General features: G+C 45.8%; 1 protein-coding gene across 6 annotated transcripts; it reads right to left on the bottom strand.

Annotated features, from left to right (window-relative positions):
* Positions 1 to 207: 207 nt before the first annotated feature.
* LOC137429834 (mitochondrial coenzyme A diphosphatase NUDT8) lies at positions 208 to 24,436 on the bottom strand. Of its 6 annotated transcripts, XR_013623810.1 has the most exons (6): positions 23,618 to 24,105; positions 9,647 to 10,037; positions 9,424 to 9,556; positions 7,868 to 7,948; positions 2,901 to 2,990; positions 208 to 616 (listed from the first exon to the last, which is right to left on the bottom strand). XR_013623810.1 is itself a non-coding variant. In XM_078779909.1 (5 exons), exons 1-5 carry the CDS (start codon positions 24,365 to 24,367, stop codon positions 365 to 367), a joined length of 930 nt encoding a protein of 309 aa, XP_078636035.1. In that variant the 5' UTR covers positions 24,368 to 24,436; the 3' UTR covers positions 208 to 364. The 6 variants fall into 6 exon arrangements, 5 of the variants coding, with proteins under 5 accessions (XP_078636035.1, XP_078636034.1, XP_078636037.1 ...); XM_078779909.1 differs by lacking the exons at positions 2,901 to 2,990; positions 23,618 to 24,105 and adding an exon at positions 24,295 to 24,436; XM_078779908.1 differs by lacking the exon at positions 2,901 to 2,990 and having other exon boundaries at positions 23,618 to 24,099.
* Between the last annotated feature and the right edge of the window lie 36,512 nt (positions 24,437 to 60,948).

Here is a 60,948-nt window from a genome sequence, read left to right as displayed (position 1 = left end):
CCCAGGCTTGATGTACTTTTGTAGAATATGTATAGCTACAGTCCGTTAACCAACCTTCTGTTTCATTGCACATCTTTTGTTTAATTCCAAACTGATCATATGAAATATTATTTGAATCATCACAATGAAACTTTATTCAAGTTGATTCAACTTAATCTCATAAATTAGCCACAATGAAATAATCTCTAAATAAATAGCACAGTAACATCAGAGGATGCTTAAATTTATTTCATTATGAACATCACAAATTATTTAAGAGATGTGACAATTCATATCTGTGAAACAGCAAAAAGCAAATGCTTTTTACAATGCAACCATTCTTCCACCTTCATTACCCTTTCCTTCAACTCCCCATCCCTACTTGTCACTTCTTCGTCATCACAGTCCATGGTCTCCCCCGCTTTCTCTGGCCCCATATGGGACAATAGGCCTTTGGAAGCAGTAAGCATAGTGTTTGATGCAGAACAATACCTGTGAAGCCCCAGACCCGTTGACCTGGGCCACCATTAAATATAGGTAAAGTAAAAGCAAAACGCCCATTACGCCTAAAATGTGTGTACCGCTGGTTTTGTGGAGAGCACACTTGACTGAGAGTAAGTGCAAAAGCTTGTTCCACCTGTCCAGGGGAGAAAATGATGAAGAGAATGAGGAACTCCTTTTCATACAAACATATGCATTTGTCAGAGCACATCAATCTGCCTTTTTTGTTATGTGTCTCCTTCTTCTTTCATATACAGCACAAGGCAGTAGAAGGCACAAGGTAGCATCATTGAATGAGGGCATGGCTGTGCAGCTGATGCAATGCCGTCTGTAGGTCAGGGCAGGAAGTTGGAATTAGCTCATGGTGCCGGCGATAGCTCACATACTCTTTGCGAACGACACCGTAGGATATTTAACGTCCACCAATTAATGCCAGAGATGGGTCGCCCATTTAAGATCCATCCGAGGGATGGCACACACATTGATTAATCACCTTTCCTGTGAAATACCGGGATGACAGTTTATAGCTGGGTCGGGATTCAAACCCAGGTTAAACAGCTTAGAAGTGTGTGTGTCCCTCTAGGCCATCCTGCCAGCCCGTTCTGTAAATGATCTGTTGCTACAACTATGATGCACAGGATAACAATTTCACTTCCATTTGAATTTCACTTTCAAATTTCACTTCCATTTTAAACAGCTGCTCACCACCATCTCTCATCTTCCCCCATCCAAAACCTTGATCTTTTCTACCGCCGTTAAAACACCCCAAATCCACCTCTTTAAATCCCCAACTTATTTCCTGAAATTCCTACAAGTGTTCATTTGCTTTATACCATGTACCCCTCCCTCCTCCCCCAGCCCTCCCCCTTCCACAGATCTCCCGATTTCCCTGCTCTCAAATGTTGTACTTGTGTGCTTCCCCCTCTTGTCTCCTAGTCCCTTCATTGCATCTTTTACGTGTCTCTGCATATTTTCATGTTCAGTGTTAGCTCTTACACGAGCCTCGATTCTGTATACAAAAAAATAAAATAAAAACGTTTCGGGAAAACAACCAAAGTTGACAGGTGCAGTTAAAATACTTTCTTTCCTTCACATAAAAAAAGGATTCCTCTTCTTTCATATGCAGCACGAGGGTGCAGGTAGCATCATTTGGTGCGGGCACAGATGTGCCACTGATGCAGTGCCCCCTGTAAGTCAGAGCACAAATATGGAATTTGGCCAGAGTGCTGGCAATAGCTCGCCTACTCATCGCGAAGTACACCGTGGGATCTGTACCGTCCATGTATTAATCTCGGCAGAAGGGGACGCCCAGGTTAACGTCTATCTGAGTGAGGGATGACCCATACAATGATGCCTAGACCTGTGTGCGAAACACCAGGATGCCAGTTTATAGCTTGATCAATATTCGAACCAGGGCTAGTCAGTTTAAAGACGAGTGTGATAAATGAGGTCAAAGGTTATGGAAAGAAATGAAAATAAATAAAACACGTGTTATCATGTCTGTAACAATATACTGTGATTGGACATTCACAAACACAATAACTCATGCACTGGATAATGCATCTAATTTGCCGCTTGATAAAACTTTAGTCATGCAGTGTGAAATCCTTCAACGGTCATGGCCATTCCTCAATACAATGGAAAATAATGCAGCTAAACCAACAAGTCCCAGCTTGATGAAACCAAAGGACTATGGGCAGGTTAATGCAGACATGTTCAAAATCGAAACTGTTGGCCATTTATTGGTGCATTGTAATACAAAGATAGGCCCTAATGGAATTCGAGCATAAAACAGCAAAGTGAGCACGTAAGGTAATCATGATGGTGAGCAAGCTGAAGACTTACGAAACTTTCAATCCTGACGAATCTCACACTCTCACTCTCTTTCTGAAAGGAAATTCTGGCAAACCCTCCCATCTACTTTCTTAACAATCCTCTTGAGAAGGTTTGGTCATTGAAACTCCTGGGTCTCACCATCAGCCATAATATTTCTTGGGCAAACCACATTTCAAAGTTCGCCTCCAAAGCCAGCTGCCGACTGGGCATCCTCCGTCATACAAAGTCCTTTCTTGGCCCACCTGAACTTATATCCACCTACAAGGCTTTCATCTACAGTTTGTTGGAATGCTGCACTCCCATCTGGGCTGACTCACCTTTCTCGCATCTTGCTTAGCTCGACACTGTGGAAACCAAGGCCTTCAAGATCTCTCGGCATGAAGCTAGCTAGGTCTATGGGCCTATCACTTCGACATTGCAGACAGGTTGGTGGTCTCTCTATGTACTACCACCTCCTTTCTGGTCTTGCACCCTGCACCCTCTGCTCCTTCCGTGCTTTGAACCCCCAGGTTTCTGCAGGGCTCACACAGTCCACCATCAATCCCATTTTGGTGAAATTGCCAAAATCAAGACTCTCTGCTCACCTCCTCATTTGTTCCTCTTTATTCCCCGCCTGTGGAATAAACTTCCATGTCCTCTTCAATCTCATTCTTCCCTCCAGGTCTTCAAGACATCTGTTCACCAACATCTCAGATCATCCCCAATCCAAAAGCATGATCTTTTATACCCCCGTTATTCCGACTCCAACACCTCCTGCTTCCAATTTTACAGTTTTCCATCCTTGGAGTTTCCTTTTGTATCCAAATTTCCCACCCCAAGCATGTGCTTTGCGTCCTGTTTTATGTCTGTTATGTCCTGATCCGTTTAGTGTACTAGCTCTTCCACGAGCCTCGACGATACAGTGCATTCAGAAAGTATTCAGACCCCTTCACTTTTTTCACATTTTGTTATGGTGCAGCCTTGTGCTGAAATCGTTTAAATTCATTTTTCCCTCATCAATCTACAGACTTGGCATTTAATATGGAATATTTATTTTGTGGGGGTGAACTTACTTTTCAAGATGTCTTGGAACCAAAAGTTCATTGGAATTATGTGGAAATTATTCTAGATTTTGTTAATGTGACCTTTAAAAGAAACAAAAACCACATTTGACATTTCGAAACAAATAAATTGATCCTTGAAAGTGATGTAAACCGATATCGAACTCAATTCATGGACAGTACTGTTAAACTTCTGAACGTTTTCCAGAAGTATCTCTTTATTTTGCACATTAGCCAAAAATGTTTTTTAACAAAAACAAAAGTTAAATTACGACTGGGATTACGGACAGTAAAATTACAGTTCAGTACTTCGTGTAACCCCCACGAGCATTCAGGAGAGCACGTACACGTTGAGGCATGCTGTTCACGAGATTTGCCAAGGTTTGGACAGGAATCGCTTGCCATGCAGTGACAATAGCCTGCTGCCATTCACGCACAGAGGTCGGCTGCTGGTCCAAGTGGTCGATTTGACGGGTTAATTCTGCCCACAAGTTCTCTATCGGATTCATATCCGGGGACATGGCAGGCCACTCCATATGCTCTACATCACGGTCAGCAAGAAAGTGTTGGATCATGTGAGCACGATGAGGCCGTGCATTGTCATCTTGGAAGACAAAGTTTTCTCGAAAGGCTGCACGAGCAAATGGAAGCAATGTTTCTTCCAGAATGGCCCTGTACTTGAAATGGTTCAGGTTTCCATTCAGAACAACCAGGTCAGTTTTGCCCCCTGCATGAAAAGCAGCCCAAACGGTCACCCCACCACCTCCAGCTTGGACTCTTGGCACTATACAATCTTTGTTGTAGGCTTCATGCACTTGTCTGCGCACTCGGAAGCGGCCATCTCTACGATAGACCAGAAATCTGGACTCGTCACTGAAGATCACGTGATTCCAGTGTCCTGGCTGCCATTGACGGTGCTCTCTGGCCCACTGCAATCGGCGCTGGCGGTGTTGTCTGGTCAGGTGTGGCTTTCTCAGGGGACGCCTGGCACGATAGCCTGCTTGAACCAGTCGTTGGTTGACTAGCCTTCTGGATACAGGCACATTTGTCAGTTGCTGCTGACAAATGACTTGGTACGGCCATTGTGGACTAACCGGTGCAGCTGGCGATCATCCCTCCTTGTGGTTCTGCGGGGACGTCCTGGCCTCGGTATTGGAGTAAGGACACCCCTCTGAGCATTTCGTTTCAGGATCTTTGACACCTCACCTTGAGTGATGCCATACTGCCGAGCAATAGCACACTGCTTCATGCCGTAATTTCGTAAAGCCACCACTCCATGACAAACAGCATTGTCGAGTTGACGGACCATCTCCAGAGGAAGCGGCAATAACTTTTGGAGACGTGCAGCAGTTGTTTTCCACTAATACAGAACGCAACAACCCTTGTATACCCGACTGTGAAGCCAATCATCAAATGCACCTGTCCGTACATTTTGCCACGCCACCTATGATATAATCCTGTTGTTGACTTCTTGCTGCGACAGACAATCAGTGACATGGTTCTTTTAACAAATAAATCACCAAAGTGTAAAAGAAACTCACCAGATTGATATACTGAGTTAAGAAAGTAAACCCAAGTCAATAAAAAAAAAAATTCCATATTAAATGCCAAGTCTGTACAATCAATATCCCATAATGACAAAGAGAAAACAGGATTTTCGAAAGTTTTGCAAATTTATTTAAAAAATAAACAACTGAAATATCACATTTACATAAGTATTCATACCCTTTGCTCTGACACTTGAAATTTAGCTCAGGTTTCTACCATTTCTCTTGATCATCTTTGAGATGTTTCTACACCTTGATTGGAGTCCACCTGTGGTAAATTCAATTGATTGGACATGATTGGGGCATGATTGGGAAAGGCACACACCTGTCTATATAAGGTCTTTTTTTGTATGCTGAATCGAGGCTCGTGAAAGAGCTAACATTTACTTCACAAACAAATCAACCAGACAAACAAAATATATAAAAAGAGGGAGCAGAAGACAGGATGGGGAGAGAAGGGGAAACACACAAACACAACATTTGAGAGCAGGGAGATGTGTGGGAGGGAAAGGGCTTGGGGGGGGGAGGCGTGGGAAGGGGGGGGGGTGGGGGTGGGAGAAGTATAAAACACAATACAAGGACACCAAGGACTTCCAGGACAGAAGTTGGTATTTCAAAAAAGTGGAATCGGGGTGAAATTAGCGGGGGCAGAAAAGATCAAGGTTTTTGGATGGGGGAAGATAAGAGATGGTGGTGAACAGCTGTTTTAAAGACCTGGAGGATGGAGTGGGATTGAAGAGAGTGAGGGAGTTTGTTCCAGAGGTGGGAGAAAAGAGGAATGAAGGAGTGAAGATGAGCAGAGAGTCTTGATTTTGGCAGTTTAACCATAAAAGAGTTGCAGGCAGATCTTGTGCAACCTGTAGGAATATTTGCGGGACAGAGCCCAGAGAGATCTGGGGGGGGGGGGCAAGGCCAGAGAGGAGTCGGTAGAAGACGGAAAGACCACCAACCTGCCTGCGGTGAGTGAGTGAAAGGCCCTTGGAGTTAGCTTCATCGCGGGAGATTCCAATGATTCTGAATGCTTTGGTTTCAACAGCGTGAAGACGAGCTAGGTGTGAGGCAGGAGCACCAGTGCAGAGGGGAGAGCAGTATTCCATTGAGCTGCGGATGAAAGCCTTGTATATAGTGAGGAGCTCAGGTGTGCCAAGGAAGGACTTCGCACGACGGAGGATGAGATGCCCAGTCGGCGACTGGCTTTGGAGGCCAGATTTTAAATGTGGTTTTCCCAAGAAAGATCATGGCAGATAGTGAGACCCAAAAGCTTGAGTGACAGAACTCCTTGGAGAGGATTATTCAGAAAGTGGATGGGAGGGTTGTCCAGTCGGTCTTTTCGGAGAGACATCGTAAGAGTGTGAGATTTGTCAGGATTGAAAGACATGTTCCACTGTTTGCCCAGTCTGTGATTTTGTCCAGGTCTGCAGAGAGTGAGGAGGCTGCAGACTGCCGATCTGAGGGATGAAGAATGGAGCGACAGAGAGTAGAGTCATCAGCAAAGAGATAGAGAGGATTTTCAAGAGAGTCAGAGAGATCATTGATGAAGACCAGAAAATTTATAGTTTTCTCACAGCTGACAATGCATACCAGAGCAAAAACCAAGCCATGAGGTTGAAGGAATTGCCTGCAGATCTCAGAGACAGGATTGTGTCGAGGCACAGACCTGGGAAAGCCTGAAAAGACACATGGAAGCCCACAGAATCTTGTTTCTCACAGTCTGAGAGTCCTTTAGGTGCTTTTTTGCAAACTCCAAGCAGGCTTTCATGTGTCTTTCACTGAAGAGAGGCTTCCGTCTGGCCACTCGGCCATAAATCCCAGATCGGTGGAGTGATGTAGTGATGGTTGTCCTTCTGGAAGGTTCTCCCATCTCCACACAGGATCTCTGGAGCTCAGCCAGAGTGACCATCGGGTTCTTGGTCACCTCTCTTACCAAGGCCCTTCTTCTCCGATTGCTCAGTTTGGCCAGGCGGCCAGCTCTAGGAAGAGTCCTGGTTGTTCCAAACTTCCTCCATTTAAGAATTATGGAGGCCACTGTGCTCTTGGGAACCTTCAATGCAGCAGAATTTTTTTTGAAGGCTTCCCCAAATCTGTGCCTCGACACAATCCTGTCTCTGAGCTCTGCAGGCAGTTCCTTCGACCTCATGGCTTGGTTTTTGCTCCGATATGCATTGTCAGCTGTGAGACCTTATATAGACAGGTGTGTGCCTTTCCCAATCATGTCCATCACAGATGGACTCCAATCAAGGTGTAGAAACATCTCAAAGATGATCAAGAGAAATGGGAGGCACCTGAGCTAAATTTCAAGTGTCATCGCAAAGGGTATGAATACTTACGTAAATGTGATATTTCAGTTTTTTTATTTTTAATGAATTTGCAAAACTTTTTAAAATCCTGTTTTCTCTTTGTCATTATGGGGTATTGAGTGTAGATTGATGAGGGAAAAAATGAATTTAAACGATTTCAGCATAAGGTTGCAACATAACAAAATGTGAAAAAAGTGAAGGGGTCTGAATACTTTCTGCATGCACTGTATATACAAAAAAGTTGTACAAATCCACAATTCAAACTTTACACCACTGCAGTAGACTGACAAAATTCTGACTTAGGAGCATTAAAGTGGTGTCCGGAACCATCTTACACTCTCCATGTCAGGATTGCTGGTCTTACTTTCTGTCTCACTCAAACTAGCTACCAGGCTAGCTTTAATCTCTCTTTCTTGCAAACAAATATTACACACTTTTCTTCTCTTTTATTTAAGACCTGGCCTCGATGAGGACTATGTATTCCGTGACTGGACCCTTCAACATAAAAAAAAAGAAAAAAAAAAAAGAAAAAAACGGATTTTGGAAAAGGTGCACTACAAGAAAGATAAGCTAATATGAAAAGGAAGAGAGATAATGTTAGAAAGTTTGGCAAAGGTGAAAATTAAGACTTTACTTCTAACGAAGATAAAAGTAACGTCATACAGACCTCATCTGGGCAAGGACGCAGAGAGTCGATGTTCACTTCTCCAACAAACCCAATGACAGGTCTCACCAGCTTTTTGCTCGACTAAGAGGCCATTGTGGAAGATGGAAAGGGCAAAACAATTATTGGTTAAACAAAAGTAAATGAGAATGAGGTGTGATGCAAGTGCTAGCAGACTGAACTGGGCATTGCTTTTACAAAATACAGAAAGGAAGACGTGTAAATTCCTTTGAGATGGGAAACTATTGGAGGTTTGCTTAGTTACACAACTCCGAAGACATGACCTGGTCCGAGGTATAAAAATAAGACAAAGACAGTCAGGATGTATTTATCGGACCCGAAATGGACACCATGAATAAAAGCCGTGGAACGTAATGGGTGCATCAACTGCATTAAAGAAAAAAAAATTGTGAAAGTTTGCCAATTGCTGCAGTGGCTTGGAGCATTAAATGGATCTGTGGATCTTGCACCCTGGATCTGTGGTTTATCAAAAGCAAATAATATCGTGCATATCCTTGAATTTTTTAAAATGAGATTTCACTATTGAGAGATAGGGCTAAAAAGTATATGTAGCACGATATTTAAAAAAAGTTATGGATGGATTCAAGGCAAAACTTGGTGAATAGGTCGTGTGTGTGACAAGGACAAATTGATTCGATTTTGGTGACGATCCGGATGCGTGAATTTTTTAAAATTCTTCAAGTAAATCTTCACTTGTAAGCCTGGTGTTGGCTTACCGGTTAGGATGCCGGCTTGGGATCCTCGGATCCTGGGTTCGAATCCCGGTTGATCGCTGAATTAACGCCAGGGGGGTTGACTCAGCCTGTCATCCTTCCGAGGTCGGCAAATTGAGTACCAGCTTGCTGGGATGAATGATCACGGTGTATACCCCGGTTTAGAATAGGTACACCGTATCCCTGCGCATCGTAAGAGGCGACTCAGGGTTGGCGCCAGGAAGGGCATCCGGCCGTAAAAACATTGCCTCAAACAGGGAACCATAATTGTCATGGGGCCCGCAAGGCTAACCCCCGCTCCAGCGGGGAAAATGGCCTTAAAACGATCATTCATTCATTCATTCAAGTGAATCTTCACCATTGAGAGAGAGAGAAAAAAAAAAAATCTTCACCATTGAGAGACACAGCCAATAATGATATATAGCACAATATCTCAAAAGGTTGTTGACGGGTTATGAGAAAACTTGGTGGATGAGTTAGGTAGGTGACAAGAACAAGCCAATTCGATTTTGGTTCATTTCCGGATGCACATCCAGCCTCAGTGGGAAACGAAACATAAACTGTTCAGCCTGGTAAGGGTATGCCCTCTACCGAGTGCCGTTCTAGTTCTCTTGGCATTTTGTTGGAACTTGGAATCACCTGTTGAGTTCCGTTTTCTCATTCTTCCAACCACAGTCATACTGCTGTTCCATGGGTCTTTATATGATGCGGTGAGTGCCGTAAGATTAAATTGGGTTCGGTTTGCTTTGATCTTAACTAAATGTATACCTCAGGGGAAGATACTTTGGTACACGTGAGAGTATTGCCAAATAACTACGCCCTAACCCCAGAATGGAGGGCAGGGAGCAAGCCCCAGATGTTAGTCCGAGGCACATCGATTCCCAGCTCTTCACGTGTCTCCCGAAGTGCTGTGTGCACCGAATCAGCATCACTGGAATCTCGCATACCTCCAGGGAAGCTGTGAGAAATAAGAGAGAGGAAATAAGTGAGAGTGAGAAGAAATAAAACTGGTACAGAAAATAGAATATTGTATTAGAAAACACCCAACCTTATCTGGCCCTGGTGGGATCCGAGAAGCTTGTGAGAACGTATTGTAAGAAGCACAGATGGCTGACCCTCCACGCAACAGAGTGGCACGAGCACTGCAGCGTCAGCCACTCGCTGTTCGGCTTCCTCTTTGTGCCTCCTAAGCTCCAGCACACAACGCTGTTGGTTGTCCAGACCAAAACATGTTGCAATGGATCCCACCGACGAAAGCTCCATACTACAAAATGGTCGGCTGGCGGAGCAAAGTTTTTGTAGAGTGGCCTTGGGTGCCCTTAATCCGAGCATTCTCATCCAAGGACCTGGCACTTTTAGGTCACCTATAATGTACGAGAAATGGTGAGGTGAAGTCGAAGAGGTTTTATTCTCCCTGGCAGCATCTCTTTTGAGTACACCTGCAAATGAAAACAAACCGATATAATTTAGACAAACTAGAAACATTGCATCATGATTTAGAAAGGATATCGAAAATGAAGATTTTTCGATAAATCTGAGATGCACAACATAATATCACAAATCATCATCATCATCCACTTTTAGAGGCCATTTTCCCCACGGAGCATGGGTTGGCCTTTTTCGGGCACAGTGGACCCTTTCTGAAGCAATGTTTTATGGCCGGATGCTCTTCCTGCTGCCAACCCTGTTAGTGCCTGTTGCGACACACAGGGAATTACCAGTGAACTGGTACTCAATTTGCCGACCTCGGAAGGATGACGGGCTGAGTCAACCCCCCTGGTGTCAATTCAGCGATCGACCGGGATTCGAACCCAGGATCCTAGGATCCTAAGCCGGCACCCTAACCGCTAAACCAACACCAGGCTGTAATATCAAAAAATAAAGAAATTATATTCGGTTTAAATTGCGAAGACAGTATTCATACTATTTACATGAAATGCATAAATTTAAACCAAGTAGAGGAAACCCATTTGTAAGTAAGAAACCCAACAAACAAAATAAAGCAAAAGGGAAAACATTGGCATAACAAACGGATGTAGTATAAGACAAGGAGTGTATATTGGAGGAGAGAAAGGAAAACAGAGACTCAGTGGATGTACAGAGTGAGTCAGTCATAAGTCCCAAGACACGGTTTTAGCTGATTATACAAGATTTGTTTATACCAGTGGTTCTCAAACATTTTTAGACTACCGCCCCCTTCTGCACTCTTGGACCGGCCCAATGCCCCCCTTGTCCTATCGTTCGTGGTCGGACACCCAGAATTTATGTAGATAGGAAGCAAAAATAACAGAAGCCAAATATTTTCTGAATAATATTTTACTTTCCTTTTTATTTTATTTTGCACGACCAACAATGTTTCAGCAGAACAGGTACAGGTGAGGCAAACTGGGAATCTGTTATCACAGGCCCAAATACCGTTAGTGTGAAGGGTGGGCCTGGTGACTCGATGCGAGATTACGAACGTCTGGCTCCATCTCAGTGAGGTAGAGACACAGATCGCCCCTCTTGGTAATGTCAAGGCGGTTTCGATACCTGGTCAGCAGCACCATCACGGCGCTGAACCCTCTTTCAACGAGGTATGATGTGGGGAACGCCATCAGCAGCAGTTCTGCCTCTGTCCACATTGCGGGGTATTCGCCCCGCTCCAGAATCCAGAATTTGCTGTATTCATGCTACGAGAATCTTGCCTTCACCTCATCATCATTGTGGAGGTTGATAATTTCGTCCTGTAATTCGCGCTTCACATCTTGAATGTCACATTTGAATGGGTTGATCACCCATGCTGGTACCGACAGTTCTAGCATGTCTCTGAAACGCTGCTCCATATCTCCACGAATCTTCTCAAGGTGATTGCAATAAACGAGCAGCTTTTCATCAGAAACAGCAGTTTCTTTGCCAACCGGGGAAAGTGGTACATATCTCTGCGGCCGAGGGTTTCCCTGTGCAGAGTCGCCTTGGTTACGAACGCGCCGATCACTTTCTTTGCTTTAATCAGCGTCATATGGTCACCCTGGAGTTGTTTGTTGACATCATTCAGTATACTGAATATGTCCGTGAGGTAAGCCACATCATGCTCAATCGCATTCACTTTCTCCGATAGCTCCTTATCAATTTCCGACAGAAACTCGACCACTGTTGAGAAGAGGGCATGGAAACGGGTCAAACAAGCGCCTTTGGACAACCATCGAACTTCGGTGTGCAACAGGAGCCGCTCGAATGCCTCATCATTCTCCTGGCAAAGCTGACGACACAGCCGATCATGCAGAGACGACACCTTGATTTTATTCACTGCTTTGATTACTGTTTGGAGTGATGTATAAAGTCTGGTGCTGAGAGCTTTTGCTACAAGATGCTGGCGGTGCACGACACAGTGAATGGCGAACACGGACGGTACCTGGTTCTTCAGAAGCGCAATAAAACCACGCTGGCGGCCAACCATCGCTGGTGCCCCGTCCGTCGCGCAAGCGAGAATGTTCTCCATCGGTATGTTCTTATCAGTAAAGTACTTCTCCAACGTTTGGAAGATGGAAGAACCCTTCGTATCGGTCTGGAGAGAGCGGGCAAACAACATTTCTTCCACCATTTCCTGATCACGGATGAAGCGAACGTAGCAGAGTAACAGAGCTTCACTGTCACGCAAAGTGGACTCATCCAGCTGGATGGCGAAGTGTGTGCTTCTCAGCTCACTACACAGTTTATCTTCTACATCTGATGACATTTCATCAATCCGCCTGGCCATGGAATCATTGCTGAGCGCAATCGACTAGAGAACTGGATTCGGATCCTGGCCCATAACGGTTTTTATCACTTCCCCAACAGCTGGTTTGATCAACTGTTCGCCGATTCAATACGGTTTTCCAGATCTGGCGATGAGCAATGACAGCTTATACGACGCTTCCAGTCCTTTATCCAAGAGCTTTTGGCTGGCTTTGAACATCGTCGTTACCGTGGATCGCTTCTCAAATTTCTCTTTCAGCAATTGGAAATAGCTGACCTCTGCGCGAGCCTTATCCCTGTGCTTTTTACTCAGGTGCTCGCTCAGTCGAGATGGTTTCATTGCTTCATTTGACAGCGTGATACCACACAACAAACACCGGTAACTGTTTGTTCGTCGGAGATGGAATGAATCCATACTTGATGTATTCAACGGAATACTGACGACACTTTTTCTTTGAGGCCGACATCTTGAAGCCGACCGGACGTGAAGCTTTTTTGAATAACGAAATAATACGCCAAAATGTTGAAAGACTAACACCAGCGCTAACACTGACTGTTCATACCTTGCCCAATGTCTGTGCTGGCCAGGCCAGCCTGTAAAGTTGAACCAGGCACGTTGAATAGTCCAGCACGAGTAGAGCGTATTATATCCCACATAAAAAGATTCTTGCAAGCCGATTGGTTGAAATGGCACCACGTGACAAAAATTAGTGTTGTACTATTGGCCGCATTGGCGGCCAATAGTATTTTGCTGGTGTCATACACTATCATGTTTGTTGCGTGAGCATGTATGGACAAGAAAATACCTACACGACATCAGCGAATATGTGATCATAAAAACCATGCGGAGGGGGAAAGAACGTGGTCGTTGATTGGATGGCCAATTTGCCGAATGGCGCTGGGTAAACTGTTCAGACTGCAGGAAGCCCAATGAGCGCTCCAAATCGCCGCTGCTCCTCTAAATCGCCAGTGCCCCCCAAATCATTGCCAGCGCCCCCCTACTGCCCGTGGACTCTCGAGCGCCCCCCTGAAAGTTCCCAGCGCCCACTGGGGGGCGGTAGGGACCACTTTGAGAACCTATAGTTTATACCATCTACCAGGGTATAAATAAATCAAATCAGGGTATAAACAGCCATAAGCCGCAGGAGTAATAACATATTACAGTAACACATAATAACGAGTCATCTACCATATAAAACACAATGTCAGTTTGTGTGTATTGTACAGATGTCTGTCCCTCTTCATAAGGGTAGGTTTTAAAGGCCAATCTTTTAACACGAATGTGTGTTCACTGTGGTCTATTTGTAAGGATAAAACAAACTCGAAAAAATATTTTCCATGAAAGAGTAATTACGTCTCTTATTTTGGAATTGTAGACGATGTCTTGCAAACCAAGCCTCAAGGGCGGTGTACAGAAGCGTTTTTAAAATAACAATAAATACAAGGTGCAGGGAGGTTTCATTCACCGCACATGATGTGCAATGCACACAAAGTAAAACGAATGTTTATTTACATCCGTATGATGTCAAATAAAAAAGGTATAAGCACACCTGACACATTAGCATGCTCATGAGGCTGCACCGCGATTAAACGGTTCCAACCCGTCATTTTTGACAGGTTTTCTTGACTAGTAATAACATATTGTTACGAATTTGGTAGAGCAATATGTAGAGCAGAGTAGATCTGAATAGGTAACATGCTTCGAGATGTCGCGATAGGGAATCTACCTGTAATAAGTCATGTTTAGGCGTTTTGTCAGTTAAGGTGTATAATTGTGAATCTACCAGGAGATTCGAGTGATAGTTAGTGTAGGGGTTAATCAGTAGAGCCCTTGTATGTCTCACCTCGTAGCCAAACCTTTGTCCATTTTGGCACTGCACACCACTTAAACATTAGTTAGGACCTTTAGTACAACACTAAATGACGACTTTCCCCCATGACATGACTTAGGAAAAAATCAGACTATAACACTGCCACAATTGGCCGCCACCATTTACACCTCCGAGAGGCCTACCCACCTCGCATAGCACGTGCTGTGACCAAGGAGCAGGAGCGGGAGAGTGGGAGTGACGCAGTGGGCATGACCTGAGCGAGCCGGCGAGTCGGTGGAGGCTCTGATTGTCAGAGTAGTGCGCCAATCTGACGTCATCGGCCAGAGATATTAACGGGGGCCGGACGCCATTTCGGGCAGTTCACCAGAGTTCAGCATGTTGAGTGAGGTCTGAGTCAAGAGTTCGTGTGCGCATTTTGAGTTGAGATGAGACGGCAGTTGAGTTGAGAGAGGCAGTCCGGAGAGTTGGATCCCGAGTTGAGATCCTGAGTTGAGTTGAGTTGCGCAGAGTTGAGTAGCGCAGTTGAGTGGAGAGTTCGCTGGAATGCACGCAGTTTGGTCAGAGCAGTTGCTTCTGGCAGTGGTTCGAGAGATGCAGAAAAGTGACTCGCTATTGCAGCTCTTTTTCGTCTTGCGCAGCCCGAGTTGGGCTGAGGTGTAGCCCGAGTGGAGCTCGCTGTCCTGCGGTGGGACCTCTCGGTGCTTCGGAGCTTGGTACACGGACCTCGTGTGCAGCGGCGAGGGCGTTGGCTCGGGCCTAGCGGGGCGTGCGAGGCGGACGGAGGATTCCTCCACGCCGGAGTTTGGAGCCGCGTTGGACGGACAAGACACGAGACCAGATAAGACCGAGCTCCGCGTACACTGTACACGACGAGACATTTTATTTTCGTCTTCATCTCCCTCGTCTCGTGTTTGGAAATCTGTTGTGTGTGGGATCCCAATTTCGCTACCTTATTTTATTATCGGCGCGCATTTTCCTGTCCTGCCTTTTTCATTTGAATAAACCCTTGTATTATTTCCCTTTCCCATTCAAACCTGTGCCGCTTCAGTTAATTTCCTCTCACAGGACCGGAGCTACGCCGGCGTGCTGGAGTTAAGTGCTTTCGCCACAGCCTCCATTTCCCTTCTTCCTGCCGCGCGGCCATAGCCGAATCCGTGTTTGGATAGTTGCCTCCGAATAAGACCGTTTAGGTTATCCGCAACTCTGATGTTAATTGGAGTTGCACGGCAATATTACAGTAATACAATAATTACAACACCTCCTTAGACATTGAGTGCATCTGTATGATGTCCACCATTGTCACGGAACAAGATAATTTTTCTCCACGTGTGGTGTGAAAACCGACGCAAAATAAAATGTGTTATGGTGCCAAATGCTTCCTGAACGTGTTGTTTCAGGTTCACCAAGAGATGTCATCCGATGTTCTGCAACTTTAGCTTCAACGTACCCCCATAGAGCATTGGCACAGGTCAAGACTGCCCGGTGGCCACAGACGCTGTCAACCTGTTTTCATGATCTGCATCTGACAATTCACAAATGACAGCTGGTTTATGTGGTTTCATGTGACGGTCTTCTTTCATTGTTCGCAGTAACAATGAATACGAAACACCAACTCTGCAGAACGTTTCCGTAATGATTTTTTTCAGAGATCTGATCACGGATGTTTTAATGTTCCGAATTCCCAAATGACGAATTTTTGGTCGTCCGCTTTGCTTGTTGTCGAGTACACTTCCAGTCTGAAATGTCTTTTCCCCCCAAAGATGAAGATTTGATTTTGACGGTGCTGGCTCCCCAAAACGCTCCTCAAGGTCTTCTTGCAAATGTTTCATAGTCTTGTTTGTGTTTTTCCTTTTGTGGTACCACACCACTGTTACCAGCCTCTATTCCACTGTAAATGGACTGGTGTCTGCCATCCTGGTTTAATGTATTATTTGTATTATCTGAAACAAAAGGAAACAGCATCAATGCATGGTATAGAACTCAAAGAACTGAAAACGAAGGAATAGAACTGAAACACATTTAAGAGACAGATCAAATAAACAACTGCCATGACCTTTTTGTCATTGGTGAAAGACCTCAAAGTTCAGACAGGTGGTGGGACAGCTGCTGAATTCTGGCACATCTTAAGATATAAACAATGTCTACAAACTTTGTTGAGAGACTGTAGGTTCCCATCAGTGGAGTTGGGTTTCCAGTATAAAACGCAAGCTGCTTCCTGGCAATTGCCTCACCGCATGAATTGTTGTACCAGGTAAGATATGTTGGGCAGGATAGCTGGAGGCATGAACTGATGGAAAAGAAAGGTTAGTTTTTTGAGAAATGAGTCCCATGTCCGTATATGAAGAGATAGGAGACTAGTCAGTGAAAGAGAATGTGGACTTCCAGGATAGACCAATCTGCTCGATTAAACTGTCAGACACGGCAGCACTTTGGCAGATTCCTGAAGACCACCAGGGAAACAAACTTTTAGAGTACATGACCTGAGGAGCAAGGGGATGAGAGGTTGGAAAAGGAAAGGTTGAAGAGAAAGTTCGACATAATAAAGTCAAACTAACTTGGGGAAGTATGTGTTATGAATCCAACGGATTAGTTGAGGCCAAGGGTATCGCAAAAGGCCTTGGCTGCAATACCTTGGACAGTGGTGTGAACAAAGATTCCAAGCTAGCAGGATCGGTAACAATTGAAGTCACTTCAGGTTAGGAAGAGAGTTTGGATGTGGGATAGGAGGGAGTCAAAGAGAGGGTCTCACAGACAAAGTCACAGTTTGGTCAAAGTCATAGTTTAAACGTTTTTTCTCAGTGCAATAGACCACAAACATGGAGAAGACAGACATTCCTGTGAAAAGGGACATGCCACCAATATGAGCATTAGATCCTTCAAAATGGTACAAAAGATAACCAAGGAGATGAGTAAGTGCAAAACATACTGAGAAAAACGTTTTTGTTAGACAGATAACATCTGGAGATGAGGCAGTAACACTTAGCAAGATATCCATGGCATTTGGTAGCAATGAAGAATTGTTATAACATCTTAGGACATTTCCCATTTTGTATTTTGTGCACATGGAAGCATCAGCTGTGGAGAAAATCTTTCTCCATTAGGGATGTTGCCATTAAAACAGCTCAGTCAGCCAAGTGCTCTACCACCCCCACTACAACTCCCTCTACCATCTCCTCCACAACCCCCGCTACTACCTCCTCCCTTTCACCCCCTCGACTACCACCACCTTTACCATCTCCTATATCACCCCTCTAACACTACCTCCACGCCACCACTCATCACCCACTCCACCATCCCCTTTACCATGTCCTCCATCACCCCGCGAACACACCCGCTATATTACCCCCTCTACCATGCCCTCTATCACCACCACTTCCCTTTTACCACTTCCCCTCCCACTCCCCTACCCTACCACCCCCTATACTATTTGCCCTACCACTCCTCTCTCTATCACCTCTACCACCCTTTACCATCCCCTGTAGCACCCCATATGCCAACCATTTACCATCCGCTCTACAACCCCATTACCATCCCCTCTAACACACCCCCCTATATTACCCCCTCTACCATGCCTTCTATTACCACCACCACTCCTTTACCACTTGCCCTCCGTCCACCCTTTTTACTATACCCTCTCCCACTCCCCTCCCTATCACCCCTTTACCATCCCCTCTACAACTCCTCCACCCCATCACCCTTTACCATAACCTCTATCACCCACCCCCCTCTACCATCTCATCTACAACTTCCGAGATCGATACGTTGTTGCCATCGCTACCACGAACCAAATTTCCCGCGGTTGTGTCGCAATGCTCAAGCCCAGGTGTCTAAACAAGAATGTATCAATTGAATGCAGGTTTATTAGCAACAACGATGAACAATCAATCTGCAAGACAAAGAAAGCGATGGTAGATATTAGAATAAGATAATAGATACAGAATATGCAAATAACAATGCGCAGTATTACACAAGATGAGAACGCAATAGAGAACAGCACCATACAAGAGTTGTCTATCTCCCTTTCCCAAAAACGTTCAATTGTGACACAGAATAGAACGAAACTGGAGACCGAGAAAAAGGATCACATGAGTTTATAATTGATATTCTTCTGAATTGAATCGGGCTGGTGGTTTGATAATTCGCTTCGGGCGGCCCGTCACCACCCGATCAATCGTCGGAGTCCTCTGAGGGCAGTTCGTAATTTCCTGGTCCATTGTGGGAGTCTCCGGTGGGTGGTTCACTATCGCCCTGTCCGACGCCGGAGTCCCCTCCAGCTGGTCCATCATCACCCGAACCGTCAAGGGGGCAGAAATAGGCAGTGACCGTGGAGGTGTGGCGGTGGTCTGCACATGTGGTTGGTTAGCGACTCTCGCGGGTGGTGTCATCGCGGTGGTGTAGCGGAGTGTCTGTGATGGTAAGCCCGGCGCAATGACATGTTGGGGTTCACCCTTCTGGGGAGTGGTAACAGGATTGAGACAGACTCTTGGAGCGGCGATGGGTTGGGTACCAGACATTAAGTATTTTGGTACGATTGGCATAACACTTGGCATAACGGTTGGCAGCATGCCACTTTTGCCAGTCGTAGTGGGAGTTGTCATGCTGAAAGGCGTAAAACGTCGCAGGAACTTACGATTCCGGAGAGTGATTCTTCCGGAGCCATCCACCTTGACAACGTATTGATCGAATTGTTTTACCTCAATCACGGTTCCGGTCCGGTCCCATTTTCGTGGTTCCAGGCCGGTCTGGTTCTGGATCCGGACATGGTCCCCGACGGCCAGTGGAGGTAGTTTTGTCGTGTGTTCAGAGAGTCTTTCGATCTCCCTGGCATGCCGAATGCGCAAAGCTTCCTCACGATTGTTGCGTGTTTCCCGCCAGGTGTCCGATGGCAAGTATCTGCCTGGGATGATGGGTATGAAGTCCTTGACTGGCCTCTTGAAGATGATCATGGCTGGAGACAACCTAGTGTCCTGATCCGGTGCATTCCGGTACTGGAGTATTGCACGTTGGAACCGATCAGTGTCTAGTTCACCATTGGAACCAGTGTTATCGGTGATCATTCTTTTCGATGTTTTGACTGCGATCTCGGCACGACAGTTGCTGTGTGGGAAGGCAGTGGATGACAACCGATGGTTAACGCCCCACCGACGCAAGAAGTCTTGGGTGTCATGTGCCGTGAATTCTGGCCCACAGTCAGATGCCAATTCGTCGGGGATACCATAAGTGGCGAAGTTCGACCGCAGACATTTCACTAGGCCTTGTGCCCCGCCAGTTGTTAGCTGAATGATTGGCCAATTAGAGTAACGATCAACGGTGACCAAATAACTCCGACCCTTGTGATGAAAGTAATCTGAACAAACGTACTGGAAAGGGTAGGCAGGTTCAGCTGAGGCTGTAGGTGGAGCGCTTGGTTGCGATGGGGCCATCCGATTGCAGTGTGAGCAGCGATTGCGCATCTCATGAATCTGGGGAGTGATTCCAGGCCAAAAGATCGAGCTGCTGGCCCGGGTGGTCATAGCCGTGACTCCTTGGTGAGCAGCATGAAGATTCTCAAGGACGAGCTTCCGTAGCTTCGGTGGGATGATAATCCTCCCCTTGTAGACCACTATGCCATCAATAGTGTAGAGGTGTTCACGGAAGGGAAAGTATTCCAAAATGGACACAGGGAAATCGTCCCGACTGGCAGGTAGACCCTGCTCAATAGAATTGAGTAACTGCAGCATCTGAGTGTCACTTGCTGTTTCGTCCCGAACATCGTCCCAAGTGACGGACCGCACAGAATCGAGTGTCTTGATGGCTGCCATAGAAATAGCCATTTCCATGCCAGTGTCGTCATCTGTGGTCCACAGCCCAGTCAAGGTGTGCTGTCTTAGTGTAGTCGATGTGGCCACATCCATAATGGAGGAAATGTCATCCACCAGTGGCAGTCGTTCCGATGGTCTGGCACCCGACGGATGTCGTGAAATCGCATCTGGTACGCAGTGACGTTTTCCCGGGATGTGGATAATTCGGAAACGATATGCTAGGGTCCTTTCTTTCAAGTTGGCAAGCCGCGTGTTATGGATGTCCTCTAATCGTCTGTCACCAAGAAGCTTGATTAAGGGCTTGTGATCGACGGCAATAATCAGGTTCTTGCATCCCAACACAAAATACTTTACTTTTTCCAGGCTGTCCGCCACTGCTAGAGCTTCACCCTCTATCGGAGCATAGCGCGACTCCGCTGCATGGGTGAAGCGGCCTCCAGCAAGGGTGATTTTCCAGCCATCGGGGCAGCACTGTGGGGTTTCACCAGGGCATCTGCAGTGTTTTTGGAGGAGCCAGAAGCCAATCCCATCCTTCGACCAGTCAGTTGCGAGACATGTTGTCCGTTCCTTGTCAAAGATCCGGACCCCATTTGCGACTTCAGATATGATGAGTCGTTTTGATTCTTCGAATAGGGATTGTAGCGTTGCATCCCAGTAGAAGGGGGTGCATGGTTTTAGGAGGTCCCGAAAAGGTCGCATCCTCTCGGTCATGCTGAAGCAGTATGTTACCTGATTGACTAGCCCAAACCAGGAGCGAATGTCAGTAATTGTTTTTGGTGTGGGGAAGTCCTGTATCGCTTGGAGATACCTTTGGCATGGTCGTACACTGTCCATGGTGATCTCGAATCCAGCGAATTCGACCGTGTCCTGACCAAAATGGAATTTCGTCGGATTTTGCGTAATCCCATTACGGCCGCACAGGTCGAGCCAGTTGCATGTCTGAAAAAAGCTCTCTTCCAATGTGTCGCTCCACATGATGGTATCATCAATACATTTGGACTTGTTTTTGAAGTCCGATACAATTTCGTCAAATCGTCTGGAGTATCCATCACCTGAAGCGATGTAACCTTGGGGAGTGGTGCAGTAACGGTATCGGCCCCATGGTGTGATGAACGTTGTCAGATGGCGGTCACATTCTCTGATTGGAACGCTGTGATAGCCATTCCAGGCGTCTGTTACTGTCTTTTTGGTGTTATGTGGCACCGCCATTGCTTGATGGAAGGGTGACTGGGTGTGGTGGGTCTCACGTGTGCAGTGCGCATTCAGTGGTTGCAGATCAACTGTCCTCCGTGGGGTCCCATCCTTCTTTGGACAGACGACCATTCTGCTGCACCATGTCACTGGTTCACCAATTGGCACCGGTTCCAGAACCCCTAACCTGATGTCGCGATCGATACCAGCCTTGACTTCTGCCTGCCAGTGTAAGGGGACAGGCACTGGGGTGTGCACCGCTTTTGGTGTTGCCTCGGGGTCAACCATCAGTGTGAGAGGCGGACCTTCCATGTGGGGTAGTGGCTGGTGTTCGCAGACATTGAATGTGCTGCTTTTGTAGTACTCCAGTAGCCATTTCTCCAGCCTCTCTCGGTTCTCGTCAGTGGCCGGAAATGGGATAGATGTAGGCAGTGTAGGGGGAAGCGATCTTTCCGGGCAGTTACAATTTGCATCGATAACTGCTGCCACTGCAGCACCAACTGTGTTGGATTCGCCAATGGTTGGGAAGCTACTAGACACGAGGCCTAGATCGACGCATGCTTCACGACTGAGATACATGTTCCGTGTGTCAGGTGAGATGTAGCAGATTTGTCGGGTTTCAATAATGTCGCCATTGGCTGTGCGACCAGACAGGTGTAGGAGCATGGCGCCGATAATCCGGACCCTTCCACTGTTAACAGCATTCATCTTCAGGTTGACAGGTAACAGGTCTTCATTACGCAGCCCGAGTTTGTGGAAAATATTAAGTCCTGTGAGGCAGCTTTGACAGCCAGTGTCGGCCATGGCCTGGAGCCTGGCCGATTTTGGTCGGGATGACAGTGGCTGGCCGAAATGGTCATAAGATTCCTTATCGATCCGTGCTATGAGTTTTATGTACGGCTGTGGTTGAGACTTCTTCTTGGTCCAGCCAGAGAGGTGGTCAAATATATGGTGGTCGAGGTGTAGTGGAGTTGACAAGGTGGCCATGGCCCTTTTAATTTGCGGCTTCCAAATGGCCATTTCTCGTACCGTGACAGAGCAGAGGAGATCGTGGACCTGGCTGCTTTCTTCCACATCATGAGCATCCATTGATTTGTCCGTAGGTTTGTTGTCCGCCTTTTTCGTGCCTCCCCGGCAGACATGTGCAAAATGGCCGCGAGTGGCGCATTTACTGCATGTTTTCCCGTAGGCATTGCAGAATTGACGCCTTTGGTCGATGTTCGGCTGTTTGCCATGACCAGTTTTGCCGCAATAACTACAAATGGCCGCCTGCTTGTCGGTAGTGATCAGGGCTCTTTTGTTCTTCCAGTTTTTGTATTGGCTTGCGCCATGAGCGCCTTCACTATCGAGCAAGGCATTCTGGGAACGTTTCCCTGCTTCCTTGGCCTCGACGAAAATGAGAACTTCCTCCAAGCTCATGTTCTGATTTTGATCGCCGAGAATGTCCTGTTGTATATCTTGATCGGCGAGTCCCCGACATAGGACATCGCGAACCATGTCCTTGGTGTAGTTGACATCAGTAGGGGGATTGCATGAGCATACAACAGAAAACTTGCAGATCTCAGCTTGACCAGCCAGACGGGCTGCGTAGGTACGAATTGGTTCTTCTCGGTCCTGTCGCATGTTGTGGAGGTTTACGCGGGACACCATGGTATTCTCCTCTCGGACAGCAAGGGACCGAATGGCTTGTAGTATAGCTGCCTCGTCCTTGATTTCAATGCGTGGGTTGCTGCGGTGGAGGTCACGTCGTAGGTTATCATCACAACATTCAAGGAGTTGAACGCGAACATCATTGCCGATTATCTGGGTCGCTGCCTTGTAACCATCCCATCTTCTGGTGAAATATTGCCAATCTTCGCTGGTACCGCCGGTTTGGATACGAGGACGGCTGACTTTGTCCGGTTTGGCTGGTGCAATGGACGTGTGAGTCATGGCGTGGATGGAGAGCTGGATAGCAGCAACGGCATTGTCAGTGCTGTCAGTAACGTAGACACAGCTCGGGAAGGGGCAGGCTGCAGCAGGCATCTTCAGATGAGTTGATTGTTCATAAACAAGAATGTATCAATTGAATGCAGGTTTATTAGCAACAACGATGAACAATCAATCTGCAAGACAAAGAAAGCGATGGTAGATATTAGAATAAGATAATAGATACAGAATATGCAAATAACAATGCGCAGTATTACACAAGATGAGAACGCAATAGAGAACAGCACCATACAAGAGTTGTCTAGTGTCACACTCACTGTTCCAGGTAATTAAACGCTCGACGAAATGTAATTTTTCAGAGTATAAAGTATAAACAATCATTCTTGTTAATCTTGTTAACATTGCACTTTTACATTTGTTAACTATTCTTGTTAATGTTAATGTTAATCATTCTTGTTAACATTGGTCTATTGCACTGTTAATCACGATTGTTAATCTTGTCTGTGCATGATATAATACAACATGATGGTGGAGAGGAAGAACACTTACAGCTGTCGTTCGGGTTCGATTCCCGAGCCGATATAAACTGTCGGAGCTTCCCAGGCAGGGCGTTGGTTGCATCACAGTGTGCCGTCCCTCGGATGCACGTTAAGCCGGGTGTCCCATATGCTAGCATTAACCGGTAGACGTCAAAGATCCCACGGTTTAAGCCGTAAAGCGTCATTTGACAGAGTGGGTGAATTTATCGAACACCGGGCTTCGCCAGCCGGTTCGTGAAAGACTTAGGCCAACCTCGTCACACAGCGGACTCCACGAGGTGGCGGGAAATTTGTCTCATTAACGGGGTCAAAGGTTGGGAACACCTGGGTTTTTGTTTGCATTGCCCTTGCCGGTCGAGTGGAGGTTCGATTCCCGTGGTTGATCGTTGGAGGTTCCCACAACCGACGACTGAGACCCTCACAAATTGCTTTAGGTGACCACCAACCAGCACCCACCACGTCACAAGTGATTTATTTAAATATATTCAACAGTTAAGAGAAACTCACCTGGACATCATAAATCTGCAGCAAAAATGTCAACTCGAGCTGGATATATATATATATATATATATATATATATATATATATATATATATATATATATATATATATATATATATATATATAGCCAATTACAGTACCCAGATCCGAGGCCCAGTGACCAATACGACTCGATTCGCAATATACCGTATTTGTTTGACTTGACCCACACACACAGTGCAAACGAACGAGCACGGCGTTTCCCTAATTCCTGTGCCATTTTCCGAAATTGATATAAAATGATCGCACTCTTCCTCGACCTAACTTCCTCATTTAAAAAAAATCTTACCCAAGCAGTATGAAAAACGACACAGCTGCCGTCTATAAGTATAAAACGTTATTTGCTTGAGTTTGAATTCATCTATCTATAATTCCAGTAATCTCTGTCTGTCTGTCTGTACGTCTGTACGTTTGTTTGTTTGTCTGTGACCGCTGTTTCTCGACAACTACCGGTCCGATATACTTTTAACTTGCCAGGTATATTGCTGGGGACCCGAGGATGTGCCTTTTCAAGGTTTCATATTAATCGGACAATTACTTACCGAGCTATGTCCAAAAAACGATTCAACCAATCAGAGAGCAGCGAACGATCGCGTGTGCCGAACGTGGCGGACACACTCTGCCTCGGATGGCACATTTGAGAGCGTATTCATTTATTTCACGTTTGCAAACTATGTTGGCGTTAAACTATGTTTTAATAAAGTTTTAAAACTAATAAAAACGAATTTGCGATTCATTCGCTTTCCTGCGCGTTTGTGCACGCGATGGCGATTGCTTTACCAAACTCCGGAAGCCGTTCGCTTTGGACCAAACCATTGCATGTAAATAGAGGGGGGGGGTTCTGTGGTCGTTGCGAATGGACCAAACCATTCATGTAAATAGAGGGGGGGGATTGTCACTGTACTCGCAAGCCGTTCGCCGTTCGCTTTGGCGTTGCGAATGAACCAAACCATTTCATGTAAATAGAGGGGGGGGATATAATTTTAGATAGATATATAGTACGGGCATATATATAGTACGGGCATGCCCTAGTAACTTAAAATGCAGTTGGTATTATGACGTCACGTGAATAAAGTACGCTTTGGAAAAAACAAAAATCAAATTAACGGGTGCACCGCCCATGACGCTGCAGTCATTTACACCGCAATAACCAAAATTATATCTACAAATCGAGAAGGTGCATCGATTCACCTCAACAATCTGAATGCGCTTTTAAGCAAAGGAGTACATTAATGATCCTCCCGATCACAATCGATGATAGCGAATTGAAAGATCGTCGAAAGAAGGAATGTGTAAGATAACTAACTGCTTATGGTCAGGCCATAGCTGCGAGGCATGCGCCCGCGATACCGCCCGAGTGGGAAGGGCATGTGGCAATTCACTAAACACGGAACCAAACACAAATATGGGACAGAAACGTGGCATTAACATTACATAATGTTTAAATTTCTTTACAAACTCGCATTTACAGATCATCTGCGTCCCTTCGTTATTGCTTCAAAAAATCTGGAAGATTTCACAAATTAAATTAAGATTTAATCACAAATTCCAATTTATTTGCCGATTCTCAATCACACCGTTTAACTAAGCAGAGTCTGTGGTGTGATGAGACGAAAATTGAACTCTTTGGCCTGAATGCCAAGTGCTACGTCTGGTGGAAAAGGAGCACAGTTCATCACCCATCTAACAACCATCCCTACTGTGAAGCATGGTGGTGGCAGCATCATGCTCTGGGGATGCTTTTCAATGGCAGTGACTTGGAGACTTGTGAGGGTAGAGGGAACTGTCAGGAAGTATACGAGTGTACGACTGCAGTTCTAACTATATAATTTTGCCTAATTCTTGCTTTAAGGCCTTGAACACACTCTTAAACATGCCCTCACCGACGTGTAAAAGTTTCTTTGTTATTTAAATGCTTTTGTTTAGGTATTAATGATGCATTAGATAATCACTCTTCAGCGATAGATGAATAACTTTGAATGTGTGATCATCGCACCGAAGTGTCTAAGTCTTAAACCCTTTCTTAAGTTTGGTCCAAGATCTTGGACCAAATCTATTCATGAACCAGATTGTGAAACTTCATTCTTATAGCTTTGTTCCAAGGGCTCTTTTTAGAATCCTCACTGAACCTCTGACAGCCTCCACTTGTTGCTGTGCGTTCCCTAATGATGGAGCTCACTGTGCTCTTGGGAACTTTAAACACTCTAGAAATTGTTTTCTACCCTTCCCCAGATCTATGCCTCCTCACAATTCTATCTCAGAGTTCTACGGACAATTCTTTGGACATCATGGTGGAGTTTCTGCTCTGACATGCACTGTCACCTGTGGGACCTTGTATAGGAAGGTGTGTTTCTTTCTAAATCACATCCAATCAATTGAATTAGCCACAGGTGGAGTCCAATCAAGTTGTAGAGACATCTCAAGGATGCACCTGAGCTCAATTTGGCGTCATAATAAATGGGTTGAATACTTATTGACGAGAATTTTCAGCTTTTCATTTTCAATTGTTTTGTAAAAATTTCTAAATTAATTTCACTGACATTATGGGGTATTATGTGTCGAAAAGTGACAAAAAATCTCAATCGAATCCATTTTAAATTCAGGCCGTAACAACAAAACGTGAAAAAAGACAAGGGGTGTGAATACTTTCTGAAGGCACTGTATAATTTGGCAGGATTTTGCACCCCTCGATTGCAATGTCTGGATACACCACTGTCTGAATTGGAAGGGATTAACGCCAGAAGTGGGAGGCCATTAGCACATAATTTGGAGCAGATAGAATAGAATATTAGAAGGGATTAACATCAGGACTAATTTAGCAGCTAAATAATCACCATGTGATCAATCCATTGTGGGGGGAAGGGGGTTAGGAGGAATTAGCATTAGCTCTGCCTCCCAGACTGTTGATGTCTGTAGTCCTCATGTGGAGTTTTGTGGACCACGTGATGTCCACCTTTACCTCTCTACCTGTATCTCTTCTCTTGTGCAAAATTATTCTCTGTAATGACAAGCTGCCTAATATGTGTTAACAATGAAACTTTGAGCTAATGGGTTAAGTATCCCTGGGTACCTAAAGTGGGTCTGATCAAGCTGGCAGATTGGGTATGGCTTTTCCAAGGAGAAATATACAACTCCACACTGGAAACCTCGGCCAAATTCCAAATTCTGCCCTAGCTATTAACCTTTAGCATCTGTCACACGAAATATCCAGGTTTTGCTGTCAGCCCCAAAAACATTTGTGAGTTGTTATCGCCGGATGCTCTGTCAAGATTATGGGCTTATTTACCACTTACCGACACACCGACTAACCCCAACCTTCAGCGTAAATGTAAGAAATAGATGGTTTCTTAACCCTGGATTGTTCCTGCAGTGGAACCGCCTTTTTGTTACTTTTCCAGCAGGGTTCGCTGCATAGTAGAGCAAGCTGCCCTTCGGAGGGATCAACAGTTTGGCATCAATGAACCTGCTAAACGAGAAGACATCAGCAGTTTATACTGCTGAAACTTGTATATCATTAGGATGTACAATTCAAAGATAAAGTGAAGCAAAGTAGCTGAAAATTGATCCGAAACTGACACGTTATACAAAATAAACGGAAAGGCTGAACAGCATATAATTTGCATTCTAAAATGAAGGCACCCAACCACAAACTAAGAGTTGCCCACCTGTACAATACATACATACAGTTACGTGAAAAAGTAAGTACACCCCATGTAAAGTTTTGACTTTTTCAACATATTTCAACATACAGCTATTTGATCTTCATTTCAACAATATTGATAGATAAAGGTGACATAATATAACAAATATCATGAAACATTTACATTTTGTAGTCCATTGTATAATTTAAATATACAAATGCAAATTTCGTATGTGGAAAAGGTAAGCCTTCTATGGTGATCAATAAAGCCTACATCTCCTAAACTGTGACTCAACGTCGTCTTATAACAGTGTACAAGGTGAATGTGTAAGACTGCTTCAGTAGTGCTAAACTTAAAATCATTATTTCATTAAAAATGGAGTACTGTATATACTTGAGCACTAGTGTGCGGGGTATCGTATTCTATGAATCTCTAGTTTGGACCGTATTATTTTCGATTTCATGAATGGGCCCTAAGATAAGAACCGTTAAGAAATCTGCGATGTTTGGTTTGTTTGATGGTGGTAAGGGTTATAACCGGGATTATTTACTGATTCATTTATACTTGTTTATTGCATACTGGTTATTGCTTCATGTTATTGTTCTCCCATGCCATGTAATTGTTAAATCAATGTACCTGGTATCAGAGTTGGATTATGCTCGTGGTGATCTCATTTGGTATTGTTCGATGAATTGGCTCAATCCGGCTCAGAGTGCTCATGACCTATGGTTGCTCGGCCAGATTAGGAATGTCGCGAGCGCCTATCGGCTCATCATTTGGTTAAGTGCATGGTCTCCACAAGTATTGTAACGTGACAAATAGGTCTGGGAACTTGATCGGGGCTGTGGACTTAGCTGGTGGCTGCAGTCATTTTGACACAACCCGCAGAACTCGAACCAGGCTCCCTACCGGTCCTGCGGCTGCGACAGTATATTACAATTTTTCCTGACAAAAACACTGCGTGACATAAATAGGTACTTCAGTCCATTCATCCTAGGATCCTGGGTTCGAATCCCGGTCGATCGCTGAATTAACGCCAGGGGGGTTGACTCAGCCTGTCATCCTTCCGAGGTCGGCAAATTGAGTACCAGTTCTCTGGTAATTCCCTGTGTGTTGCAAGAGGTGAATAACAGGGTTGGCGGCAGGAAGGACATCCGGCCATAAAACATTGCTTCAAAAAGGGGACCAAGGTGCCCGAAAAAGGCCAACCCCTGCTCTAGGGAAAATGGCCTCTAAAGATGGTTCTTAGTCCATTCATCGTTTTTTTCAGCAATTTCCGAACACAGGCAATGCTTGTGGACAAACCAAACAGAGTCGTCGACCGACTGTGCACACCAATGAAACTGGCCAGGATATGCATTGTCGGGTGGTTGACAGTCACCAGAAGAAATTACTGCATCGTCTGTCTGACAAAAACAATGTGGATAGTTCTTTTCAAGGAATTAAACATGTTTTCATAAAAAAAATTCATGTTATGCAGAGAGAGTAATAACAGTATTACAGCTGTTGGTTGGTAGAGAAAAGCATGGAACCATTGAAGTTGATAGAGGTCGCTTATTGAATTTTTAACGTGTTATGGCATTCTGATGAGGCATACTTTAATTTGACTGGTGCTGTCAACAGACAGAATATGAGATTTTTGACGCCTGAAAACTCACGAGAGATGTACGAATTTACGCTTAATCCCAAGAGTTGATCTGGCGTTCAGTCTCCAAACAGCGAGTGATAGAGCCCTTGTTTTTTGATACTTATATCGATGGGAATAGTTGGTTATAAATGCTATAGACACTTCTTTGTACAATTGCGACATCATCTTTTTCAAATGAGACGCCATTTGTTTCAAACAGGAGGGTGGTGCACCCACATAATGCATGGATAATGTTTTGGATGAACTCTGTTCCAGACTCAGTGACGGGGTAATCACGAATTGGTTTCCCTGCATACTTTGACGAAGGCCTCCTGGGGCCACTGACAGGCCTGGGTGTTATAATCCATGTGACCTCTTCTTACAGAGGTTGCATAAGGTGCAATCTACAAGGTGGTGCCTATAGCTGTCGACAACCTCAAAACAGTGTTTTTGCAAACTCTATATTTTGAGAGAAGTAGGGGAAAGTTATGGTCGTGTATATGGATACCTGCTAAACTTAAATGTGTTAACGTGTTATTTTGGAATACTGCTCTCCCCTCTGGGCTGGTGCTCCTGCCTCACACCTAGCTCGTCTTCACGCTGTTGAAACCAAAGCATTCAGAATCATTGGAATCTCCCGCGATGAAGCTATCTCCAAGGGCCTTTCACTCACTCACCGCAGGCAGGTTGGTGGTCTTTCCATCTTCTACCGACTCCTCTCTGGCCTTGCCCCCCCAGCTCTCTCTGGGCTCTGTCCCCCAAATATTCCTACAGGTCGCACAAGATCCACCTGCAACCCTCTTATGGTTAAACTGCCAAAATCAAGACTCTCTGCTCACCTTCACTCCTTCATTCCTCTTTTCTCCCGCCTCTGGAACAAACTCCCTCACTCTCTTCAATCCCACTCCACCCTCCAGGTCTTTAAAACAGCTGTTCACCACCATCTCTTATCTTCCCCCATCCAAAACCTTGATCTTTTCTACCCCTGCTAATTTCACCCCAAATCCACTTTTTTGAAATACCAACTTCTGTCCTGGAAGTCTTTGGTGTCCTTGTGTTTTATACTTCTCCCACCCCCCAACCCCACCTCCCTTCCCACGCCTCCTCCCCCCAAGCCCTATCCCTCCAGAACATCTCCCTGCTCTCAAATGTTATGTTTGTGTGCTTCCCCTTCTCTCCCCATCTTGTCTTCCGCTCCCTCTTTTGATATATTTTGTTTGTCTGGTTGATTTGTTTGTGAAATAAATGTTAGCTCTTTCACGAGCCTCGATTCAGTATCCAAAAAAAATAAATCCTTACAAGAAAAAGAAACTTGCTACTTTCCTTTGTGTAGTGATGCCAGTTTCATTATTTGGGTCAATAATAGTTTGTTATTAGCTCCGCCACCTAAGGTGAATGGGAATTATATTTTTTTGGCAATGGGAATTGAATTCTGTTTGCCTGTGAACAGGACATCTCAAAAGGTTGTGGACAGATTCGGAAGAAACATGGTGGACAGGTTGGATGTGTGACAAGGAAGAACGAATTCAATTTTGGAAAAGGCACGAATCCAAATCCAATCATTTTAAAAGTGATTCTTCACCATTGAGTGTGATAGGTCTAAAAATGATATACATACAGTGCCTTCAGAAAGTGGTCACACCCTTTGACTTTTTCACATTTTCTTGTGTTGTAGCCTGTATTTAAAATGGATTAAATTGAGATTTCTTTTGTCACTTTTCTACACATAATACCCCATAATGTCAGTGGACTTTATTGAGAAATTTTAACAAAATAATTGAAAATGAAAAGCTGAAACGTCTCGAATAAATAAGTATGCTATGACATGTATGCATGTAAATCAGTATGCCCTTTGCTATGACACTTCAAATTGAGCTCACGTGCATCCAATTTCCTTTGATCATCCTTGAGATGTCTCTACAATGTGATCGGGGTCCACCTGTGGCCAATTCGATTGATTGGACATATCTTAGAATGAAACACACCTTTATGTACAAGGTTCAACAGTTGACAGTGCATGTCAGAGCAGAAACTCTACCATGTCCAAGGAACTGTCCGTAGAACTCCGAGAAAAAAGTGAAGAGGCATAGATCTGGGGAAGGGTAGAAAACATTTTCTAGAGTGTTAAAAGTTCCCAATAGCACAGTGAGCTCCATCATTAGGAAACAGAATGAATATGGAACTACGCAGACTCTTCCTAGAGCTGACGTCCGACCAAATTGAGCAACAGGACAAGAAGGAGTTTGGTCGGGGGGGTGACTAATAACCCAATGACCACTCTGACAGAACTACAGAGTTCCTTGGCTGAGGTGGGAGAACATGCCGGAAAGACAACGGTCTCTGCAGCACTTCACAAATCTTGGCTTTATGGGAGAGTGGACAGATGGAAGCTATTCCTGAGAAAAAGGCACATGACAGCACACCTGGAGTTTGCAAAAGCCACGTGGAAGACAGAGCAAAAGGCAAAATATTATGTGGTCTGATGAGATGAAAATTGAACTCTTTCGCCTGAATGCAAAGAGCTACATCTGGTGGAAACCGAGCACATCACCCATCGAACACCATCCCCTCCGTGAAGCATGGTGTGGCAGCATGCTCTTCAGCAGAAGGGACTGGGAGACTTGTAAGGATAGAGGGAACAATGAATGGATCCAAATACAGGCAAATCCTCGAGGAGAACCTGCTTCAGAGTGCAAAAGACCTTAGACTGCAGCGAACTTTTACATTCCAACAATACAATAACCCCAATCATACAGCCAAAGCAACACTGGAATGGCTTCAGAACAAGAATGCGAAAGTCCTTGAGTGGCCCAGCTAAAGCCCAGACTTGAATCCCATTGAGAATCTGTGCCAAGACTTGAAGATGATGTTCACTGATGCTCCACATCCAACTTGACAGAGCTTGAGAAAATCTGCAAGGAAGAATGGGAGAAACTCCCTAAATTCAGATGTGCAAATTACATCTCGGCAGGGTGCATATGTGCAAAGCCAAAGAGGACTCAAAGCTGTAATCGCTGCCAAAGGCACTTCTATGAAGTATTGACTCAGGGAGTTGAATACTTATGTAAATTAGATATTTCTGCATTTCACTTTTAATTATTTTGTGAGGATTTCTAAAAAAAAAAAAAAATCCACTTTGACACGATGCGGTATTATGCGTAGATAAGTAAGAGAAAATGTCAATTTAATCCATTTAAAATTCAGGATGTAAGACAACAAAATATGAAAAAGTCAAGGGTATGAATACTTTCTGAAGACATATGTATGTGTATCTATCTATAATTCCAGTAATCTCTGTGTGTATGTTTGTATGTTTGTATGTTTGTATGTATGTATGTATGTTTGTCTGTGACCGCTGTTTCTCGACAACTACCGGTCCGATATACTTGAAACTTGCCAGGTATATTGCTGGGGACCCGAGGATGTGCCTTTTCAAGGTTTGAAATTAATCGGACAAGTAGTTACCGAGCTATGGCGATTTAGCCGTTCGCCGTTCGCTTTGGCGTTGCGAATGGACCAAACCATTTCATGTAAATAGAGGGGGGGGGGGGGGTTCTGTGGTCGTTGCGAATGGACCAAACCATTTCATGTAAATAGAGGGGGGGGGATTGTCACCGTACTCGCAAGCCGTTCGCCGTTCGCTTTGGCGTTGCGAATGGACCAAACCATTTCATGTAAATAGAGGGGGGGGGGGGGGATATAATTTTAGATATATATATAGTACGGGCATATATATAGTACGGGCATGCCCTAGTATATATAAATGTATGTATATCTATATATATATATATATATATATATTGTTACGGACCGCGGATAAGATGTTGTTTTGCCGAGCGGATGGCGCCGCGGCCGAACAGTTACCCTGACTAACCCGATTCCTGGACGTTGGCCAAAATCGCGCCACAGGTATTCAATTTGGAAACCTCTAAAGCGACCGAATGTAAAGAGGAAGAAGACGTACAGAAGAATAACAGGATTTATTATTTACACACACTAACAAAAAGGAGCAGTCAAGGTTATATACAGGGAAAATGGAAAAAGCAGGTGACACAGTGAAAATACTAGCTTAACTATACAAGCTTAATTAACCCTGGGACAAGACAAACAAAACAAACTCACGTACACAAGAAGGATGGAATGGCAGGAATGGATGCTGGAAGGAGGAATGGGAAGGTTCAGCTGGGGCAGATGGTTCGGGTTTGATCCCGCACGGGACGTCGGCTGGACCTCGACAGCCACCGATGCCACCGCTATCTGGTTCCCGCGGGGTAACGGGTTGAAGCTGCCTGGTGGAGTCAACGCTGCTGGTGGAGCCAAAGCTGCTTCTCTGGCTCACCTCAGGACGTGTCTGCCGTCTCTGGCGCAACTCTTTCTTGGACCCTTTTTTGCACAACTCTGTCTTGGTACCTTTTGCGCAACTCTTGTCATTCACCTCTCTTTGGCGCAACTCTTGTAATAGACCTTTGGCGCAACTCTTATAATTGACTTCTGGTGCAACTCTTGTAATTGACCTCGAACCTTCTCTCTCGAACCTTCTCTCTTTCTCTCTCTCTGGTGCAACGGCGTCCGCGCGCGCTTATATAACGCCTCGGGCGATCAAGCCGCCGGCCTTCAGGACACGCCCATCGGTGAGCTCGCTTCGGCCCTGATTGGTGGGCACAGGCCCTCTGACTCCACCCTTGATGACGATGGGCGGGCACGCCCTTCTTCCCCGAGCTGACCACGCCGTAATGGCGGCAATTGCAGTTGGCAGTAGAAGTTTTGGGAATGGGAATGAAAGGGGATCTATCTATTTGAATTCGGTGCAATGGAGTATTAATTAATGGAAGACAAGGCCTTACCCTAATACACATAATAAGGATATAACTGTCAACAAGGGGGGAAATCTATGATTGGCTAATGTGTGGTGTTTATGAACTAATTACGGGACGCACTTTGACCTTTATACATAACTGGAGCAAGGAGGGCGATATTTTACAACAATTTACACAACAACAACAAAAAAAAAAAACCATTCTCATATCCACAACACTGCACCCTCCTCCTCTTAGGCATGTCCCGGGCCTCTTACCTTAACTTTTAGTGTGGCACGTAGGTGTAGTTCCATCTACATTTAACCTGACCCTGAGTGCGACAGTTTTAAAACATAAATAAATATGTCCCGCTGCTCCATTGCACCCTGCCTAACAGATTCACGCCCACAGCTAACCGAATTGCGGAATGGTCTTCAAACTATACATTTACGGTGGGGGTGCACTATTTACAATGGCTCTACTTTTATTTACAAAACGCAACCCAGGACCTGTGATCGTTCTTTTGGGGGGGGGGGGGGGACAGTCTGCCCTGCATCGATGCACCATGAAAGCACCCAAAAACGCACCAACGCACCCTCAAGCACCAATCGGTGCACAGTCATCACTGTTCAATAAAAAATAAAAACAACAAACCCCTAACCCTGCTGGTGGTCTCCTGCTCTTCGGCTCCCTCTGCTGGCTATTTGCTTTCTTCCAGTTGTTGTCTTTCTTTCATTTTCTTACTGGCGGCCTATTGGTGGAATTAAAATGCACCCAACGTGTCCATTTTTATTTATTTATGGCCCATTTATTTATGGCCCATTACTCCATTATGGAGTGGAGATCTGGAGCATGTTCTTTGTGGGTTTTATAATATTCCATGAGAGTAGAGACCTGGCGCATGTTCTTTGTGGGTTTTATAATATTCCATGAGAGTAGAGACCTGGCGCATGTTCTTTGTGGGTTTTTATAATATTCCAAGAGAGTGGAGACCTGGAGCATGTTCTTTGTGGGGTTTTATAATATTCCATGAGAGTAGAGACCTGGAGCATGTTCTTTGTGGGTTTAAAAGATGGCCATCTTATACATTCCTCACGTGAGCCCCACTCCCGACTCCCGCCATGGTCAATGTCTCTCTCAATGTCTCCGTACTCCTGTAGTTCGATCTCCGCACGTGGGCGGTTGAACGGACCCTTCCTGACGTGCTTCCACCGGGCACGTCCCGTACCAGGAACAACGGCTGCAGCGCACACCTCCTGGCCAAGCAAAGCAGGTAAAGCAAAGCAGGCAAAGCAACACGCGGCTTGCCCAGCGCGCGAGGCCCAATGTGCGACCCGTACACGGCCTTGTCGATGGTGAGGCGAACTGTGCCGGACGCTTGGTTCCGTGCACGAACCCACAGTGACTTGACGTGTCAAAGGGTAGTTACACGTCCCGGTAACTCCTCTCGCCAGACGGGCTTTTAAACGCCGATTCTCTTACGTTGCTCAATAGCGATACCGCTCGCGCCCGAGCTCGGCGAGGAAGAAGAAGAATCGTCGCTTCTCCAGGACCTCGTGTCTTTTCTTCTTCCGTTTCCGGTCTCCTTTTTCCCAGAAGGGTTCCTGACCCTTTAATCACAACAACCTTCAATCGACTACACATTAATAAGCAAAGACCTGAATAGTAATTCACATACATTCACATAAATATGTAACACATGTTAACCACAGTGGAGATCAGAGCCAAAACAAGCAAAAAGTTAATCATATTATGGATTTTTATTATTATTATGATCACATGATGGAAGACGATTTCGTAACACGACAGGTACCTGATATCAAACATGTACACTTAAGCAAAAGGTCTTCACAACAGTAAAGAAAATAGAAGATAATGAAGAATATTGTTGTAAAGCTATGCTTGCTTTCCATTAAGTAAAACAAGTTTAAAAATTGAAAACTGAAAATGAATAATTTTTCGGGCCTAATTACATTCTCTGCTCTAGCAAGAGTATAAAATCTTCCTCTACTCTCTCTACCTTTATGACTGTGATTTCTCATTGTCCTTTCTTCGCCCTGTCACTCTTTTCTTCTATATTTTCACTTGCATGAGCCAGGCCGGGTTCTTCCCATTCTTCTTCACCATTTCCAAATCATCCCTAATTCCTTATCATATCTGTGTCCGAAGTCCTACATTCCACACCAGCATTTTCACCATCGAGGCAATTATGCTTTCCCAGAACTTGATGGCGACAATCCAACAGACTCCTCTCTCGGCCTTCACAAATAACATCATCTAGAAGGAACGGACGCTCAACTGCAGAGATAAAGGTGGAACGTTTGAGAGCTTGGGCGGCTTCGGGGAAGCCAAGTTGCCAGCAAACAACATGTGCCACAGGCAGAGACCACAAGTCATCACAAACCGAGCCCCATTTGCCACCAGCGTACACCTCAACCTTGCCCTGGTGCTTTCTTCTTCCTGCGCCCACAAGTCGTACTGCACCCTCATGAGGTTTTCTTTTCCGTGCTCTCCTCTGTTTGTCTTTCCTCTTACTTTTTTGGCGTTCCTGAGAAGAAACATGCCAGGTAAAGAGCAAGTGTGAAGGAAGGTAGGTACGGACCAAAAAGTTAGGGAGAAGTCAGACCCAAATAACTAGACACACGCAAACATAGCAACAATTATTGGAGCACATGTCTTACTCGTCTCGAATTATACAGGATTTGATTAACATGTTTCACAATCCTGTCCTCAGAGAGTCTGTTTTCAATAGGTTTAGCATCAGATATGTCTCATCAGTATGAAAATTCTCTATATAAGGACCACAAAGAAAACAAGATGAACCACAAAGAAATAACAGTGGCATGATTGGCTGGTGCGAAAGCAAAAGAAGAAACAGTGAGTGAAGAGAGAAAAAAAAATACATACCGGTAACTAAAAAAAACATCCGGCAGGAAAATGGACGCTGCAATGTGCATCCACCCAGGGATGGAGAACTCGTCTGTCATGTTGTTAATCCTGGGAGATCTCAGGGCAATCTTGAGACATCTTACCCCCTGGCCAATCTGCCAACTCAGACTGAACTGGCCACTATGCTAGACTGGAACTCTGCTCACTGCCATTGGCACCACTGGGCTGGAATTTCCTGTAATGTCACTGGACAGGGCCGAAACAGAACGAACTCCTAAATTTACTGGCTTCAACTACTCTCGAAAACACTAGCTACACTTGGACAGGTCTACAACAACCAAACTCTTCACCATTCTGGCTTAAACTGGCTTTGGCGCCCCCAACTTTTTCCTGACTTTTCAAAGGTTGGGCTGAAATATGCTTCACTCCGCTGAACATTAATTCAGCAGCTTTGTACTGCTTTGCCTTCCCTAGTGTGGTATGTTGGAGAGGATTGTTCAGAAAGTAGATGGGAGGGTGTCCAGTCGGTGTTTTCGGAGAGACATAGTGAGAATGTGAGATTTGTCAGGATTGAAAGACATGTTCCACTTATTTGACCAGTCTGTGATTTTGTCCAGGTCTGCAGAGAGTGAGGAGGGTGCAGACTGCCGATCTGAGGGATGAGGAATGGAGTGGCAGAGAGTGGAGTCATCAGCAAAGAGACAGGGAGGATTTTCCAGAGAGTCGGAGAGATCATTGATGAATACCAGAAAAAGCACGGGGCTCAGAACACTGCCTTGGAGAACTCCACCCTGACTGGAAGGGGAGATGAGATAAACCCATTCAGGGCCACACGTTGACTACGACTAGAGAGGAAGTCCGCAAGCCATGGGTGGAGATTTCCATGGATACCATAGGAGGAGAGTTTGGTGAGGAGAGCGGGGTGCGAGACCGTATCGAAGGCACGTGATATGTCAAGGGAGATGGCTCTAATTTCCTGTTTGGCATTGAGGACCTCCATCCATTGTTGAGACAGCAGAAGCAGCATGTCCAAAGCAGAGTGACATGGTCTGAAACCATATTGATGATCAGATCTCAAGCCATTCGAGAAGAGGAAATATTTGATATCCGAAGCAATGATGGATTCCATGACTTTGCTGATAATTGGGAGAAGGCTGATTGGCCTGTAGTTGCAAGGATCTGTTTTTGCACCTTTTTGTGTAAAGTGGTGATGTTGGCTGATTTCCAAACTGATGGCAGATGACCTTGAGCAAAAGAGAGGGTGAAAATAATAGAGAGAGGGAGTGAAAGAGCGGCAGAGCAGGATTTTAGGATCCGTGGGCTGATGCTGTCTGGTCCAGTTGCAGTCAGAGTTTAGGATTGACAGAAACTTCCCCACCTTGTCAGGAGAGAAGGACACAGAGTCGAGGAGCAGCTGGGTATGACTGGGTACGGTGGGTACAGAGAGGGATGGGTTTGAGACAAGATTTTGAGGCAAACACAGAGTTGAGGCATTCAGCTTTTTCACGTGCAGAGTCAGCTGTGTAGCCATTTGAGGTAAGGGAGGGGACGGAGGGGGGAACAATAACCAGAAACAGATTTGACCAGACGCCACCAGGATTTGGAAGAGGGAGACAGGTTTGAGAGTTCAGTCTTGAGAGTGGAGAGATATTGTTTGCTGGATATTTAAAAAGATCTCCAAATAATTTGAAATCAATCATTCGACTGTCTGGGAGATCATCTACAAGTGGAGAAGATTCCAAAGAACTGCCAACTTGTTCAGGCCACCCCCCCCCCCCCCTCCTCCCAGCAAGTTCAGCCTGAGAGCAGACTGCAAGATGCTGAAAAAGTCTCGAAGAACCCCAGAATGTCATCATGGGACCTACAGGTAGCTCTTGTCACTGTTGATGTCAAAGTGCACGAGTCTACCATTAGAAAGAGGCTGCACAAATTTGATCTGCATGGGAGGTGTGCCAGGAGGAAACCTTTGCTGTCCAGAATGAACATCAGGGTAGAACGAAAGTTTGCCAATGAACACCTAGGCAAAGACCAGCACTTCTGGAACAATGTGCTCTGGACAGATGAGTCAAAGGTAGAGCTATTTGGCCACAGAAGACATGTTTGGCAAAAACCAAAGACAGCATTTGACCACAAAAACCTGATACCAACCAACTGTAAAGCATGGTGGTGGAAATATTATGGTTTGGGGCAGCTTTGCTGCATCAGGGCCTGGGCAGCTCACCATCATAGAATCCACTATGAATTCTTCATTGTACCAGAGGGTGCTTGAGGATAATGTGAGGCCATCTGTAGGAAAGTTGAAGTTCAACCGAAGGTGGACCTTGCAACATAACACCGACCCTAAACAACAACAACAACAACAACAGGCATTTTAAGGCCATTTTCCCTGCAAGAGCGGGGGTTAGCCTTGCGGGTCCCCATGACAATCTTCTCCATTTTGCCCCATTTTCCTCATCTGTTGTTAACCCCCTTGCCCGCACCTCTTCCTCGACCATCCCCAGCCAAGTCTTTCTCGATCCTCCCTGCCCTCTACCTCCCTCCACACTCATCCCCATCACTCCTCTCAACCAGTCACCCTCATCCCTCCTCAACACATGACCAAACCATCTCAAACTGCCTCCCTTCACAGCATCCATCACAGGCTCCATTCCCATCATCTTTCGCAATTCATCATTTGTCTTCCTATCTCTCAACAACACTCCACACATCCACCGAATCATTCGCATTTCCACACTTTCCAGCCTTCGCCGCTGCCCCACGCTCACCACCCATGTCTCGCTCCCATAAATCACAACACTTCTCCCACATGCAGCATACACCTTTCCCTTCAGCTTCAACGACACTCCCCTCCTCATCAGCACGCCACTCAGTTCCCAAAACTTCTTCCATGCACATCTCACTCGAGCAACCGTTGCCGAGTCTCATCCACCTTCTCCATTCAGCATGTCTCTTCGGTAACAAAATGTTTTCACACCTTCCAGCTTCACGCCGTCTCCAAGATCCAACTCAACATTTCCTCCATCTGCAGCTCCCTCTGTGCACACCTTACACTTGAATGTAGCTGCCACACTGGTTAATGACCCTCTCAAACCACTACATTTTTGATGCACCCACTCAGCGCACATTGTACATTGAATGGAATTCACTCCGACACCCTTCCGACACACATCACACGGCCACTTCCCAGTTCTTTCCACCTCACCACATGCTTTACCACTTGCCATCACGTTCGTTTTTCCGATATTCACCTTCAGACCTTTTGTCTCCATACATTCCTTCCACTTGTTCATCTTCTCCTTCAATCCATCAAGTCAAAGTTTACAACGTTTATTACCGAGTTGTTAGTTTCATGATATACATACAACATATATACATACATACATACATACACACATACAAGCTGTACATACATACATACATACATACATACACACATACGAGGTGTACATACGTATTGTTGCGAATATGGAATTTGGCCTCCATATCCGCTTGTAAATATTCCCCTATTTTCTCCAATACTCCCCAACTTTCCCCAATCCCCCATTCCCTAGTCCCATTGCATGTAAATAACAATCAGTAGAGCCGACCTTCCCCTTATTCCCCCATTAAATGTCGTGCCCAGGTCCACCGCACCACACGTAGACAACTTTCGGACATCTTCCTAGCTATTCTTATTCTATGTCAGTTAAGGCCTCGTCTCCATTAATTATGACTCTTCGTTGCACCAGAATGTGATTATATGGCATCAGTAGTGAGTTTAGGACCTTTCCCATACCTCCTTCCATCTTCTTCCCCAACAATTACAACAACAACAGAGGAGATGGCGGCGGAGCGGGGGAGGATGCGTCCTCACACCGGCTCGATTAGCGCCATTGACCACGCGCTCCACGGGGTTACCACGGAGGGGCTGGCTGTCAGCTCCTCCTCAAGGGCGGAGCCTGGTAACCCCCCGCACCCAATCAGAAGGGCGGACCGATTCCATCTGGGGCGGCGCTAGCGAGCCGAGGGCGTGTCACTCCCCGCCGGATATACGCGGCCACGTAGCGGACGTGACGTCAGATTCGCCCCCAGCTGGAGGAAGAAGGACCTGCGAGCGCTGAAACAGATGCGCCTGAGTTTGGAGAGGCCTGAGAAAGACCCGCCTGAGAAAGAACGTCACCTCTGAGCGCTGCGACGAGACCTCCCCGCATCTCTGGACCGAACCGTGTTGACCCTGCTTTGAGCCAAGAGTGCACCTTGAGCCATCGATACCCGCTTTCCTGCCATCAACCCCCGTGTGAGTCAGCCGTTGTCCCGTTTGTCTGTCGTTTGTCCGGGGATAATATAAGATTGTGTCTAAGTGCTTGTCTTTCTATGTTGTACCTCTCGTCCCTGTAATCTGACCTTCCGTAACGAATATAATCTCCTCCGGAGGTCTTGAGAACCGTATCCCTGGTGTCGTCATTTTATAACCCAGCCGGGTGTCTTCTTTTTCTTATTGAGCCAGCGTGGCGCGGCTTCGTCAACGTTCGAGTACAATCGGGTAATTTGTGCGGACACGACGGCCATTCCGCTCGGCCCACCTTAACATCAAAGTCGTGTCTGTAACAATTGGTGTCAGGAGTGGGATTCGGACCCGGGACTAAATTAGTTAGGCCCAAATTTTGGGAGGGAAAATCGGTTCGGAGCGCGTACTGCGCTCGACAAAATCGAGCCGGAGCGCGGTCCCGCGGTTACTGCGCTCGCCGAAATTATAACGAAAAAAAAAAAAAAATTTGGATTTGTTTTACGAAACTCGAATTTTGCAAGTCGCGCTATGGCGGATCAAGACGGCTGGGGTCCGGTAGGGGAGAGTGAAGCAGGGTCGGTCCAGGACCAAATTGAGGGACATGAGGGACATGAGGAGAGCGAAACAGCGAGGGTAGCAGGCACGCAAAATGGCGCCTCGCAAGAGCGCGCGGTAGCCGAGCCCGCTGTATCAACGGGCTTTAACATGCAGCCGATTGACATACAGGCCCTCATTGCGCAGCTACAGGCAGCTGTACAGATGAGTATGGGGAGCCAAATTGAGCGATTGGGTGAGCGGTTGGGGAACCGGATGGATGCTCAGGGTGAGCGATTGGAGGGCCAAATGGGGGTAATGGGGAACCGGATGGATGCTCAGAGTGAGCAAATGAGGGTTGATAGTGGGCGATTAGAGGGCCAAATGAGGGGTACCGGTGAGGGATTAGAAAAGAAATTTGAGGGGTTAGACAACGGGATAAAAGAGGTGAAACATGGGTTAACGGGGGTAGAAAATAGAATGGCTGCCCAGGAGAATCAGATAGAGGGAGTGAAAAATGGGTTAGAGGGGTTAGAAAACAGTATGGAAGGCAAATTGAGGGACATGAGGGACCAAGCGGAAAGGGAAGTTAAACAAATGGAGCAGCAGATAGAGGGGGTCAGAATGGGGGTAGAAACCAAACTGGATGCTCACAGGGAGGAAATGGAGCAGATGAGGGTGGCATCTGGGCAGGAGATGCAAGTGATGGGAGAGCAGATCAGAAGAGGAGTGAGTGAGGAGGTCGGAGGAGTGCGCGAGGAGGTGAGGCACTGTAAGGAGCACATGGAGAAGGAGGTGAGAAAGGGGACTGTAAAGTTACAAGGGGGCATAGAGGTCCTGACGCAGGAGGTGGAACAGCTGACGGAGGGACAAAAAGGACTAACGGAGCAGGTTCAAAGGAACACTGCGGTATTAGGAGGGTTAAAAGCGACACAAAACGACATAAAAAACGACTTGATAGCGACAAAGAGGCAGTGTCAGATGGTACGTGAGGGACTGACAACGAGGTTGGACGAGGTGATAGAGGTAATGGAGACGAAGGACCGGCAGGTGAGGACGCACCTGGAAACGGTCAAGGTAGCCTTAGAGGATGAGCTTGAGGAGACGTACCGGGGAATAAAAGAGGTGAAGCACAAATTAGAAGAAGTGGAAGAAGGGATGAGCGAAATTAAGAAGCGACGGAGAGGGGATAAGAAAGAGATAAAAGAGGAGATAAAAGAATTGGTCCAAAGTCTGTGTTTGGATCGTGATGATGTGCTCATTAACCGGATGAGGGATTCGCAGGTGATGGAGGAGAAGCGAAGAGGAAGAGGATCCGGTGTAAGTGGTGACCAATATGGTCGTGCGTATGATGCGCCAGGGGATTTAAAAAGCTTGGGGATTGGTTTGGATCCGGGTGTTCGTGAAAGGCCGTTGGTGAGGTGTGTGACAGGTCTGGTGTGCGAAAGAGGAGGTGTGCGAGAAAGTCCGACTCTGGGGTGTGTGAGGAAAAAGTGTGTGCCAAGGAGTGAGGGTGTTGGCGAGAGTGAGTCGGTCGTAGCGCGTGTGCGAGGGAGCACGTGGAAGCGCGGGGTGGTGAGTGTTACAGAGGGTGTGACGGGAGAGTGTGCGCAAGAGTGTGCGCGAGAAAGGTGTGTGACGGACAGGTGCATGAGGAAAGAGTGCGCTGTCAGAAGTAAGGAAGAGTGTCCACCTGTGGTGAGTGTTACAGAGGGTGTAACGGGAGAGTGTGCGCGAGAAAGGTGTGTGACGGACAGGTGCATGAGGAAAGAGTGCGCTGTCAGAAGTAAGGAAGAGTGTCCACCTGTGGTGAGTGTTACAGAGGGTGTAACGGGAGAGTGTGCGCGAGAAAGGTGTGTGACGGACAGGTGCATGGGGAAAGAGTGTGCTGTCAAGAGTAAGGGTGAGTGCGTTGTCACGAGTGGAGGTGAAAGTAGTGAGAGTGACATGGAGCGTGAGTTAGTTGTGACAGGTGAGCGAGGATGTACACCTGGGATGGAAGGATGCACACCTGGAATGGTAGAGCGTGAGTGGGAATGCACGCTGGAGTTGGTGGTGAGGCACGTGGTTGGGTGTGCGAATGAGGGCACACCTGTGATTGTCACAGAGGAGGTGACAGAGGAGGGGGCGCGAAGAGGTGTTTTGGTGAGGTGTGCTACCAACGAATGTGTGCCAAAGTGTTCGGTGGTCAGGTGTGTGACCAAGGCTGTGAGTGGAATGGGTGTGCCTGGGTGTGTAAGGAACGGTACGAGGAGCATGGAAACGGCTGGATGTGTGAGCAAGGAACGGGCTGCGGGGTGTAAGCGTCCAGGTGAAGCATCGACGTTACACAGGTTAAAGGTTAGGTCGACTTTTAGCCGAAGCGGGCCCTCGGTGCGTGCCGGGTTTCGCGTGCCGCGAGAACCAGCGGGGATCCGAGCCACGGCGGGTTCGAAAGGACCGCCGTGCGCGACCCACGCTGGGCCTCGCTTTGAACGGCCGCGTCCGTGCTCCAATAAGCGGAGCAGGCAGCCCGATAGAAAGAGTCGTCATGGCGACCACTTTTTGTTGAGGCATTCCGGCAGGTCGAGATCGGGACATTGGATGGCTCCGTGCCGAGAAGGTGCGTGGGATCTCGGGCCGGGTAAACCTCCTTCCCTGCACCGAGTGCCGGACGTATCCAGCCGCTGGTACCAAACAACCAGCATCCATTGCTTGGCTTTACGAAGCCGGGCTTTGGACAGGAATTGGCGCACCGAGAGGTATTAGTGAGTCGACTGGGTGATGAGGTTAGTGTATTGGACCCAAAATTAGAGAAAAACAAAATTTGATGATTGGCAGTAGTGATTGGCAGATGATGGGCAGTGATTGGCAAATTTTTAATTTGTTGAAATTTGATGTGCAAAATTGGTAGTGAGAGACCCCCGATGTGGTAAGGCTGGCACCCCTGCCACCCTTCCCATGGGGGGGCAAAGGAGCAATAGCTTATGGGGTGTATGGCAGTGAAAACTAGCCCGGGTGGGTTAGGATATGGTGTGTAGGGATCTAGCGAAGATGACATTAGGTAACGTTAAGGTTAGTTAGTGACTGATACCTGTAGTGGGGACGCAGGTAGATTAGAGTGGATGATAATGACGAGGGAGCGCAATAGTTTAAAGGGACGACTGGGAAGCGCAAGTTTCAGAAGGGAGTAGTTAGATGAGATGATGCTGTGTGAGAATTGAACAGGTGTGATTGCACAGGTGTGCAACTGGACAGGTGTGTGGAGCAGTGAGTGAGTAGTGAGTGTGTGGATCAGCGCGAATGCGCTTGGGGAGAGAAGGGTGCAGGCGGCACCAAGAATGAGAGCACAGGTGTGCAAGTACAGGTGTGTGGAGAGAGTTGGAGTGAGTGGTACGGAGTGGTGTGCATGGTGCGAAGGTGTGGATGGGGGAAGAGTGGACCCCTTTCACGAGTACCCGGGGCGGGTAGTGTAAGTGTTAGGTAGAGGGTACAGGTAAATTGTGGTTGGATATTGGCATCTGTGGTGCGGTTGCAGAATGGTGTTGTGGATGGGTGCATTAGTGTTGTGGAAATGGCTGGGCGTGTAGCCTGTTAGTGTGTGTAGTTGGTTGGGCACTCCACCACTGTGAGGATGTCGGCCAGGTGAGGCCGCAGGTGGGCTCTGGGAGCCGGTAGAGTTGTGGATGGGGCCCGAGGATCCGGAGGATGGACCCGGGTAGCCCAGTGCCAGAGAGGGCACCGAGTGGGGAGAATGCCAGAGGGCCTTCCCCTGGTAGTTAGGTTAGGGTAAGGAGCAGGTAAGCTCGGAGGCAACTGCAGTGGTGGAGGTGTGCAGGTGGGTAGACCCACTGGGAGAGGTACACGTCGCAGCCCAGAAATTGTACGAGGGCACCGGGAGATGAATCGGGGGAGTGAGACCCCAAATTGAAGAGCACCACAGTTTGGCCAATGGGAATTGGTTTTTAGAACCCATAGTGTAAGAGGGCCAATGGTTTGGCCGGAGAAAGACCCCGGGTAGTGTAAAGTTGTTAAAGTCACTTAGGAAATAGTTAGGATTGATGAACCTGTCGCACCATACGCAGCCACTTACCTGTGGTGATGATGATGACTCCACACCTGTGTTTTCTTTGTTTTGTTGCAGGAAATGAGATTGCTGTGTGGATTGTGAGACGCATCACGACGTGGATGAGACATTGGGGTGATTCCATCTCTCCCTCCCTAGGAGGGACTGATGATGAATTGGTAATGGCAAATTTTGATGTGCAGTTGGAGATGGCAAATTTTGATGAAAGTTGAAAATGGCAAATTTGATTGGTTAGGAGGGAGAGAAGACGAATTTGGTTTATGGGAGGAATGGGGAAGACAGTAGGGATGTTTGTTGATTTGTAAAGTAGATGTTTATGGGTAGTGTTGTGTTTTGTGGATACAGTAAGGGGTAAGGGAGGGGCCATGTAGGTTACCTGGTGGGGGGGGGGGGCGTACGATAGGAACGTACCTGTCTCACCTGGTTCCCATGTGCCCCCAGTGTGCATCACCTTACATTGCGTGCACTTTTGCGCCCTTACCACCTTACTCACTTGTCTGCTTCTTTTGTCTCCCACCTCCAAGGATCTGGCTTTGGGGTAGAGAGAGAGGAGAGAGAGGTGCTGGCTGCGCAGTTGTGGGCCTGCACTTTCGCTGTTTGCTGCCGGGATCGATACACCATATGGACCGCAATGTTTGTGGCCACCCACAATGGACCGCAGTTCGTTTGCGGCCAAGCACCACCCGGGGATGGACCTATGGGTCAACGTGGCACCTATGCCATACAGGTGAACCACTTTTAGTTAACACCAAGTGCACCACAAGAAGAGCAAGAGACACCTGCAGGGTTAGGGGTTGTCGAATTTATTTTTATTCCAATGAACAATGGTGACTGCACCGATTGGTGGTGGGGTGGTGCTTTTGATGCTCGGGAAGGGGTGCTCTGCACGTTATTAAAGGCCGTCGGCCACAGAGCACTCGTGGGTTGGTGTATCGATGTTGGCAAGCGCGCTCTCTCTATGCATAACATCTGCATGTGTTCCTCCAAAAATAGGTCCTGGATCGTAGTGTAGATATCAGCGTAATCTTGTAAATAATGCTCCCTACCGGCTGTATGTTTAGTTTGAGAATTCTTTCCGGATTCGGTTATCCTGTGGGTGTGTTTCTGTGAGGAGAAGGGTGCAACGTCGCAGGGGGACATATTTACTCATTTGTGAATATCTGTAAAACTGTCGCACTCAGGGTAGAGTTAATAGTAGAGGGAACTACATTGCGTGCCACACTAAAGTAGGTAAAAATTTATCGGGTCGGGACGCCCCGAGGGTAGAGAAGGGTGCAATGTTGCGAATATGGAATTTGGCCTCCATATCCGCTTGTAAATATTCCCCTATTTTCTCCAATACTCCCCAACTTTCCCCAATCCCCCATTCCCTAGTCCCATTGCATGTAAATAACAATCAGTAGAGCCGACCTTCCCCTTATTCCCCCATTAAATGTCGTGCCCAGGTCCACCGCACCACACGTAGACAACTTTCGGACATCTTCCTAGCTATTCTTATTCTATGTCAGTTAAGGCCTCGTCTCCATTAATTATGACTCTTCGTTGCACCAGAATGTGATTATATGGCATCAGTAGTGAGTTTAGGACCTTTCCCATACCTCCTTCCATCTTCTTCCCCAACAATTACAACAACAACAGAGGAGATGGCGGCGGAGCGGGGGAGGATGCGTCCTCACACCGGCTCGATTAGCGCCATTGACCACGCGCTCCACGGGGTTACCACGGAGGGGCTGGCTGTCAGCTCCTCCTCAAGGGCGGAGCCTGGTAACCCCCCGCACCCAATCAGAAGGGCGGACCGATTCCATCTGGGGCGGCGCTAGCGAGCCGAGGGCGTGTCACTCCCCGCCGGATATACGCGGCCACGTAGCGGACGTGACGTCAGATGCGCCCCCAGCTGGAGGAAGAAGGACCTGCGAGCGCTGAAACAGATGCGCCTGAGTTTGGAGAGGCCTGAGAAAGACCCGCCTGAGAAAGAACGTCACCTCTGAGCGCTGCGACGAGACCTCCCCGCATCTCTGGACCGAACCGTGTTGACCCTGCTTTGAGCCAAGAGTGCACCTTGAGCCATCGATACCCGCTTTCCTGCCATCAACCCCCGTGTGAGTCAGCCGTTGTCCCGTTTGTCTGTCGTTTGTCCGGGGATAATATAAGATTGTGTCTAAGTGCTTGTCTTTCTATGTTGTACCTCTCGTCCCTGTAATCTGACCTTCCATAACGAATATAATCTCCTCCGGAGGTCTTGAGAACCGTATCCCTGGTGTCGTCATTTTATAACCCAGCCGGGTGTCTTCTTTTTCTTATTGAGCCAGCGTGGCGCGGCTTCGTCAACGTTCGAGTACAATCGGGTAATTTGTGCGGACACGACGGCCATTCCGCTCGGCCCACCTTAACATCAAAGTCGTGTCTGTAACAGTATATACATACATACATACACACATACAAGCTGTACATACATACATACATACAAGCTGTACATACATACATACACACATACAAGCTGTACATACATATGTACATCCATACATACATACATACACACATACAAGCTGTACATACATATATACATACATACATACATACATACATACATACATACAAGCTGTACATACATATGTACATACATACATACATACATATGTACATACATACATACATACATACATACATACATACATACAAGCTGTACATACATACATACACACATACAAGCTGTACATACATATGTACATCCATACATACATACATACACACATACAAGCTGTACATACATATGTACATCCATACATACATATGTCAGCCATTAGGGTTTTAGCCCCATGACTCAATTGATCATAACATCTGAAATTATATATCGTGCTTCTGAAAACTGATTTGAACTCAACTGCAGGCAGAGGTGAGTGGACAAAATGTGGTTTCGAGGCTCGACGTGCAGGGTGGATCCTTAGCCTAGTAAATTAGTCCTTGAATTATGTGCCAAACAGTAGATAAAATGTTCGCGACCCACGTACAGGAAAACATGGTGCCAAACGCCTCCTTCACGAAGGGAATAATTAATTATATATCTTTGTAGTTTCAGTATGTCTCCTAAAGCAAGGACGTAACCTAACACCTCGGAAGAAATATAGACATTACATATACTTGATTGTAATGGTATTCAGCATGTGTATCCAATCATTCATCTACCATTTAGCCTAGTGTATGAGAATATTTTCTTCGGCCCGCGCTCGGGTCTGATATGTTTAGATAGAGAGCCAAAAAGGCTCAGCCTATCATTATGCTTACATCGTGTTGTCTAAGTTTGACCTTCTGTAGGACGGGACAATGGGAGGTGTTGTCCTTATGGGCCAGTATTGCTATGTTTTTAGCGCAGATTCTTGTCTAATATTTTGCTATAAATGAAATGCCTTTCCACTTATTTTTCAGCGAGTGTCTTGAGGAATTGCCCGCTGCGTGTAGGCGGCGCATTCTCGAGCCTCGCTCCACACGTGTGTGTATAATCGATTTTATTAAACATTGTTGCTCTTCTTCTTCTGATTCTTCTTCTTCTTCCTTCCCTTGAGGTCTTCGACCGAGAATTTGGTGTCAGGAGTGGGATACATCCAAGTGTGCAGACGAGGTGGATCCTCACGTTCCAGGTCGGGAGGGAGGCCTGCCGGCATCTAATTTGGTGGGTACGCATTTTTGCACCTCGAAATTGAAGCCTCCCGCCTTGCTTTGGACGTGTGGACCTCTGTCGGCTGTACCACCTGGCTTGCATTCCGAACCAAATTTAGTTTAAACCAGAGCAGCAGTGGGTAATGAATCGATTATACAGGGCGCCCGGGATAAGGAGGGGTATCCCTCAGGTAAGCTTCCTGCGTGGGAAGCAAGTAGACCCATATGTGGGTGATAGATAATAGGTGTTAAGTTACTCCGGCGTGAGAACTGCGTTTAAGGTTAGGAATCGGGGGGCGACCCGATCTTAGGACTACCAGGAGGGACTAGCCCAAGAAAGGTAGAATAATGAGTATTTTAAGTTAAGCTACGCACTGGATGTGTTAGAGTTCACAGGTAAGTAGGATTGAAGTGTGCATGAGTGTGCATGAATTTATACTGTATTGTATGGAGAATGAAAGGTCAGTCACATGGTATTTGTGTATAAGGGAATGAATGATCTGTCATTGCAGCGTGTATTTGTGTTTATTGTGTGTGTGTCATTGATGTGTGTCATTGACTGACAAGGGATTCCCCAAATTGCCTACGGGCGTTGGGCAATCCGGATGAGTAAAATTGGCAGGGAATAATGAGAATGTTATGGAGAGCATGTGTAGACAGGGCTTTAAAACAAGTGTTCAATTACATCCCCACATTAACGGCTCTCCAGATGTAGCAAGGGAGAATGGGAGTGAAAGTCAAAAATAATAGGCTGTCAACCGACAGGGTGTTTATTCAACGGCATGGCCGGGGCTTGTATTTGGCCGACGTGGGATGACAGAATGCGTTGAATGAAGGCAAGAATGACATGTGATGCTGACGTGAGTCCAATCGGAAGGATGGATGGTTATGGTTTCACCCGGTCCGTTTATCTGTCTGTCTGTCCGGACACAGAGCTCTTGGGGAGAGCCAGAATGGGTTGGGTTGACCAAGATGAATGTGGACAATATATTAATTGTTTATATTAATCTATTAATCTCTGTATATTAATCTGTAAAAATATATTAATCTCTGTGTGTGTGTGTCCGTATTTGTCTGGCTTTCTGGCTGTCTATGGAGTCATGTCTCTGAACACTGATTTTGAGGGAGTTGCTGGTGCGGACCAAAGCGGTGTCCGCGGTATCTACTGGGGGTCGAATGTCACTCCCTCAGTGTCTGCGAACTTGTCGTTCGGCAGTGTCGAAAGACAGGTTCGATTGTCGGTCTGTCTGCTTGATTTTCGGGTCTCACTCTGAGTATATGGCATATACTCTGAGTATATGGTCGTTTTCTGTTTTGTGCTTTAATGGTGGTTGATTTGACTTCCCTGAAAGGGGGACTGAAAATGCTTTGATTTTTTCGTGGATTGCCCATTGGGCATGTTTAGGATTTAATAGAGTGGTGGAGTTCTGTGAAATATGATGACGTTGTCTTATGGACACTTTGTGAGTGACTAGACACGTGCCTGGAAGGGGAAATTGTATTCATAACTCATGTGGGTTGTGTCTGAAGAAAAGGTTTACAGTAAGTGTGAAGAAGGTCATGGAAAGTGCGAAGATGTTAAAGGAAAGTCGAATTAGATGGATCATTTGTCAATGACAAGTGACTTTGCAAGGTTTGCTAAGAAAGGGAGGGGAAAAGATTATAAAAGTTGATGGAAAAGACGGGAAATAAAGAAAAGTGGTTAGTTATGGACTGTTGTTTTGTGATAAGAAGGTGATTGGGGGCTGGTGAAGATTGGATCACGGCTCTGCAGACCAGGTGAACAGAACTCCACCAGGAGTGGGTATATGGGAATCACACCAATTAAATTATTGCTCAAAGGGAGGTGATAGAGCAAAATAAAAAAGATTGTCATGTGGACCGCAAGGCTAACCCCGCTCTTGCAGGGAAATGGTTTTGGGAGGCTAGTTATTTTTCAGATAATTTTTCCAGTGGGTTTATACTGATGTGAAATTCGCGTATCTAGGAAGGAAAGGAAAAAATTGTCCAGGTATTGATAGGATAACAGTGAAATTTTGAAGTGAAGTGAAGGATAACAGTGAAGAGTTAGTGTGTTCGTTGCGATTTTTGGGAATGGCAGGGTACTGTCGTACATGGATGATGGACCGACTGCGGAAAACGCCAGTAAGGCGTCGATACAATGTTGAACACCGAACGGTCCATGTGTTGGACAACAATGAAGGGTTCATAATTAATTTGGCACCTCAAGACAGACGTTCCGACATCCGCACCTACAGAGTTCGATGTAATACAATTACAAGCCGCGGCCTCAAACGTAGAACATCAAAAATTGGATTAAATTGGGAGCTCAGTGCCCCGCAGAAGGACAAATGTGGACGATTAATGACAAACCCGTGGCACCGCGAGCTTTATTGCCATGGTTGGCACTCATGGCGCATCAAAATGGCCATGTGTGCCATAGGGGGGATGATGAGGCAGGTCACTTCCACCTGGGCAGCACCAGGCCTTTCGACTGTGGTTACCATGGTCTGTCGCTCGTGCGCTATATGTCATCGGTATCAGCGCCAGTGGATATGGCAGCCCTTGAATTACCTATCATGGATGACATGTTTTTTTTTAAAGTTTTGCATAGATCTCTCCCATGTAGCACGCAACATACATGAACGCGTTTGAGAGGCCCTGCCGGAGCCAACAAGCAAGCCTATCCACACCTTCGAGGCGACTGGAGATTACGTGCTGGTGAAGCATTTCACCCGTAAGACTGCGCTCGAACCAAGATGGACGGGGCCATACCAAGTTCTTCTGATCACACCAACAGCGGTGTTTTGTGAGGGCAAGTCGTCCTGGGTACATGCCACACATTGTAAGTTGGCCATACCCACAAACACAGACACCTCAAACGCACCACCACAGATCGAGGATGCTGCACCACCGCCTGTTAGGGGTGGCAATCACATTTAGTTTAATATACCGCTTCAGGCTAAAACAGGTGTCTGCAACAGGTGCATGGGATGCTAAAAGAGGACATTGGATTGACTTTAAATTGAAATGAAAATTGAAAGGGTGGATTAGGAAAATGAGTTTGTTCAAATAATCGTGGCATCTGTGGGATGCAACAATTTTGTGCCAGAATGGTGTATGGGAGCCGTCATCTGGGAAGCGTCGTTAAATGGCAGTAGGTTTAGACAGGTTTTGCTGCCCTCAGTTGTTTGAAGCAAGCGATTACTACAATGTGAATTCATGACGTCACAGAGCTCCCCCTACGATTATAGGCCACCATGCATTTCACACATATTAATTCCGCACCCACGGATCGAAAGCAAGAAAAAGCCAAAGGAAAATACGTATTGGACTGTGACCCGTGCAATGGCGAAAGTACAGAACCGATCACGGTGTTGGGTGTGCATGCATTTTCCCCACACCAGTACGACAGGGATAGAAATGGTAGTGCTACCCCTGTCCCTACGAGATATGTGCTCAGGACCCTTGCGTACCCCATGTCTGACCACAACCTTGGAACTGATAGGCCCAAAATCGCAAGCAGTGTGTTCCCGGGAGTTTCGATATACCCCACCCATTAAGCAGGCTTTGTTAGACAAACCACCTGATCCAGTCTGGGTGACAGAGCAAAAGGGACGGGTGTGTCTTATAGGAAAGGGACACGTTCAGATGGGAACCTCGGAATGCACCCATACCCTGCCATCCGACACCAGATGGAGAGAAAAGGGAGGCCCCCTTGTAATAACCATAGATGACCAAGCCCAGCATAACGTAACCAAGCTAACCATATCTTGGGGGACACCAAGCGCCACCCGCGTTGAGATCGGTAAATGCATGGCCTCGGCCCTTATCCCACCCCATGGAGTAATGTTTATTTGCGGAAATAAAGCATATCCATACCTACCCGAACAGTGGGGAGGGACTTGTTATCTGGGATCCATTTTTCCCAAGGTAAATTTGGTAAATCATGTATTATTAGATGTAGGGAAGATGATTAAAAGGAAGGTATTTTCGGAAATTAGTGAAAGTAAATATGGCATTTGAATTTCCAGACACGACACAGGAAATGCGGCTATGAATAAGCCAACCATCTGAGAGATAAGGTAACTAAATGCCAATTAGTGGGACGGGGGGCTAGGAATTGATCATGGTGTGTGTAAGAAAGTATTTTTCAGGATGGACGATGAAGAAATCGCCGTTGTAAAACCATGATCTTGACCACAGAGGCCGTCGATCTGAATGGGTCCTTCAACAAGGCAGATGTGACCAGCGCTTCAGAATTTTGTATTGATTTTTGTGATGACTGTGAAAATCCCTTGTGGGAACTGGCTACTGGCTGATGCCTGCATCGATGTTTGTGATGATTGTAATACTTGTGTTGAAAATCCCTTGCGTGTACTGGCTAACGCCTCTTATGTATTATGAATGATTGGCAAATAGATAGTCTCGCATTAGTAATGGAACGAATTGGAAACGAAACCTGAATCGCAGAACTACAATTGGAAAACGAATTAATGCATATGCAAACGATGGTGATGCAGAATCAAGTGGCTTTGGATATATTGTTGGCAGAAAAGGAAGGAGTATATGGGGTAATCGATGAACCTATTGATGCTTGGGATTCTGATAATGATTATGATTTTAGTTGGGATGATTTAACCTGTGATTTAGAAAGTGTAGGTTCTTTTAAAAGTCATTGCTATTATACCAGCAGTAAGGAGCGGATGGCAAAACATGTATCCGGAAGAACCACCCTCACCACCACTTACACCACCCAGCAATCACATGTACAAGGCTTGATGGCATTGGACGTCGATTGTTTGCCCTGATTCGCGAGGACCTCGCCTGCATAAAGAGGGCCCCTTAATCTGGCTGGCAACTGGGTCGCACCTATGCCGCAGCGAGGGTGGATTCGGAATCTGGCGGGCGGCAGCAATCTCTTAAACCAGGCGCCGTCGTCGCGAATTATGGCTAACAATTCATACGTTGAATGTAGACGACCAGTTAGGGCCGGTATCTCTCTTTGAGCATACGTGACGTTATGTCGTGCCTGGCAGGTAACTAATTGGGATGCTGACCACTGGGGTATACGGTGTCTTTCCAAGGAGGTGTCTTGTAAAGACAAAGGAAGGAACTGTCAGCCATTAGGGTTTTAGCCCCATGACTCAATTGATCATAACATCTGAAATTATATATCGTGCTTCTGAAAACTGATTTGAACTCAACTGCAGGCAGAGGTGAGTGGACAAAATGTGGTTTCGAGGCTCGACGTGCAGGGTGGATCCTTAGCCTAGTAAATTAGTCCTTGAATTATGTGCCAAACAGTAGATAAAATGTTCGCGACCCACGTACAGGAAAACATGGCGCCAAACGCCTCCTTCACGAAGGGAATAATTAATTATATATCTTTGTAGTTTCAGTATGTCTCCTAAAGCAAGGACGTAACCTAACACCTCGGAAGAAATATAGACATTACATATACTTGATTGTAATGGTATTCAGCATGTGTATCCAATCATTCATCTACCATTTAGCCTAGTGTATGAGAATATTTTCTTCGGCCCGCGCTCGGGTCTGATATGTTTAGATAAGAGAGCCAAAAAGGCTCAGCCTATCATTATGCTTACATCGTGTTGTCTAAGTTTGACCTTCTGTAGGACGGGACAATGGGAGGTGTTGTCCTTATGGGCCAGTATTGCTATGTTTTTAGCGCAGATTCTTGTCTAATATTTTGCTATAAATGAAATGCCTTTCCACTTATTTTTCAGCGAGTGTCTTGAGGAATTGCCCGCTGCGTGTAGGCGGCGCATTCTCGAGCCTCGCTCCACACGTGTGTGTATAATCGATTTTATTAAACATTGTTGCTCTTCTTCTTCTGATTCTTCTTCTTCTTCCTTCCCTTGAGGTCTTCGACCGAGACATACATACACACATACAAGCTGTACATACATATGTACATACATACATACATACACACATACGTACATACATACATACATACACACATACATACACACATACAAGATGTACATACGTATATACATACATACACACATACGTACATACATACATACATACACACATACATACACACATACAAGATGTACATACGTATATACATACATACATACATACATACATACATACATACACGCTGTACATACATACATATATACATACACACATACAAGCTGTGTACATACATATATACATACATACATACACACACACATACAAGCTGTGTACATACATATATACATACATACATACATACACACATACAAGCTGTACATAGACTGTACAGATTAATTGACGTACTTTAGTATGATGACGACCATTCATTACCAATGAACCATCAACCAATAATTGTCAGCAATATAAATTATAACGATCAACAAAAACAACAAGAAGCCCTTTTTCTAACAATTGACGACTTTAATATTATCGGTCGGTACAATTTACCTGTGATGAGAGCAGTGAGTCGACAGATCAATCTTGCTCACTCAGTCATGTATTTAATATTGAAACTGGAATTCCGCCATTGGTAAAAAGCCGGACATAGCGATCTGTACACGACTCTGTTTGCTGAACTTGTCACCAACAAAAACGTTTTCCTTTCAAATCACCGTGACGAACAGTGACTGTGCACAGCATACAGGTAACGTGAACACAGGTAAATGTGCCACTGGTCCAATCGCGCCATCTGGAATGATCAAGTTGAGGAAAATATTGGGTGGGAAACTTCTCCACAACCCGAACTACCCCAATTCCTCACGTTTCCCTCCATCGATTTTTAAATATATTTTTCTGCATCGTTTGAAAACAGCGTCAAAACATTGATCTGAACAATTCAAACCAAAAACGTATTTTTTACACTTCCATCTTTGACGAAACTTCCAAATGTTCATCAGCACCTCCCCCATCACGTGATGCGTCATGCATCACGTGCCTTTGCTCTTGCTTTCATGAGGCTATTAAATATTTATATAATGTAATCTGTGCACACAGTTAAGTTTCTTTGAAGATAATGTTTCATGTACAAGGTGTTATCATCGGTTATTGTTTTCTTCCCATTTCAATAGGAACACTCTTAATTACGTGTTGATTGCTCAACATTAAGTGTAATTGTACTTGATTGTAATCGGGATTTAGGAGTTTGTTATAAAACCCGGGACCATCCCGGGCTCATTCTCTTGTTGTGCTCATCGAGACCGGTGTACCTTTACATCCACGAGGTTCCATTGCCTCCTCTTGCTGTCGTGGTGAACACTCTCTCCGAGATACAAAGCTTCGGTTAACAGGTGTGTCGATGAGAACCAATAATCACAAAATATTGCGAGAACCGTGGAGTTTGTTGAGAAAACTTTCGAGTCGGATGTTCTTTCTTTTTCCGTTTGTTACCTGCGCCACCAAAGGTTGATGGACGTTTTGTTTTCAGTCCTGTCTGTCCGTTTGTGAACAAAATATCTCAAAAAGTTGTGCACGGTTTGGACGAAATTTTGCAGAGAGTTATTGTATGTGACAAGGACGAAATGATTAGATTTTGGTGAAGATCCGGATTCGGATCCGGATGCTCAAATTTTTTAAGTGAAAAAAATATATATTTAAGCGAGAGACGACCATTGGAAAATAGGGCCAAAAATTATACATAGCAGGATATCTCAAAAAGTTGTAGACGGATTTGGACGAAACTTGGTGGACATGTTGGGTGTCTGACAAGGACAAATAGATTCCATTTTGGTGAAGATCTGAATATGGATTCGGATATGAGAATTATTTAATTTCTTAAGTGATTCTTTGACATTGCGACATCGGGCCAAAAACGATACAGAGCAGGACATCTCAAAAACTTATGGATGGATGTGGATGAAACTTGGTGGACATGTTGGGTGTCTGACAAGGACGATTGTTTTCGATTTTGGTGAAGATCTGAATATGGATTCGGATATGATAATTATTTAATTTTTAAAGTGATTCTTCACCATTGAGTGATATGGCCAACCAGGTGGAGGTGTGCTCTCGACTGAGTGCTGTTCTAGTTCTTTCAGCGACGGAGTACACTGGCTAACTTTTGAAAACTTTTTCAAACAAACTTTTTGCCTCCATCTCCATCGCCCACGATTCGCGCAAGAAGTTCGAGTTTTATCTTCAAATTGACGAGTTCTATTTCCTTTTATGTTGTAAATTGCATTTTTACCGCAATCGTTTAACACCGACATTTCGTCATTCGAGTAAAAGTTTACGGCTGTTTTAATAAGTAAACGTCGTCGTGTAAAGTAACCAAAGTTAAACAAGGGCAGGTGCAGTCCGTTCATCCATTGTCGTTCGACGTGCGTTCACAGCTCTTTGGTCTTGGTGCTCCAAACCAGACTCTCTCAATCACGTGGTGGTATGTATACCTGTTAGTGATGGACACGAGTTGTTTCACACTCAGGGTGATTCACCAATGTATGCGACGTCCGTGCGATGGACGCCAAACGGATTTCCCGTTGACATCATTAGTTGGTGGACATTAAAGGTCATGTGGCATTCTTCGTTAAGAGCAGGCGAGTCATCGCCGGCATCCTGAACAAATTCCGAAACGCGCAGGTGTGTACTTCATCAAATCATCCAAACTCCTGCCATAACTACTGCTTGGAAGACAATTGCAAACCACCCAGTGTAATCTTTGCTCACGAACTTGTTTTGGAAATTGGGAAGAGCATGGCACATCAGAGAGAGAGAGAGAGAGAGAGAGAGAGAGAGAGAGAGAGAGAGAGAGAGAGACTGACTGTTTCTTCCTTTTATTACAAGAGTACAGAAAATCAGTTATGTTCAGTCATAAAGAAACAAAACACAATAAAAATGGTCTCAAGGAAAAGTTATTATCAAATCATCATCATCAAGTGTGCATATGACATCATTAAAAACCCACTTTTCTTTAAAACATGTTAAATTCTTGTTCATTTTAAAAAACCGGTATTCTAGCTTTAGTCTTGCATTTACAAGAGCCTTAAGGGTGAGCAGTACGTCATATGACGAGTCAGAAGCGTTTCCCATTTTTTTCTTCCTGGATTTATAAATTGCAAACTTGACCTGGCCAATTAAAAAAATCATTAAAACCACATTTCTAAGGGAAGACGGTCCTAAAACACCATAAATAAAAACATTGTGATTGAAGAGGGAACCAAGCTTCACAAAGCGTTCCTGAAGGAATGTAAAAAGAGGTTGCAATCGTTCACACTCATAGTGGGGCGGCTTAGCCCAAATATTCAAAAGAATTGTGCATTTTGTGATACAAGCACCAAATTTGGCACAAATGTACATTAATATGTTGCGAACATTTTCAGATATTGGGCCACTTGAAATTCCGTAATTTTTTTTTTCAAATTTCGTAATTTCAAATTTTTCGGGTGACACCGTCACAATTTCGGTCTTCGAGGCCGGCCGATAGGCAAAGTGTGACCGGAAGGGACGAGGTTCTCCTGACCACGTGGCCCTCGATCTGGGAAGCGAGAGGCGTTCCATTAGTGGACGCGCCCCTCACGCCCGACTTTTGGGCGGCCCCGGCAGGCCGTTTGTTTTGACGTTCCGTGACAGGCCCCGCACCCCCACCTCCGGGCCGACCGGAAGCTTGTGCTGAGTACATCATACCTGAACAACTCAGTGAGGCAGAACACAGCAGTGCACACCAGGGTGACCCCTTCAGTGCATAAACCAATTAACCTGTCCACTGCAGGGCATATAGAAATGAAGTTATTTTCTGCATATAATAATAATATAAGTTCAGTTCTATATAACAATTTCTGTTATCACCACTACCACTACAACTACCACTACTACAAGCTTTGTCTGGAATTTTGTGGACTAACAGACAAACAGACATACAGACAAGCTGGGATCAAAACATTACCTCCTTCCACCATTGAGTGTAGAGGTAAACATCATGGAAATTATATCATGCCCTAGATTTAATTCATGCTTACCCGTGTATTTGCTTCACTGGTTCACAAGGTCTTTTGCATACATGTAATTCAGACTCTCGTCTTCATTGCTGACCACACAATGTTCGCAACATATTAATGTACATTTGTGCCAAATTTGGTGCTTGTATCACAAAATGCACAATTCTTTTGAATATTTGGGCTAAGCCGCCCCACTATATCGGCCGGCCTCGAAGACCGAAATTGTGACGGTGTCACCCGAAAAATTTGAAATTACGAAATTTGAAAAAAAAAATTACGGAATTTCAAGTGGCCCAATATCTGAAAATGTTCGCAACATATTAATGTACATTTGTGCCAAATTTGGTGCTTGTATCACAAAATGCACAACAGGTTTGCTATGCTGCTACACTATCAAGGTATATATGCGGTAGGGTTTCAATGGATGCACAGAAAGGGCATAGATTAGAGTTAGCAGTAGAAAACCGGTTCAGTAAAACATTATAAGGTAAAATCCAGTGTACAAGTTTCCATTGAATATCTCCAACATACTTTGGAGTAGGCAAGAGATAAAAACTTCGCCAATTGGGGCAATTGGGTGGTATTGGGGGTAAAACATCCCGCCATCGAAGCCTCGGGTGCTCAGAAAATGTTTTTGCGTATAAAATTTTAACGTACGCGTTGTACAAAGTTTTCTTTGGAAAGGCGGGAAGGGATAATGCAGTATCATCAGGGCTGTTCAGGCCAGGGGACAGATTAAGTGGCGGGCTGAAGACTAGGAGTTTGGGGGAAGTCACCCGCTGTTTCCTCGGGGGAAGGGCCAAGTTCCTCGCAGGTATTACGATACGTTGTGGATATCCCTTGAAGGAACCGAGAGATGATCCTGACAGATTTTATTCCGGTTTTTTGTGCCACAGCGGCAGCACTCAGCCGGCAGCTCCCAGACTCTGTCATGAGGTCTTTCACTCGCAGCAGCTTGGCATCAACAAAACGTTGAACGAGTCCCCTATTATTCAAGCTGTTTTCCAGGAAGGGGTTGTAGCATAGGGGCTCATTCAACAACATTTCCATGTTGTATGTTGCCATTTCACGGGAAAAGGACAGGGCTTGCCAGGCATTCATCACCCCTTGGTAAAAGGTGGGCAGCAAGGATGAATCGATTTGATGAGGGTTCATCAAGAAAAGTTCTCGGTCGTAACCCAGCTTGCATGTAAGCTGAAATATGCAGTTAGCCAGAGGCCTCCAGAGTAGGGCTTCATCTCCATATACAAGTTGGCGCACGATATGAAGCCGGAAGACCATAATCCGGCTGCGGATATCAATAAGACCTTGGCCACCTTCAGTGAGTGGTAAGTATGCCACGGGGGGTTGGAGCCAGTGTTTCCCGCTCCAGAAAAAGTCGACAATGCTCTTTTGCAGTGT

Source organism: Myxine glutinosa, chromosome 6, assembly GCF_964187855.1.
Source record: "Myxine glutinosa chromosome 6, kmMyxGlut1.1, whole genome shotgun sequence".
Classification (NCBI taxonomy): Eukaryota; Metazoa; Chordata; class Myxini; order Myxiniformes; family Myxinidae; genus Myxine; species Myxine glutinosa.
The sequence above is the reverse complement of the archived record's forward strand: the minus strand, read 5'-3'. Positions and strand labels throughout refer to the sequence as shown.

Coding starts and splice junctions, on each gene's coding strand:
- LOC137429834 (XM_078779908.1), bottom strand. CDS start 23,792: ATGACGCTTTACGGCTTAAACCGTGGGATCTTTGACGTCTACCGGTTA. Junction 7,949..9,423: donor TCCCTGCCCTCCATTCTGGG/GTTAGGGCGTAG, acceptor ATGGCCTCTTAG/TCGAGCAAAAAGCTGGTGAG. Junction 617..7,867: donor TGCGTCCTTGCCCAGATGAG/GTCTGTATGACG, acceptor TCCCCTGGACAG/GTGGAACAAGCTTTTGCACT.